Here is a 71,317-nt window from a genome sequence, read left to right as displayed (position 1 = left end):
ACAAAATATGGAATAAATACCACTTGTCACTATCCAATGCTACAACTTGCCTTAAGCCTGTAATTACTTACAAAAGCCTTTTACTACTGTACAGATCTCCCACAGATTTCTCCCTAAGTAAGTTCAGGCTGAATCTGAAGACTGTCAGCTAAGACGTGAAATTATTTCAACCTATTTATCCCTCCAGTTTGATCTGTCCCAAGGATGAGGAGAGGAGAAGAAGTATGCGCTCCTGAGGCTCACTGAAAGTCCCCGAGAAGTTCAGGGGAAGACTCTGCGTGGCTGTGCAGGTCTCGGCCCCACGCTGCTCTCCCAAAGCTCGCCGACACGCGCGGTGCCCTCCAACCGCGCGCTCTGGAGGAGATGCCGGAGGCTGACGAAGGAGGAGGGGGAGACAAGGGTACGGCTAATTCGGGCTCTTCTCCCTGCAGAGCGGCAAACGGGGAATGGCACCCGAGCCAGGCGCGAGCCCCCAGCGCTCCCGGGCCCCCTCCTGCCCACACCGGGATGCCCGCGGAGCCCCGTCCTGCCCAGCCTGGGGCAGCCGGGCAAACCTACGTCCTTACTTTTCCAGCCAGGCAAACCTACGTTCTGCACACTGACAAACACCGAGCCGTGGGGATGCGCTGTTGTGTGCAGAGGGCAAGCCAGCTCACTCCTTGTAATGGGTTCGAGGTTGTATCTTTAAACATAAGCTGTTTTTTCACATCTTTTGGGCAAGAAGTACTCAAAATGCATTAATGTCTTGCTCTATTAACAAAGAAACTATGGCAACACACACATAGTTGCCAAGAGAATTACTGAAACAAGGTTTAATAGTTAATAAGCAGCCAGATGATGTCAGACTCATCTATTAAGACCAGTTTATATCTGCCTATTAGAACTTAATGTCCCAGAAAGTTGGGTTGGCCAGGATTAAATAGTCTTCCTTTTAGCCCAATTACCAGTAATAAAACCAATTTTCTAAAGAATAGGGTAGAGTTATCCAAAATGTGGCCAGACCATGCCTATATTTCATAGCACAACTATTACGCTCCTTTTGTTAAGGAGCAATTTTCTAGATGTCAGAGATGTGAATCAAAATTTAATGTAATGTGCGTGTTATAAAAATGGAAATTGCAGAAGTTGCTCACAGAACACCCTGACTGCCAGGCAGCCTGCATCACGCGTGGAGGAAATCAAAGACCTGGCTAAATTTATATTTGTGCCAATGCATTTCTCAAGTGTGCTGAAATTATTATTATAATTTTTTACTGAGGTGATCAAGAATTCTTAAAACAATTTTCAATGAAAATTAGTTTCTAAAATGCAATAACAATTATTTTAGGGAAAGGCATTAAGTTGGCAGATATACTTGTAGAGTGTTTTGTTTTCCTAGCTGGGCACGTCCGGCACGAGGAGACCGGCAGGTAGGGGGGATCACGTCCAGCAACACCATTAATTGCAAATCAGGAGTCGTTAGGGATTGCTGGTTTTGTGGCCTCCCGAGTCCGAAGGGAAACGCGCTGATGTGGTGAGTCTGTAATCCTACACTACGGAAGACGTGGAGACATGAAGCAACATACATCTCATCATCAACTTAATCCAACAGCTTTGGCTAGCATCACCTCAAAAACAGTAAAGAAAAATAATGTTTGTATAGAAAGAATGTGGTATACATTAACCACTAGATAACTGAAAAAATATTATCAGATTACCAGTCAATGCAAGCACAAAAAATGCCATAAGTCTGTGTCAGTGAGTCACTGACTCTCTGTTACCAGGCTATTAAAATAATGATTACTGGAGTTTCAAAATCAGACAAGGTTTCTACTAAGCTAAGAGTTTTGCAAATACAGTAAAGGATGACCCTCGTACTAAAATAGCTGGGTTGCTGATTAGGCAGGGCAGAAAAACATCCTGAGTCAAGATAAAGCATAACGGAGCGGAAAGGGGCCAAGGCTATGGAGGAAGACCAGACTCAACCCAGAAGCAGCCGTTCTTCCTCGGCTTGGCGTGGCTCCACTCCAGTGGGTCAGCACCGCGCTCTCCAGGGATCACCCAAGTCCCCCAGATGAAAAACAAGACTTTACTGGAGTTCTGAGAGATTAATTCATGTTACCAAGAAACCCACTTTCTTAGCTGGTGATCCTGGCAAGCTCTACAGAAGGAGAAGCCAGGCTTTAAGAAGGTTTCCAGCTGCACAGAGATGATTTCCGCCTAGGATATTTCCGAGAACGACAGGACATGGTCTAGAAGGCAGCTGCTGTCCCAGGCTCCCCAAGCGGCACTGCCCAGACCACCCTGGCTGGCACCGCTCCCTACGCCCGCAGAAGCCGCAGCGTCCTGGGAAGCCTGCCCCACAGAGCCGGCCATCCACGCCTTTGGGAAGTCTTCCACAACATCCAACCACTATTTCCTTCCTGGTTATTAAAGCACCTATTGCTCGTTCTACTGATGATGGAGATGGAGAAAAAGGTGTCCCCTCCCTCCCTCTGGCACTGCCCCCTGCCCCAGACCAAAGACCGAGTCCCTCGCCCATTCTTCACGGGTCGGAGGTCCCGGTCACTGGCAGTGGTCCCCTCCAGCCGCTCCCCAAGCAGCCACAACGCCCTGGGGAGCGGGGCCGAGCAAACCAGCCAAGACTTCACGACTGATCAAGCCCCCACCAGTTCCAGGCGTAACTCCTCTTGCAGAGCCGCTCTCTAACCAATTTCTTCCAAATCACTCATCACTCCACCGCTGCTGTCATCACTGGAGACACCGCATCTGCACGAGCATCCCATCAGACTACCTGACAGTTCACTTTGTCTCTGGTGTGCTCTATTCTTAGCAACTCCCAGCTCACTGATCCTTTAAATCATCTCATCTTTGACCTATTCCATCTTCCACAACTCACTTTCATGTTAGTCTCCACTGCTGCTTCCCATGAAATCAATCATAAAATTCTGAATACTTTCAAAGGGAAAGACGGGACGTTATCTCTGGACTATTTCTAGCTTTCTCTTGATTACATCTGACTCTGCTCGCCTTACCCTCAACGCAAAATTAAAGTCCTCTGGCAACAGACGACTCCTCCACTTTTTAAAGCTTTCTGTACCATCCATCTCTCTAACCATGCCGCAAGCCAGAAACCTCCATCCAGCATCTGAACCCCAGCCCAGCCGACAGCAGCTGCAGGGCAGCTCAGAGCACGGCACGGCCGAGGAGACGCCGGGGACAACGAGCGCCGGTTTCCCTGACATCCCCCAGGATCGGCCATCGCCTTCCTGGGCGGCCGGAGGGAGCAGAGCTGGCACCGCCGCCTCCCGCATCGCCCGCCCTGAGCCCGGCCGCGCTCGCAGCAAGACGGCTCTGCCCGGTTTTGCCCGATCTCAACGCATCTGGCAATGCTTCGCGCTGCAGCACTGGTGACCAGAAAAGAGAGGTGTGAACCTGGTGCGTCCCGCCAGAGCTGGCCGATCTGCCGGCACGCAGGGGAGGTCACCGCGAGCCGTGACAAGGCACAGAACAGCCGGCACACGCGGCCACGCACTAGGCCAGGCCAGACTTCGCTGCCACTGACATGCTGGCAGCCCTGGCGTTTCAGAACACAAAGCGCGTGATTTCGTGGAACTTCTCATGTGTTAGCATCCACTCCCTAAAGAAAAACATTAAACAGCTTTAAAAAACTCAGCTCTTCATGTGAACATCACATGAGAGATACGGAAACATTCTCTTCTCTATGAAGTGAACAGCTTAATAACACATAACAGATGGACGGTATTTGGATGTCTCTATCATAAATACAATATTCACCATTTGGAATAAAACGAGCAGTGCAGCTGTCCATTGTCCCCACTCGGAGGGATTTTTTGTTCGTTAAATAAGCAGAAACCAAGTGGCGGTGGAAGGAGAGCAGAAGATGACAGCAGATCTTCAGCAACGACGGGGTGACTCCGGTAACAGCTTCGCGAGGGCCTCACACCATTCGCGCACATGGAAATCAAACCACGGTCCTGCAAACCCTCCTGGAGCAAAGACATTTTCTGCCATGGGCAGTGCCACCAGAAGGAGTAAGACTGCTCGCCTAATTCGCTGCTCAAAGAAAGGGCTGTAATTTAGGAAGGGCTGCTTTCCCTGTATGTATTTTGCTACACAAACCCCACAACAGCTAGGAAAATAAGCAATAATTAAATTGCAACCTAATCTGTTGTCTTTATTTATGATAAATTATGAATTATTGTATTATGGACACTCATTAAATTCAGAAGGCTGCTAAATAAAATATATCAATATTCATAACTCCCCGATCCAATGCCCACATAATTTAATAATAACAGCCTTGCACGACTTCAGCGAGGCCAGCAGCAGGCTGTACTTGGTGGAATCAGGTCCTGTTGGGAGTAGGCGCCGAAAGGAGTATAAATCTAAACTAGGGATGAGATGACTCAGACAAGACCGTTAGAATGAGGCAGACGATAAAAATACCCGAAAGACGTAAGGCAGATTTTAAAAACACTCATTTGGTTCTAAACCGGCAAGGTTGGGCCCATTTTTCCTTGCTTGCTGCCTAACCCAGCTCTGCGATGAGATGTAAATAACACTCGGGGCGAGCCGTGGAGCGGCTGGCAGGGACTCAAGCCCACACGGCTCCACGAGCCCGGGGGGACCCTTCACACCAGCCCCCCGAGCTCAGGGGGACCCTTCGCACCAGCCCCCCGAGGCGAGGGGCAGCCATGCCACCGCGGCAGGACGAAGAGCCAGCACCAGGGCTGTGTCCCCTCCCTCGGCTCCGCATCCCCCCCCCACCCCCCTCGTCCCACCGACTGGTGACACGGAAAGGTTGGGAAGCTGTTGGAAGGGCAGGGGCAGAGCAGCAAGCCCCCAGAAATGCCTGGTGCCCCCCAGCAGCACAGATTGATCCATCAGGTCCTGCTCCGCCGGGCACGACCCGCTACGGCTCACTCCGCAGCTCGGCCTTCTGCCGCAGCAAATGCGCGCAGAAAGCCAACACGAGCGTTTTTCACTTTCCAAATTAAATCCCTCCAAGGAGAGGCATTAATTTCTTTTAGGCTTCAGTTCTGGAGCAGAATAAGCTATTTTTATCTTATTATTTTAAAAAGCAAATTTTTGTTAGGAAACTGGAGATTTGCCTCTTTCAGAAGTAAGGATTTTCTTGCCATAATTCCCATTAAGTAACGGACACTCATTTAATTAAAGACTCTCTGTAATTTGACAAGAATCTCTAGAAATAATTTCTCCCTCAAATTACCTCCTTGAGAGGTTTTCTGACAAGATGTAATTGAGAGAGCGACCTTCACCGGGACCGGGGGAGTGCGCAGAGCCCCAGGGATAAGGGCTGCTCACCCCAGTGCCAGCCGGGGGCGATTTGAAATGCAGCCACTCGGCTATTAAGCGCCCCTTAATCACCCTGGAGTCCCAAAGTATTTTTCAGAAAGAAATTCAAGCCCTTTGCTTAATTCATCCTCATCCCTGCCAATGGCCCGACCGAGCAAGGGGAATGGAAACTGTCGCCCGAGAGCTTTTGAAAATCCTGTTCTTAATTAATAGTGTGTCAAACGTGTGCTGCACATTTCAATGATATTTTGAAAGACACGTACGTTGTAAGCGATTCCTTGTTAACTAATTATGAAATGCAAAGTCATTGCCAATTTACCGTCGCAAGACAATGTTACAGCTGCTTTCACATCGACACAAAAGGCTCAGACTTTACAACAGATCCTTCAAAGGCAGTAAGTGATTAGCAAGAAAAGCAGGCCCTTTTCATGGTAAGTGACAACTGAAGATACCCACTGTTTTGAACAGAGAACTCACTCCCAGACTTAAATATTGTATTCCTGCTATAGTATCTGAAGCTGCTAACTCAAAATAAATGAAGACACAGAAGTGGTTTTCCCCTCTTTTTTCTTATCTTTCGGCTTCCTCAGCTCATTTCCCAAAGGTTCGCCCAGTCGCTCTCAGTGATGTCTCTGCACAGCATCTGCTTCTTCCTTGCACGCAGGCTGCAAAAACGGATCACGAAAATACACACGCTGGAAGTTCAGCTCCAGCTGACTTTGGTTTCAGTGACTAGGCTTCAGCGTGACAGCGTATCTTTAATAGCCGTATCTCACATTTGCAGAACATCTTTGTTTACGCCAAACATACCACATAACGTTCAGCAGTATACGAGGAAGAAGGATCGTAATTAAATCTGTAGTGTAATTGTCAAAACAAACAAGCAACATTTATTTTGCTCATTTGCTGATATAGATTCCCCGTGGAAACAGAGAAACGAACCTGAAGGGTGGCAGGTGGAAGCGGACGGAAGAACCGCGGGCGGGGGTCACGAGGTTGGCGACGATGGACGGACGTCAGGACGTGGGTGGGCCGCGGGAGGGGGCTGCCCGCCCGCCGAAGGAAGCACCTCTTGCAAGATGTGAGTTACGTCCGAGATGGAAGAGCCCCAGCGCGGAGCCACGTGCGGTTACAGCCAGAAATCACAGGAAGAACATCAGAAGAAGCCACCCCGCACCCTTGCTCAAGTCCCTGAAAGAGCTTTCCTCTTACTTGCTTTTTAATTAACCGCCAGTAATTAGCATTACCCAAGCAGCCTCAGCAGAATGCCTCTTAATGGCTTTTCGCCGCCATCCAAATGCAGCGTGTTTTAATTACAGGCTGATCCTGGCCAGGCCGCAGGTCTGCGCGTCCCGGCGCCAAGCCCACCGCCACAGTGCTGACCCGCCGGGGAGACGCCGCGTCCACCGCGCCAGCGCAGCCCTGGGCACAGCCGGGAAGACCGAGGCAGGGTTTGTGCGACGGCCCACGCGGGGCACTCCGACCCCCGTAACAGCACCTGAGGCGACTCAGACCACAAAGGCTGGACGCGGGCGGGGAGGTGAGTCCGGTGGAGAGCCGTCACGCCGCCCGGACTAGCAGAGAGGGATGAGGTTACAATGACATTACGGGACAAGTCTGAAAGAAACAGAAGCTGCAGGCAGCAGAAGAATCAGGTGCCATTCCCCTGTCCTTCCCCCGGTTTACTTCCCCGGTTTCCCAGCACACCGGGCGCTCAGTCCCGCTGTGTGCCCACGCTGACGCCCCTTCGTGCTCCCGGTGCTGCGTGTGGGGAGCGCAAGTCCAACGTGGGGCAAAGCCCAGCCTGGGGAGGTCCAAGCCCAGTTCAGCGGGCACTTCCTATGCAGTCTAACAGGTCGCCTTTTCTTGGACCCCCTCCCCTCAGTCACACTGGCTGACCCTAACACCCAGACACTCGCACACCTATGGAGAGGGAAACTTTGTGCCCCAAAGGGGCACTGGCGACCAAACAACATGGCCTAAACAAGGGGCTCATCCTGCAGAGCATCGCCGCAGGACGGTCCTGGTTCCACCTGGGCAGACATTTCTGTGTGGTCAAACAAAATAATTAGAGCTCATCTGCGGGTAGGTGCGTCCCCGTGTCCTGATGTATCAACCATCCTCTGAGGCAGGAAGGAATTTATATATGGGGGACATATACTTGACTGTGCTCTAAAGGCTTTACGTGAGCTCAAAGCCTACCCAACACTGTTGGATCAAGACCTACTTTTGCAACAAACTTTATGCAAAATTTGCAACGTGTTAGTGCACAAAGAACTTGCAAGCCCTGGAGCTTCCCCAAAAGGTTTAGAAAACAGACTCAGGGGATCCGGGTTTCCACTTCCATTAGACATGGGAAATCTGATCTCGGATCAGTTGGAGCGACCCCGGCTGCACACCCTCGTGGGTCCATCCAAGGAACATCAGGGTAAGACAAGCTGAAGGGTATCTGAGGGCCAAAAGGAGATGTTGTGTGTCTCCATATCCTAGTGAGAAGCATTACGTATTTTTTCCAAATGCGCCTATAGTTATGGCCACATAAGCAGTTTCCTCAGAGCAATGATTATTCTTGGCTGCAGTTACAGATCTGATCCTTTCCCTGTCTGGTGAGGAGGTTATTGCCGGATGCAGAGAAGAGGCAAGAGCACTCTGACGGGGCTGGTCAGACAACCCCGGGCGGTACGACGCCTCTATCCAGATTTTGCCAAGGCTTGCAAACCCTTTACATGAGACTAACAATGGCCTGGATGCTAACGATACCCCTGGGGTGGCCTCCCCGAAGCCCTCAGGTGCCCTCAGCTCCTGCCCTGGCTCCCGTGCCCCGCACGCCCTCCCCTTGGCACGTGCCGGCACTGCCGTGGGGCCACGGCTCAGCTCCCTTCTCCCTGGGAAAGGCAACCGCCCCACCACTGTCCCGCAACCAACTGCAAACTCAGTGTGCCGCCTCACCCCCCCCCCTTTTTGTTCTTCACAAATTTTGACAATGTCTGGATTTCACCTAATATCAGAGCCAATTGCACGGCGCACGGAGCAGTCACGTCTGAAGTGCAAAAAGCCACACGTGCAGACGGCTTCCCAGGCTTGAGCAATGAAACAGCAAGAGGAAGAAACGTGCAAAGAGCCCCCAGCCAGACGGGTACGGCCGCAACTGGCCTGTTCCCTGAATCACTCCCTGCTATTTTTCTTTATGCTCTGTGACATTAGCAGAGTACATTTAGAAACAACAGACTATTTCTTTATATAGCAACAGACAACCTGTGGAAAGCAGTGCCCCGAGACTGCAGGAGAACAGATTCTCCAGTCGTTTTTTTTTTTTAAAGCTTGTCAGGTCGTATTACCACTAAGAGGCTGCCAAGCTAAGAGAGCAATAGGGACGCTCTCGCTTCTTTGTCCAGACGTACACTGAAGGGCAGGAGATACGCCTGCCCCGCTGCACCGGGCTGCCTGGCTCCCCTCGGGAGCTGCTGTACGACCACGCGTGCAGACGGGGTGTTTGGATGGCTCGGAGGGCTGGTTCGGAGTAGGAACCGTATGGGAAGTTAAGGAGCGATACTATCTGGTTAAGAAAAATGAGAAAAAAATGTTTCAGGAGCGTTTTACAAGATGGGAAGAGTTCTGATGGAGCTCTGCTGAGCACAGAGGCAAAGCCCTGCCTGCAGTGCCGATGCCCGGTGGGCGAGGAGCACGGGCTGAAATGGCACAGGGGACCCCGCCGTCAGCTCCTGCGCTCCTCCAGCACCACGCACAGCAGCGGTGCGGCCATGGCCAGACCTTCCAGTTGCTATGGAAATACAGATAATAATGAGCAGCAAGAGCGATTGTAGAGATGCACCAGTTGCTAACGCGAAATCCAATGCACTTCATCGTGCTGTAACAATATCCCAACTCCTGACGTGCGGTCACACAAATGCATCTGGAGAGATGGAGCCATTTTGGAGAAGAAAAAGACCCCGATGCTTTGTATTAAAAGATGAGGGAAATGGCTTACAAGAATATTCAGAGTACACAGATCATCACTAATCTTAGTACCGTATCACTTGGAAAGGCCCTGACACCGTATTTGGAAGATTTTAAACATTAATTAATAGTAAAATTAGCAATATTAATAATTAACAATGCTTTTCCAAGAAAGAGTGAGCCACATTAAATCCAGTAACCGTAGGTAATTGAAGTCCTCAGACTTGGCATATTTTTTCTGTGTACCTAAAGAAAGCAACAAAGACTGCTCAGAGCAGAAAAGAAAAGGAGCTACCTACTTCTTGTTTAACTTCATGTTTTATGCAGAAACAAACACTGAGGTATTGTGAAAAAATTATTAGGCTCACAGCGGCAACCGGTGTGTGATTGATCATACGCGAGCAGGAAAAGTCCCCAGTATTTTTAGGATAAATAGCCCTACAGGTGTTTGTACCGTGGGAGTTGATCCTCCCTGAAAGCCCCGTGCTACGCGCAGAGGGCCAGGCAGACAAACCCCCCGCTCCCCGCAGAGCACCCCGGGGCTTCCCCCTCCGACCGGGTGCTGGCCGAGCCCCCGCCCCGCGCTCAGGCACACGGCGAGTGCCCGCATCTACGCCCCGAGCCCAGCGCGGCTCTCGGAGGCAGGCAAGCATCCCGCTCCGCACGGAGCATCCCGCGCCCCCCAGCCGGTGGCTGCGCTGCCATCAAACCGGGGGTTGTCCCCCGCTCCCCACGGAGCACAAGCCCAAGGGTGCTCGCTCCAGTCTTCTGCTGACGCGCTTTCTACCCACCAATTTCTTCTGCGCCATCGCGGCTATTTAACCGTAACTTCTTTCCTGCAGGAACCGTCTCTCTTTGCACAATTCTCCCTGATTTCACTGAAGGCTTCCATGGCATTATTGATGTAGATGTGTTATGGCAAAGTGGTATTGGTGGCTTTTCAGTCACCCTTCAGGTCCTTCACCCAACACTCCCTCCTTTGCCCACCCTCTATTATGCTGCTGATGAGGGCACGGAGCATTTGGGTTTGAAGTGAGAACTTAAAAATGGCCGAGAGCAAGACAAAATTCAGCATTACACTTTTTTTTTTTTTTAGACTACAAGAGAGCCTTTAAGAGGTCTGAGACAGAAAAAATGGGTCTTTGGGGGAACAACTGTCATTATTCTATTCATATTCTATCGTTTATTCTATGTTTCCTGATTATCGTTGCGTTTTCCAAATAAATCCAGAAACATTAGAGTCTCCTGTGGGCTCAGTGTGTAACAGCCCTGAGACAAGAACCCTTTGTAACAAAGACTCTCCAAGAATATCAGCTGCTCCTGTTTTTTAATAAAAAGAGGCTTTTATTACTTGCCACACCAGCAAATTCATTGTGGGACATGAAAGACAGTCTTGTTCCTCCTGCTATTGCACTGTGGCTGGTAACGACTATCAGAACCTTGGGAAAATAAACCCCAAGAAGTTGTTTATACACCGGCCAGATCAGTCTGTCTACTTTTCTATTGCAGTAGCGAATCTATAGGGTTAAGCGCACAAACCATTTGGCTTTTACGTGAAGGTTAGCAGACACTAACTCAGCAGTAGCTCAGTTAACAGATACACTTCTATCATTGCTCATCATCTGGGGTGCCTAAGAAGCATTTCACCTGCAAGAGCTGCAATGGGGGATACGCTTAGAAATGAAATGCGGTTGTCTTGCTTTTTAACACATATACTGTAACGCTAGTACCACAACTGCAGCATTTAGGGGTGGCCTCTGCTACAGCATTTCATCCCACTTGAGTACCATAAAGAAAATTGAAAAGGAAAAAAAAAAAATCCATGAAAAAGGGCTGGAATTGTCAATAATATTCATTTCTTGGCAACTGGATGGATTAGCACCATGGAAATACAGTTGATGCCTGGTTTGGGGTTGGTTTTGAAGGTATGCATATCAATGAATGCACTGGCATCAACCACGAATTTCTCCACGGCTCAGGAGCAGACTGGCAGAGCTCGGCGTCACAGGAAGGGTCACCTCGGCACGGCACCGCTGGCTGCCGCAGCGCGGCCCCGAGCAGTGTCTGCGCCCCGCGGAGCACATCTCCACCACGATGCCCTCACCGCGCCGGGCTCCAAAGGAGCCCACGCACCAGACAGCTTCAGGGAACAATATGCACTGAACAACAACAATTAAAAGGCTTTTCTTCTTCAACAGGCAGAATATATATATGGTTTATATATACACACTATGTATTTTATATATATATGTATTTTTATATATATTTAAAAGCTAATGAGTCCTTTATTTACTTACATTGCGCTGTGAGCAGTGTGTGATATCTGCATGCCTGCACATCGTACTTGGAGTTAATTTATACATTCCCAGTTGAGATAGCTTTCCCCGCGACAGCCCTGTCAACACAGCGATGACGACTTGGAAACAAACTCTGGATCTCCCTCCTTAGAGCAGCCACCGGTGGGGTTTGCACCACACGCCTGGCTCCAGGCCGCTATTTTAGGCGCACGGTCCTATCTTTGTCCCGGAGGCTCACGAGCAGACGACGTGCTCCCAAAATACCTTCCGCGGGGATCAATGGATGCGCTGCTCGCCAGAGCTGGCGCAGCACTTTGATGCCTGTGAGAAACGCTGCTGCTCAACTGACCTACGCTTTTTTGAGAAATCCAGCTGACGGGAGGATACGCACCGTGGGTCAGCAGCACCAGCGGCTCACCCAGGCTGTGGAGGGAAACCAAACCGCCCCGAGCAGGCTGCGGCACCAACGTCGCAATCAGCCCGGCGGCAGCGCTCGGCCCCAGGAGCTGTCGGCCCCGAGGCTGCGCACATCAGAACACCAGCACCAGGACAAAGCGCGCTCCTGAGGCTGGGGGAGTTCAGCCTCCCTGCGACCACCCGCGTCCTGCCACGCAACAAGTCAGGCGAGGTATTTCACACGGCTCTGGCAATGAAAGGCGTTCTTTTTTGCAAAGAAGGAAAAATCGGGACCAAGACAGTATAAATGAGCGGCTGTTAGTCACACGTGCTTGCGATGTAGATAAATCTGGAAAGGAAAGAAAGAGCCACAAGAGATTCATGAATGCTTGAAGATATTTTTGCCAGAGTAAGCTGGACCCCAGGTAGGAGCAGTGATCCCCTTTGGTTCTCCCCGAAGTCAACAACAAATCTGTTCATTATTTTAGAGGTGTCAGAACAGCCTCACTCAGTGGACAGACTGCACTGACACATCCGAGCGTGCCGAGCATCGCGGGGACCGAGCCTTCCCGCCCGGTACCTGCAGGAGCACGGGATGGATGACCATAACTGCTCAGGATTCACTTCAACTCAACAAGAGAGCAGACCCAAATTCGCAGACAGTGGGGATGTCAAACAGAATTATTCACCAACTTTAACTTCTCTGGGGAAAGCAGACATCCTATTTCTGTGATAAGACATTCTCCTGAACGCGGTTATGTAGCAACTCACTCTGGAAAGACAACATCTCCTGAAAGACTTTAAACACAAGAAGAAGGGAAACCTTGTCTCTATCGCAGCAGCACACAGAGCAGAGGCATCGCCCTCTCCTCCGGCTGCGGCAGGTACCACGGTGGGGTGCAGCCCTCGCCCCGTCACAAACTGCAGCGGCGCGTGCGTGGGGAGCAAGACGACCCTCGGGAGAGCCCCCCTCCTTGCACGGCACAGCACGGCAGCTCGGGGCGCTGGTACCCGAGCACAGATGGCTTGTTGGGCCTGGGCACATCCCCCAGGGCTCCGCATTCGCTCAGCATCCCCGCTGCCAGCATCCAGCACTGCCAGGCTCTGGGGCCGCCCCTCTGCTGGTGCTGGATTTCCCTGGGAATAAACCCCCACGAGAGAGCAAGAGAAGAGCCAGCAACGGAAAACTCCCACCTTGCCTCCTGGAGAGAGGAGGGGGTGAGGCGGGGGTAACCTTTGGAGATGCTGAACAAAGTAAATCCTTAGTAAATCCAAACCAAGGCCAGCGAAAACACTAACTGAAATTATTTCCAAAGTATTATTGAGGGGCAATCAGCGATTGACTTGTTTGTCGATGCTGCTCAACGTTTTGATAAACAGAAGCAATTTGTTCTAGTTAAAAGAAACCTGTTATTTTTTAAATAATTTCACACATTGATCTTTATATCAGAAAGCCATGTAGAAAAATATACAACACGCTGAAAATATTCATTAATCAATCCCTAAGCCTGCCTCGTCACAACTGTGCTTGTTTTGACACCTGCTTGCAATTTTCCTGCTGTGGCATTTAACGTGCAATAAAAACCAATTGAACAAAATGAGCAGTGATTGCAAGTGCCCCAGCACCGTACACTCACCTCGTACTGCACGTACGTACCAGAGCTGACAAGGGAGCTCCGTTTCTTGCTGCCGCTGGGTTTCAAGGAGTTACCGAGTGACTCGAGTGACTATCACAAATCCCCGATACATTAGCGTCCTAGCACTAACCGATAGCTAAGGCAGCTTCTGGATTGCCAGCGGGTCTAACTCATGAAATAGCCGCAGCTGAAGACGGAGAGCTGCGGCCAGCCGGGACGTCTGAGCAGAGCAGCGTGGTACCACCATCACCACCCCGACACCAGCATCTCTTCACCCATCAGCTCTCCCCAGATCGCCCGCCCGCCTGCGTCACCTGTGCAGCTGTGCCTAAGCCTCGGGACTCTCGCGTGACTCCGACCATCCCAGCGCTGCGCCGACAGGCAGTACGTACGTTGGAGGGTAAGCCCAGCGCACCCCAGCCCGCTGCCTGCTCCCCATCACTGCCCACCGCGTGCTGCTTTATCTGCCTCCCCCACAACGGGGGTTCACTTCTTGAACAGGCATCGTTTGCCATTTGGGGAACTCGAAGCGTTGTGCTGAGCTCACAGCAACAGCTCAAGCCCACGCGGCCTTTCCTGGTGTGTTTACTACTGGTTACAGGTGCAACGACCCACGAAGGTAAGCGAAAACATGGCAAGGGCAGACCCAGGAGGTACTCGACTTGCTGAGCCCTGGGCACTGCCGGCGCGACTGGCCAGTCCGCCCGAGCGGGGACAACCCCCAGCCCTTGCGGAGACGCGCGCCCAGCCCCAGCTGGAGCGGTCACCATGTCTTCCCCGTGCTGATGGTCCTGCCAAGCTGCTCTCTGTGCTGGAGGAGCCGCTGATCAACGGCAGTTCAGAGTTTTGAGCAAATCTAGAATCAGGCTTGAATATGAAATTATGGGGACTGCTTGAATGCGTATGAATTATTCATGTGATTACAACATGCGGCATTGAGCCTTTAAAGTGCAAATTATTTGGGACCAGGCTTTAGCCTTATTTTCTGTAAAGCATAAAGTACGTTTTCCTACGGTGCAAACAATCCAAGTCTAATATATATCATTTTCTGTGTTTCCTACTTTCTGGTCTTCCCTGCCAGCTTCCATTAAGACTGAGGAACCCATAAAACATAAAGTGAATGTGCAGTATATAGCTTTCCATTGCATTATATGACACTTGTTTTACAAGGTAATTTAGCATGCTACATACCACAGTTTAAAAAAAGACTTTCAGAAGAGATGTAATATCCTTCTGACAGCAAAATCACACTGAGTCATGGAGGTATTGTTGTGTCCAGCCGACGTGAGCGGTGGCAAGAGGAGATTTACCTGTCGATGGTCTGACTGGGGAGGTGGCTGTGCCTCCTCAGCCAGCGGGAGGGAGGGAGGCAGCCGGCACAGCCCAGCACCGCAGCCGGCACAGCCCAGCACCGCAGCCATGGCTACACCCAGGCAGGTTTGATTTCTCACGGCAGTGGCTTGTGGGTGTCCGCAGCGTGCACTGATGGGGAGTGTCACACCTCGGCAACCGCTTGCCATCCAGTGCTTCCAAAGCGTTTTTCCATACCTGAAATAGCGCAGAAATGGTGGTAGCAACAAAAAGCTATTTGTGACAAAAAGAAATATGTGTTTCACAAAACAGAGAGACTCCTGAGCTGTGCACGTGTACCGTGCCACTCGTGCAGTCGGCAGAAAACAGATTTTGAAGGATCTTGACTTACCCAGATGGTCTCCTGGATGAATAACTGACATCTAATGAATGGGACTTTCCAACCATATAATTTACTCCATTTTTTGGTAATTTTAATTAGCATTCATTGCAGCCCATCCCTCTGCAAGTGTTTTACCTAATGCTCACAGAGAGCTGATTGCTCAGAGGAGGAACCTGAGCTTCAGCCCAAGCCCGCCCAAGCCCCTTCCTTCTGACATTTGTCAGTCCATTCCAGTACTAAACCTAAAACCACATTGGTAATTCTTCAAACGAACATAAACGGGGACCTAAGGAAGTCCTTTCCACATGCCTTTACAGTGAACATCCTGCCTACACGCCGCTAACAGTACATGCCAGTGCGAGGAAGTGTCTTGGGTGTTCAGTTCCTGCACACTGCAACGGTTTCTGGCCAATGTCATTGTCCTCCCAGGCAGTACTGAGTCTCCCTGTTCGCTGCCTTTTCTCCCCACTCTGGGTATGTGAAATATATATGTGATGGTCTTGTGTTGCCACCAGGTAATCCCTCTAAATTCACAGGACATGCATCATAAGCCAGTGTTTTAAGCAGTGATGCCAACCTTTGTTGAGTTGTGGGGTTTGTTTGTTTGTTTGCTAGGAGGTTTTTTGCTATGTGGGTGGGTGTTGCGTTTGTTTTTGGGTTTTTTTTGTCAGGGATTTAACCTGAAGTGAAGAAAGGAAGGAAGAAATAAATATTTTTTTTCTGAGCGAAGACAGCTGTTTTTTTCCTCGTGCAGACCGTGCAGAAAGGGGAGGATCCAAAACAATGCACCAGTATCTATGAAACTACATAGCATCATACCTTTGCATCTTTACTCTTAACCTCCCCGCTTCGCTTCAGAGCTACCCAGCGCACTTCCTCCAGTGCTCCAATACGCTGCAGCCAGCATATTACCCACATACGTATACACGATCACTTGTATCTTTGGACAGCTAGGCTGTAACGAAACAAAAACCTCGGACAACAAGGTAACTTTCTCTGTCGGCAGAGTCTTTTGCAGGTTGGTCTGAAAGGTACTTGGAGCACCATCGGCCTCAGGAGCCCACCATCATCAGCCTCAGGAGCCCACCAGCTCTCTGCTGGTGCCACTAGATCCAAATAAGTATATTTTTTTGAAATAATAAATGAAATGTATCAGCTTCCAGAACCATCAGTTGGGCTGTAAATACCTAACGCCGCTGTCCAATTCAATTGCACAGCACGGCTAACCATCAGCCTGTAAGGGCTGAGCGCGCACAATCAAATCAGCGAGCCGCCGAATTCTGAACATCATTCAGTGCCTGCATCTCTCTACTAGTCCCAGGTATTGGAAAAGACCCCGAACAACAGACTAGATGTAAATTAGCACATCAACATTCACACACTGTCATATCCCATTGCTTAGCAGTATTCAGAGCCGTCTGTTCCCACACATCCTAACCACTTTTAACTTTCCGTAACTGTCACCTAAAGCAATTTAATTCCTGAAGAACAGTGGGACAGGGAAAGAGGACACTGACATTTATCTCCTCTTATTAGGAGAAGCCAAGCCGCTCGCGAGTTATCCCACCTCTCTCTGCTTGGGGAGATAAATGCCAAACCAGAGACTCCCCATCTCCGCGGCTCTCCCCGCTGCACACCTCTCTATGCGCCGGATTTACACCCCACCCGCCGTCCCTCTGCTGCCGCACCACGTCACTGCTTGGTAACTCGCAGCCACGCCGCAGGACGGGAGGCTGTTGTTCATGGTTAATGTAGGTGCCTCGTTACGGGAGCCTAGGACAAGGTGGTATAAACCACACATTAACAAAAACCACAGCTGTGAGACGCTTCGTAGGCTGCTGAATGACAAAGTGTTTGAAACTGCGGCTGGAGAGCAGGTCCATGGAAAAGAATGGGAAAAGTCGTACCTGCTTTTACATCTCTCATGGCGACCCTGAACAACGGGCTCAGCAGCTTCCCCTGCCCGAGCACGTGCAGGTGGGCCACGCTCACAGAGACTGTCGTGGCCACGGTGAGCGGAAAGACCAAGTCCTGGCCCAGGGGCACAGGAACACCGGTGCAAGCAAGCAGCTTTGTGCCACACAACCGTTACGCACCACACTCAACGTCAAGCATTCCCACAAGAAATAAAGTGATATTTCAAAGGAAACACAGGTTCTCCCCTACGTGCGTGGAGTTGCGAGCACGCCCCACGCCACGCTCCCCGCCTCCAGCCGATGCTCTACACGCGATGCCCTGTCGGGGGGGAACTGAACCAGCTGAAGGCATCTGAACCTGCTTAACACCTCAGAACCCAAGTTTCGTATCATAAAAGTACCAGACCACAAAAAAAGCAACTTTTTCATTTCCGGGAAGGTTTTACATGTGAAGCAACACACGCTGACATTCTGCCAGCCGCAGCATGAGATGATGCTGTGAGTGCCTTCACAGCCAGGCACTGACAGTGCTGGTGTCTACGAGCAACCTGGCACCATCAGCTCCATTGCCTTGGAGCTGCAGCCCCGGAAAGCACAGCTGCAGGCACCGGTGGGAAGGCCAGCAGAGCGGGAAAGGTCACCATGCCCGCACCAGGAAGGTGGTTAGATCCATAGCAGTGCGTTCCTGCAAGTTATCCTGAAATCACAGAAAGCTCGTTTTAAGCTGATTGTGAGGACTGTGGCCTTTACAGAATAGACCAAGTACTAATTTGGTCTAACGTTTTACCTGAACTGTACTTCCAAAGGCTCTTTCTTGACTGCTCTTTTCGCTCCCTATCAGTCAAGTGTCCCATGAATTGCGGTTGGGTTTGTTAATTTTTAATTCCTTGGCCTCACGCAAGCAGCCTCAGCCGCCCCCAGGGTTTGCTATACCCTGTTTATCTCTGCAGCTCTCCCATAGACGCGTGAGCCCCCGAGGCCCCGCAGGACCTTGCGTCCTCACCTCCAGAGGATGCCACAGCAGGAAGGACGTGAAATCCCCATCCAGCGCCGTTCGGCACCGAGGGGCAGGTCATGCTGTGCGGGTCCTGCGGGATGGCATGTCCCCTCCGGCTGCATGCTGGCCGAGCCAGACTCAAGTGTTCGGGGTCTGGCAGCGGGGAAGGAGGAGGAGGAGAAGGACGGTCCTGCCAACCTGGTGTCGCGAGCCTGCGTTTGCCTAAGAGCAAATGAGTGCCCAAAGGGAGCCGGCCGTGCGCTGAGCTGCCGCAGCCCTCGCTTCCCCTCTGCCTCCCGCACGCTGCCAGGGTGGGTGGGCTGAGAGCCAGCACCTCTGCAGGCAGAGACCCAGCAGGCTCAGCACGGGCACGCTGCACGCATCGGCCCCTCAGGACACCACCTCAAGGGTGCGGAGACACCAGTGGTGCTCAAACGCCCACCCCTGGGGACCCCCCCGATGCCTGAGAGCATCGCCGGCGCCTGCCGCGGCTCACCCCGGCCAGAGGACACCGCAGCCCCGCTCCCCAGAGCAGAACCCACGCAGACGCTGCACTCGATTCGGAGAAACGACGCGTATGGCTGTCTAGGCCAGTTCTGTCCTGCGTGCTGGACCCCCATGAAACGCACAAGGAGGAGAGCTTGCCCCTCGTTTATGCTACCGCTGCGGTGGCCAGCGGGCATTGCCCCATGAGCACACCGGGCAAATGGAGGGGAGGGAAGGGGCTGGGGGGAGGAGGGCGCACACAGCCCCGTGCGGCCCCGGCCACGACTCCGCCACAGACCCCACCTGCACCCCGGTTCATGGTGAACCCGTAAAATGGGAAATGGCAGAGCAAACGTGAAAACACTACAAGGATCTGAAAGAACAAAATACATAGTGAAATGCTGGAAACATGAAATTCCCCGTCTCTATGCATATTGTATTCTCTCCACAAAAGGCAGTTTATAGTTTTGTAAGTAGTTGTAAACTAGAAGATTTAAACAAAAATATAGTTTCTTAAGCCAACACAAGTGAAAGATAAAGCATGGTCTTAGGTAAGGAACAGCAACGGTTTTCCATAACTGCAATTTTCAGTGTTCAAAGGGAGACGCTTTGTCCCCTTTCACCAGTGCAAACCCAGAATGTATTCTCTTCAGATTTCTTCCAGCGCTATTGAGAACGGACCATGGTCTTCAGCGTGGAGAGTGACAGCCAAGTTATTAATTATTTCTAAAGGAGAAAGAGAGCCAGCAACCCAAATGTTGTGCTTATTACCACACGCTCTCATGACTTGCAGTTACAGAGTTCTCTGGATTTAACCTACTTCTGTGTTACACGACACGCTGAAAAGCTTCACGTGTGGAAAAATGTTCAATCCTTAGGCTGAACAAGGAGCATTGGCTCTGCTGGGGGGGGTGGGCAGCGAGCGTGTGGCAAGAGCTTGTCTCTGGGCAAAGCACACACAAAAAGCCTCGGATCCGGGGGAAGCAAGATCTAAAGCAAAAACAAAGCACCGCTGACAATACTAAACACAGCTTTTCTGACACCTCCTTGTAATTCCCACTCCCTCCTCCCCCCGCTTACTTACTTAGTTACCACTTTGATAGTACATAAAAGCTTTTTTCTCTTGTTTTTAAATAACAGGGAAAGGCATCTGTGCTCCCAGCCCACAGCCACATAAAAGTCAGGCTATGAAAAAAGTTTGCCTTGCAATCTGATCAGTGATTACTTATTAAAGTAATTTGCAGAGCATGGAAGCTTAACACATCTGTATCTGACCCTAAATAAATAGCATTTGGGATTTTATAACTGCCTTATTGGGCATTACTCCATAGTTTTCCCATCAAAAGGTCCATGTTTCCCGCCCAGGGCTCGAAATCCCTGCCCAGCTGAGATGACGAAGCCAGGCAGAAGAACCAGTGCCGAGCACCCAGCCGCGAGAGGAGCCAGCGCCAGGCAGCTGCGCCCCACCGGCGAGCCCGCCGCGGCACGAGGAGCGCGGTGGTGGCGGCTGGAGCAGGGACGGTGCTGCAGGGCAGCCCCAGGGACCAGGGGACCCAGCCAGGCCATGCTGGAGGGGCTGAAAGGGCAGCACCCGCTTCATGACACGCAGCAACTTAAGAGAGGGGGACCACTTCTCCTGGTCCCCGGGTCAGGGCCGGCACTGTCCCATCTCGCAGGTCCCTCTCCTGGCAGCGCAGTGGGACACCCCCAGACCTGGGGCAAACCTGGCGGGAGGGTTTGGGCCACGTCAGAGGAAGCGAACACATGATGAGGTCAGGCTTTGCTCCCCGTCCTCTTCACGTCTCTGTCGCTCCGACACCCCCAGCAGTCTCGCAGCGTGCCCTGGAGGTCCCAACCCTGGAACAAACAATGATGGAGGAGAATCCCAGTCTGAAAAACTAACATCTAGCGCTGTGGAGAACGCCGGACATCTTGCTCCCATCGGATCGGAAAACAGCAAGTAAAAGGAAGACTGTAAACAGCTCGCCAACCTGTGACAATTGCACTCTTGACTTCAGAGTGACGTAAGCTGACGATGACACGTGGGTCTGAGAGTCATCCCCAAATCTGCAGCGGGAGGCACCCAGCAGCACCCAGCCAGTGCAGGCTCAGCGGAAGGCAGCTGCAGGACGGCAGGTCAGAGCGAGAGGCAGGTTTGGCACCAGCACACGCAACGGTTCATTCTCTGTACACCTAACAGCTCCACAAACGGAGCGCTCCGGTTCTATCTCACCAGGTCACCTGGGTGAGGCAGGAGGGATGCACACTCTGGTGTGTGTGTAACCCTACAGCCTGCCAACACACGGTTTGAAATTAAAATGGGGATTATTTTAAGCACGTTCCCCCAGGTTTTGCAGCTTCTCGCCCGTTTCCATGGGGACAGGCGCCGTGCCGCGCAGCTGCCGAGGCTCTCCAGCATCCCGCGGTCCCTGCGAGGAGGAGGCCGGCGGGGAGGCAGAGTGGGGATCGTCCCTCCAGCGCTGCTCGGGCTTCAGGAGCCCCCCGGGCCCAGCACGTCCCTAAAGCTGGAGCACTCCAGCAAACTGAGTGGCTAGAAAACAGCTTCAAGATGCGCAACAGTTTTCTTGCTTTACCACAGAAACACATTTTTACAGAACAGCATTTCCCAGCTTGGAAACTCGCAGCGGGCATTCGCAGAGAGGGTCTTTTACCAGTTTTAGACCCTCATCTGCTAACACGTCCAGCCAGGGGACAGACATCGCTGGCCAGCGCTCAGGACAGTGTCCCAGGGCCAACAGAAGGCAACCCAGAGGCTGTGAAGGCAGAACGACCCCAAGCGAGGAGGGGGCGTCCACCCACCCCACAGCCCCAAAACTCCAAAGCCCCACAGTCCCACACCTCCCAGGCCGGGGCTTTCCCTCCTCCCTGGCCCCTCGCCCTGCACATCCCCCTGAACGCTCCCGCCTGCCCTTGCAGTTGGGGTTTTTCCTCCTCCAAACCCCAGTCTGGTGCCTCCTCCCAGTATTATCTGAGCCAAAGAATTTCAAACGGAGATTGCTCCCTGCGAGGGGAAACAACCACCCAGCATCATTTCACCTGACCCACAGACCAGCCCTGAGTACGTGCCCCTCTGAGGCGGGCTGGTTACCTGCGGGCTGTACAACTGGGAGCTTGCCTTAAAAAGTTGATTTTGATGCAAGTAGGATAAAGCCAGGAGAGTGCACTTGACCCCCTTACAAAAAGCCATCTGCACTCCAGCAGTCAGTCAAATAAGGGACAGGTAAAGAAGTGATCCAGACAAAATACTAATCACGATGAAAGTAATTGGGCTGCAGCATTAAAGCCTTGTAACTCAGATGGAAATCCAATTCAGTGTCAGGAAACAGGCAGAAAGCCCTCGGACCACTCACCTCGGTGTAGCGAAGGAACAGCTCAGCAGAAAGCAGCAGATGGCTCTACATATTCTCGTGTATATTTACACTTTTTTAGTAAACCACTTTGATTCAGGAGAAGCCACTACCAAACGCACTCTTGAAATTCCTCTTTAGATATAACTGCATGTAAAGATACATCATGCTGTGTTTTCCCCCTCTCTCATGGAACACAACTGCGGGCAATGCTCATAGCACTAAGTGTAAGCGTGTCTTGTATTTCCTGTAACTCAGCCCTGTTTCCCAAGTCCTAGCAACTCTGCTAAATGTTTTTTTAAATATCTGGGTTGAAACATTCCCGTTGGCTTCACAATCATGGGTTTTTCCCAAATAGTATAAAAATACATTTATTTTTTTTAAAAAGAGGGGGGGCCATAAATAAAACCTGCTTGGCCATTTCCCAGAAGGACAATAGAAAACACCTCCTGCCCACACAAAGAACAAGCCTTGCGACCGCCGTGCTGAGATGCTGCAGTGCCACGGAGAGCCGATGGTTCGCAACAGGCAGAGGCGGCTGGCACCCGCGCTGGGCCTTCTTCAGCGCCGGCGAGCGCATTCACTGACCAGGGAAGAAGCTTTTCAAAGATTCTTACAGGTATAAATAAGAAACACTAAAAAGCCCTTACAGACAAAGGCCTGTTTTTCCTGATGGAAAACAGCACACGGCAATAATGAAAGATCTACAAGGGCACTATGATTCCCTGCAGCTTACTGAGGCCACCTTACTCCAGCACACCACAACTCTGAGTGCTCAACCTTGCAGCCCTTCTATTCTTTTTCCTGTCCTTTTTATATTATTTTTATTTTTTATTTTTTTTTATTCCCCCCCCCCCCCCCATTCATTAACTTCCTCTGTCCAGAAACAAGGTACAATGTACCTCGCCAAAAACTAGCTGTCAAAAAGGCATCACTAGGCAGCATCTCTAGCTGGACAGGCTGGAGCTTGCACCCAAGTGGTGCGTATGCAGCGGGTACTGAACACGCCAAGTTTTCTGGGCAAATGGAAGCAGCCGAGGCTGATGCTCGCGAAGCAAGGGGAACTGATCTCTCACATACCAGTGCTTTCTGGAAGCACGCACAAAACACACAGATGCTCTCCTTTCAAAGTCAGCTTTTCTATTAGTTGAATCCCAACTCCAAAATGCTCAGAAATATTTCAAAGGTTGTATGTGCAAACATGAAACAGCAAGCTGTGCACGCTGCAGCCAAGTACAGTACCAAAAGAAAGATGCACCGTCCCCCTCCCCGCAGCTCTGATGAAATGCAAAGGACCGGTCGCACTTGGCTGCATCTGGCTGCGCAGTCAAGAGAAGTTACCTGAACCGGGGGAAAATTGGGGGGCAGGGGACAACACAGCACTGGGAAGGGAAGGGAAGGGAGGAGGGAGCAGGATAGCTGTTCCTTGGGCACAACTCTCTGTAGCACAACTCCACATCACCCTGTCCCTGGATGGAGCGGACCAGCGCTGCACCCAGGCTGCATCAGCACCGACCTGCCCGGGGCTGATCCCTGCTGAAGCAACGAGTTTGGTCCTAGCATTAACAAAAAAGATGCTGAGAAACCAGAGATGGCTGAGAGAAGAGCCACAGGACAGACTCAGGAATATGAAGTTTACCCTCGGAGTCGTGGACTCAGAGCGCTCAATCCATGCATCCCACCGACGAGGATGCCGGCAGCCGCGGTCCCAGCTGGCTGCTACACTGAGACAGGGGCACGACAACAGACACTCCTCCGGTTTAGCAAGGTGAGATCCAACAGCGGGAAGCTGGGGTTGGACAGACACAGACTGGGGAGAAAGGGTGATTTCTGACTCCGAGGTTAACAGCAGATGTTAACTGCTGGTTAACATCTCCAGGGCCAGGCGTTTCACACCGAGAGCAAACGCATTACTGCCCACTCCCAGGAAAGCCCCCCGCACCCGTTTGACTTGAGGCAATAATTCCCGTGAAGATCTGAAACCAGTCCCAAGGAAGGAAGTCAGGGAAGAGGACTGTAAGGGTTTTCTTGCCTCAAAAATCTACACATTTGGAGTTTGATTCATCTGAGGGTAAATACTGGGCCTTGTGTTACCACTCAGTAGAATAAATGTTAACCTTCTATTTACATACACCCTGTCATAATTAAAAGGGATTAACCATTGGATTTAGAGTCAAATTATGTATCTATAATTTAGATATATTCTTGTACATCCATCACTGGGAACTACCTATGGATAAAATTTCAAACACCAATCTACCTTTTTCCTTTTTTTAAAAAATTTATTTCACTTTAAATTGTCATCACTAGTAATTCTTCCACATTATGTCATACACCAAAGTATTAAGTGGCTTCTTTATGTAAGGAAGTTATTAGAATGTCTTAAGAGATCTCCATAGCAACCATGCCCTGCCAGTAAATATGAGTGCACCAGAACAACACTGTAATTGCTCTGAGCGCACACTAACGAGCAACGATGAAAACACACGCAATATTAAGGAAGTAATATCCTAATAAGTCTCTGTTATTGCAAGAGTGCTGCTTGAAAATATCTTACGAGATGTTATCAGGGTTTTGTCAATGGTCATTCACCTGCAAAGCTCCATTTCCCTATAATGGCTGTACACGGGCTCAGTTCAGAATGAAACTTTGTGAATTACGTAGCAAAGCCTCCCATTTAAGTGTTTTTACTTGGCTCACTTGCTGTTCCTGCTGACCCACCACATCCAAGGTGACACATTTGCACTTTGAGCACAAAATCCAGGTAAAGTCCTCCGGAGCCGCACACACCCAGCAGCCACATCAACCCAATCTCACGCACACCGTTATTATAAAGGGACAGGGGGGTTGGACGGATTTTGCAGTTCCTTCCAACAGCAATTTTGCTGTTGTGCCCCTCAGGCAGTGAGGTGTCATTCCAACAGATGTTTCCTCTACACTGCTTGTAGTAAGAGATGCGAGGGTTAACAACTCAACGTTATGCTCTGAATTGCTAATAAATACTTGTTGGTGATACCAACTAGCTACTTCTCCAGTAAAAGTTTACCTGATTGAACTCCCCTTCAGCTGTCAGAAGCGGCACAGACAGTCTCAGGTTTGATCACCCTCACCGAGGGGATGCCAGCAGACCCACTGCTCATGTAAACTAGAACATTACCGTGCCTTGAAGGCTCAAATTAACATACACATTTAACTCCAAGTTTACCTAGTGCACAATTCCAGCACCCTGAGCACCCGGGGATTTTTGCCATCGCTCAGTTGGTGTCCTGTGGCCAACACGGCATTCTTCGCACACCGGGAGAGCTCCCAGCCACTCAGTAGCCGGTCCGCTGGCCTGACCCCTCTGCTGAGTCTTCCCCCACCCAAAATTTCCTTCCGTTGGTTCTCTGAAATTTCACCCTGCATCTGAGAAGTCTAATGCAACTGTGGTATTTCCCGATGTATTTCTACAAAAAAACTTGTATTTTGGGAAAAAAAACCCAAACCAGCCTTTTTGCACAGAGTAGTTTTTAAGAAGTTTGACGGCCAGCTGCACTTGATCTTTACTTGTTAAAACCTGAGATTTCCTTGCACAGACTGAAACGTCATTGCTAACTTGTCCCCTCACTGCCTGCTTCCAAGTTACCCACTATTTTAATGACAGCCGCCCCGTTTCTGCCGGGGGTTCCGCGGAGAAGCAAGACCCGGCCGGCAAACCGGTGGCCAGCTCCGCCGGGGCGGGACGCGGCGGGACCCGCCGGGCCGGGCGGAACGGGGCTCAACAGGTGCGGGGCAGGGCCCCCCGGGGCAGGGCCGGGCCCCCCGGGGCAGGGCCGGGCACCCCGGGGCGGGACATCGCGGGGCTGGGCATCGCGGGGCTGGGCAGGGCACCCCGGGGCCGGGCACCCCGGGGCAGGGCCGGGCACCCCGGGGCGAGGCAGGGCATCCCGGGGCTGGGCAGGGCACCCCGGGACATGCCGGCCCACACTCACCGTCCTCCCGCTCGTCGAAGACGGGTCTCTTGGAGGAGGAGGCGCTCGCTCCCATCCTCTTCTTCCACTTGCCCCAGTGAAACATCGGGGCGAGGCGGATGGCATGCCCTGCGCGCTGCTCCCCGCCGGCCCGGCGGCTCCCGCGGGCGGGACCAGGCGCTGCGAGCCGCCGCCAGCCCCCGCCGCCGCCCTCACCCGCCCCGCGCCCCGGCGCCGCCCGCCCGCATGGCAGCGCCCGGCGCCGCCGCCTCCCGTCCTCCTGCCCGCGGCGGCTGCCGCAGCGCGGCGGAGCGGAACCGAGCGGAGCGGAGGGGAGCCGAGCCGAGCCGAGCCGAGCCGGACGGAGCGGCGGGGAGCCGGGCGGCTGCAGCGCCGGGAGGCGGGAGCGGAGCGGAGCGGAGCGGGGCGGCGGGGCGGGCAGGGCCGCCCCCAGCGCAGCGCCCCCGGCGGCGGCGGGAGGGCAGCGGCACCGCCCGCAGGTGCGGCCGGGCCGGGCCGGGAAGCGGGTCCCGCCTCCTCCTGCTCCTCCTTCTCCTCCTCCTCCTCCTCCTCCTCCGCCCCGGCGCCCGGCGGAGGGGCTGTGGAGCGGGGCGTCACCGGGGAGGGCCGCTCGCCGCTCCCCGCTCCCCTCCGCGGCCCGCAGCTCCGTTCACCAGGCACGGGTCTCTGGCAGGGGCCGCGCCGGTGCCGCAGGACGGGGCCGCGGGGTGTGACCACGGCACGGCAGCTCCCCGCCGCTCCCCGGGACCGCGCCGAGCCCCGAGCTGCCCGGTTCCCTGTGCCCGGACCGGCCCCGCAGCGAGCCGTGCCGCCCGGAGCGGCCCCGGGGACCGGTCCTGCCCCACACCTACCGCTCCCGCTGCCTCGGGGGCATCTTCCCTGTCACCAGCTATCTCTCGCGGTTCGGTTATTTTTAAACTCATACATAAACATCGCAACCGCTGTGAAAGGCAATCATGTTATATTATGGCCAAGCCTTTTACCAGCATTCGGCTGTTATTTATGAAAGCGCAAATAGCTCATCTTAAATCAGTCACTAGTACTCGCTACTGAGTTTCAACCTTATTAATGTGAAGACAGCAGCATTGATTTTTATTCAACTATTGTAATAAAATAAGGACTTGATTTAAATTAGCGGGTAGCTTGGAAAGTCGGTGTTTTTCTCGTATAGAGATTCCACTGCGTTTCAGAAGCTTCCTCACTATGGAGATCTTTATTGCACTGTGTCTGAAGATGTTATATGGGAAGTTTCAACACAGAGAAGAAAAACAAGCCTGACGTTGGTAGTTTAGGCCTGAAATGATGGTTCTCACTGATCAGTGCAACGAGTGCAATGCAAGAAACCAGTTAGAAAAATAATTAGCGCCTGAACCTCCATGTTTTCCCCAGGTAGAACACGATGGATGGAATCCCCAGGTCTCCTCAGTACACATTACAGGACACCACCGCTCCATCCAGCCCTGCATCAGGTGATGCTCAGCCAGCGTGGCGTGGGCTGGTCCCTGTGGATAACCTCTGCGAGTGGCGGGGAGCCCCAGCTTGGAGGAGAGCTCGGGGACACACAGCCGCCAGGCCCCGTGGCTGCTGGGGAGCAGCATCGCAAGCACCCCGAGGAGGAGCAGAGGCCCGCAGCCAGATGTTCCACGGCCTCTCAGGAACCGCACCTCCCCGCTGTGCTGCCAAGTCCCTCACTTGGCTGCTTGAAGCCTCCACGACTTGCTTCATAACTGTAAACCAGACAGTGACTCAGATGCCTCGTTCTCCCAGGAGCATGTCCAGATCATTATTTTCCTCCATAAACTACTGGGCCTGCGACTTTACTTTCAAGTAGTCAGGAGAAAAGCGTGGCCCACAGCCACTCACACAGTTTGCCAACACACGAATAGCAAAGTATGCAACGGTTCCGTTCTGCTGCATGAACTGTTAACACACCGGAGGGTGAGCTCTAATGAGGAGCCTTATGCTGCATTTTTGTTCTGTGCAGCACTACGTAATGGAAAAGCCGCATTGCCTAAATAATCAGTGTTTGTATCTCACCAGCTCTAGAGAGTTCCTGCTCTTTTCTCGGTGATAAAACTTGGGATTGCTGCAGAGCTCCTCAGTACAAGAATTCGTCCCAAGTCGCTACAGGCTTTGCAGAATGCTGAGCTGTAACATGCTTGTGATGCCGGTTTTTATGGCTTGTTGAATTGAAATGTCTCACGGAATGTCTAATTAAATGCGTCTCTCAGAAATAATTTACTATGTTAGCAGAGCACATCAGCAATGCCAGGGCGAGTGACAGCTCTTTAGCCATTAGATTGTATCTGTTACACCATCAGTAAATACTTTCATAATTTCTGAAATGCTACTTCCTAAGTTTTAATTTAAAATTTATGCTGTTTTCTTTCATAGCATGTTTTGAAATGGATATGTTAGTTATTGTACTCTTTACAGAAAATTTTCTAGGAGTTAGTCATTATTTAAAAGAGGCTGAAAGTTGTAAAAGGATTACAATTGAAGGGTGTAATTTAAGAACAGTTTTCCAAAGGCAAAGAATAGTTCTTAAAGAATATTTCTTTGAGAAATCAGAAAGAATTGCTCTCAAATAAAAAGATAGAACACTTTTACACAAGACAGTAATTTTTGCTTTGTTTAGGGATAGGTTTGTCTTTAAATATACTGCAAATCTCTGAGCTATCAGCTTTCATTCCTTCCTTTCTCTTTCCCTTACATTCTGTAGGAAAAGTATGAAAGATGCCATTACACAGCTTCAGCCTCTCTGCCAGTCAGTTGTCATTTCTCTCATTCTCCACTAATATTTGGACAAATCCATAGCACAGAATCAGGCTTTTTTTGAGAAGTTTGCAAGATGTATATGTAGGAAAAAAGAGTGAGAAATAAGGATGTGATGGTCCAATACCAGAGGAGGGTTTCATTCCACCACATTCCTTGATTCCTTTACCTGCGAAATGGAAGAAGGTGCAGCATGGCACTTTAATTTTTGCTTCACTAGAAATGTAATAAGCAGTTTTACCTTCAAAAAGATAAGTCGAATAGGACAGCAATAAAAGGCCTTGTAAGTTGATTTGGGGTTTTTTTACTGCTATTCAGAGCACTACTGACTAAGTGCTGCTCAGAATTCTTGACAGTAATACGTGCTAATTAAAACTAGGTCTTCTCGTTTACTCCTGCTTTCTAGGAAGTCAGCTGTAGGCACACATACATGTCCTAACAAACACCTGACAGATCCCAAGAAAACGATCACCTTGCTATCATCCTCATGATGAGGTCTGCCCGTGCACGAGGCCCGTCTATGGCACAGCCAAGACAATCAGAATTTCAGCCTTGTTTTATAAGGGAAGAACTACCAGGTATATAACCCATCCATAACCACAGAGGCTTTTCCCTACTCCAAATGAAACAGGAGGAGCTGCCCTGACAGCCACCAGAGTTTGGTCCTGTGCCCATTACTCAGCGCGGCAGCTGCGGACTTCTCCTTGGGGTCCCACGGGAAGGAGGGGCTGTGGTTGAAACCTAAGCCTCATTTCAATCTAAATTATAATACTGAAATTGGCAGAATGTTACCTTGAATAGAAAACCAGGTGAGGTTTATCATTAACTGAATCGGACAGCTCTTGTCAGGTGTAAATTCTTCTGATTTTTGCTCTCTGCTTTGATTTGGGAGAGCATATTCTTACTCTAAATACCAAACCTGGTGTTTGGAGAGTGCTGTGCCGTGCTGGTGCCTTTTGAACTGCCACCAACAAAGACGATAGAACCAAGAAAAAAGAGAAAAAAAGAGTTTAGAAAGACGTCTGTGGCACGGCAAAGAATCCCGGCCACTAACAACAGTGCTTGGCTGTATTTTGCCCTTGGAAAATCTGGTTTATCTAAATTGTTCGTGAAGTTCCAGTTTGAAAAACAGTATTTTTGCTTGTGATCTTAAGTCACATCTGACAACATCTGAATGACGAAAAGGTGAATGTGTTGGAGGGGAAATGAGAGACATACGAACATTGACTTTGGAGAATGTGTGGAAGGAAAAGGGGAGAAAAACAAGCTCTACGTGTACTCTCGAGTAATTCAGACGGAGCTCCATACCAACAGAGATTGAGAGAAGGATGAAATGCTCACTGTCTTGGATCAGTTTGTCAACCGGAGAACGCTGGGTCACGATTGCTCGTGCACAATCATTTACAATAGTGCAAAATTAGTGCCCAAAATAGCAAACATGGCCCTTCTGCCTTCTGTCAGACAACAGTATTTGCTCTCACCCACAGTGCAAGTGTGATGGAGGTTCAAGCAGACAGGTCTGCATTACTTCTGTAGCAGAATTGTGTTCATTTTCTACTTCTAAAACTTGAAAACAGGGTTCCCTTTCTGTTGAGTGGGCACTCATATCTGATACTGCTATCCAAAACCAGTGCCGTAACATGCAGTGACAGATGTTGACCCCTCAGTGAACAACTGCACGTCAGGAGTATCAACGTAGATTACTCACGATAGTGTCACAATTACAGTCATCTTATGAAAAAGTCATTCAGTAATGGATATTAATCCTGCAGGAGAGAAAAGTAAGACACATAAACTGCTCTGTGCGGTCCAACATAGGAAAGGGAAATGGGGAGAGTTCTGCTTTCTTACATATCCTGGTCTCCAGGGAAACAGAGATCCACTTTGGTTTTGAAATGAGGAAGTTTAATTAAAAGCTGACTTTTACGATAATATATTCTTCAAGAGGTCTTTGGATGTAACTCTAACTACATTTCTAAGGGGAAAATGCGCAGCCTGGGTGACCAAAGAGGTTCTTAGGAACAGCCTGTTCTTGAAACCACTAAGAATTCCATACTTTTTTTTTTTCCTCTCTTCCACTTTCCATTCTTCTTTTTGTGTTTTATATTTTACTAAAACACAACTGGGCATTTTACTAGTGAAGGTCTCGGGGACACTATATGCATGTCTGTTTGTCCCTGGAAACTTTCATATACAACAGATCTGATGATTTTCTTAAATTAGAAAAGAAAGAAAAGCTGCTAGAAGGTTCTAATCTTTCTAGGAAAAGCAGGAGAAAAGCCTTAGGCAAGCCAAAACTAACTTTTGTGGTCAGGAGCATGTACAAAGTCCATGCAGTCCGCCGTCCTGCCTGATGAAAGCTTGCTAGCGCCAGGTATTGCGGGAAGGGGATGGCACAAGACCTGCAACGTAGTCAGAGGTGCAGTCATCAGCACTCCAAACCGCGCCTCATCCCGCTTTCTTGTTGTGGAAACGGATTCAAACCTGAAGCACATCCATACATACTGCACTTCAAGGCATATGATGGTGGAAAATCAGCTGATTGAAGCATACGTGAGTACTGATAGACTGTAGATACGGTGCTATGCAATAGCCCTCTTGCAGCCTTGGAAAGATGAGGCTTGCCTGACTGTTTCACCTGGGTGTAAGCAGAGACTTGCAAAAGGCAGAGCCACCACTCGTATGTTTGGAAGCGTTTGTCTTTTCCCATCTGTGTTTACTTTTGCATATTTTCTCTTTTCTCACGGATTCCAAGAGATTGGAGTTTTCTTGCATTTTACCAGCCATGAAATCATCTCTAACTTTACGGAATTACATATGCTGAACCAAACTCAGTGGGTTTTCATATCATCAGTACCACCTATGTTGTGTCTCATCAAAAACTCACTGACATTCAACAGGCAAAGCCAACGTGCATTCAGTTCACTGGGAGATGTGATACCTGTTCTAACCTAGGACAGGCCAAATACATTCTTTATGAAATTCCAGGATTATTCTTTCAATTAAAGGATTCATATCAGGGATTATTTCATCCAATTGTTCTCAAACGTCTCGGTTCTGCAAGTGAATGAGTATCCTTTGAGGAATGACTGATCTATCTCATTCCCAAGTATTGTGAGCTGTATATTTTACATCATGATAAAATTAGTATGAGGGAAACTGAAGATAATATTTCAACTTTTCTTTGTTAATCTCACACTTCAATTAAGCAGTATGGATCCTGCAGTTTACCTCTTTATGCTGTACTCTCCTGCTAGTCATTACTTAGGGTTCCCTTTCTCCTCTTTTTACTGGTTGCATGGAATGGTGATCATTTTCTTCTTTCATCACTGTAAATCAGGATCAAGCTCCCTGGTATCAGTGAAATTATCCTGAATAAACCTAGTGTAAATAAAAATAGAACTGCCTGAAGTAGCATTACATTCTTAATGGTTATCTCTTCTCAGTGAGCTGATGAAAATGGTTTCTAAACAAAAATGCTACCAATTATCATAAAACTGCAAGGGAGGCAAATATTATAAGACACTCCTAATTTAGGCATAGAAGCAAGGGGGCCAATATACCATGGTATTACATTCCTGATAAAAGCCCTTCGCTGAATATAATGGCTATAATTGCAACATGTTTAAGATGATGAAAGGAACATTGCTGTGATTCTTAAAATTCACATGCCTTCTTCATCAAGAAGAAAGCCTACAGAGAAAAGCCTGTGTTTATTTTAAAAAGTTCCTCCAAAAGAACACATAATCCTTTCAATAAACATTACATAAGGGGGAAATTTCACACGTTTTCCTGTCATCAGTGTTTCTGTACATAGTGCCAGTTCTATGTTGAAAGACGGGAGTAGCAAGCGCTCTGACCCAGCTGTCCAAAGCCCTTTAGGACCACCACAGGTGACTCACACCGCTCCCTTACCAGATCTCCCCTGCAGTGGCCGCGGTAAGTGTGGACAGGCAGAGCGGGTGCCATGCAGCCTTAGAACTGGAACTACCACTAAAACTAAAACCAAAACCTGGGCTGGGTGTGGCCAAGCATGGCTCCTGCTGATTCCACCGGGCCAGCCCCTGGCCAGGGCTCACAGCCTGTTCCCAGCTGGTGCCCAAAGCCCTGAGTGATGGATGTGCCCCCTCCTCTGCTGCTGCTGAGGGAGCTGTACGAGTTCAGGTGCTTGGTTTGGTTTAGGCTTCCATAGTGTAAAACATTTATCCTGCTTAATTTTCTGAACACTGCCATGCTTTCGCTTGCCTAATCCTGTGAAAGTGATTTTCTTTCTGGTACTATGTGAGCAATTCAGCCCTTTAAATTTGTGGTGACTCTCCCTCCTTTGTTTCTTTGTTTTTCCTTTCATGTCTGTTCACTTTTCTGCTTATGTTATTTATTTATATAGGTTAACCAAATGTTTCACTAAAAAATTAAGAACATATGTTACTATATTTTAATAAGTTGCATTCTTCAAATCTACTCATCTAGTTCTTTCACTTATGGGACTATAAAAAAAAATCCACATAAAGCTATAGAGACTAGTTTTATAGAGAAAGCAGTGACATTTCTTGTATCAACCAATGGCTCTGACTTTAGAAAGATGAAGAAAAACTTTGCTTCTGAACTTATCTGAAGTCAAACGCAAGTAAAACTTGTGTAACATTGGTGCCCACCAATCTGAACAAGTAGCTGGGCAGAAAAGCTGAACGCCTCCCTCTGAAGCTTGGTTGTCACTTGCAGCTTTGTAAGGTGATGCAGGACCCTTAAAGTCCATAATCGAACAATTCCTCTGCATGAGGATCTATCCTGGCACCGTTCGTTCCGTCGCCCACAGCAATCTATAACACTGTGGAGAAGTGTTGGTGGGATCAACATACGCAGCAGTCATAGTGGCAAAGCACTGTCATGACCTCAGCTTTGCTCCACAATGCCCGGGGAGGCTCTGTCACACACACAGAGGACCATCGCTGAGCCGTAAGGGACAGCTGGCTGCTATGCCATGGGGATGATGCACGGGGGCAGCTTTCCTCTGCTCCGTGGCACCGGTGCATTTGAAGCGCAGCACCTTTGAAACCAGGGCTAGGGAGGAGGGACGGCTGAGGTTCATGTCCGCACTAGAATATTTGATTCTGAGCCCTCTATATGAGGACTCAACTGTTCAGGTCCTGACAAGAGATCAATGCGCAAGCTTGGCCTATCTCAGAGATTGGCATCCTTTAAAGGAAGAAAAAATACCTTGTGATTCAGTCAAACAAACCACGTGACACTTCCTTTCTTGCCCAGCAAAACAGCTGAGTCCAAAAGTAAAGACCGATACATCTCTGGAGATAATCCAGCAATCACTTTGGTCCATCATAAATTATGTCAGTGCCACTGCTGCTGAAGGATTAACGAACACACCCTAACACCTATGGGAAATTCTTCTTTCAGTGTCCAAACAGGTTCTACGTTGGTCAAAAGATACAAATGCAGGTCTTCAGCAAACCCATGCAAGCTCGTGTCAGAACAAGGAGGGACACTGACGGCCATCACTTCTCTGTGAAATGTTATCACTAGGATGACTGTTTCAAAGGAGACCTGACTGCATTTCAACATCCCCCCAGGTCTGGACAAGGCTGTCACCTCAGCCAGCCCTTGAGATGTTTCTGTCAGCACAGCAATTCCATGGTTTTCTCTTTGTACATTCAATCCCTGCGTGGATTTTGCTTCTAGGAAGGAACTCCCAATACAAAAAGCTGAAACCCTCAGTTATCCCCCAAGATCAGAAATAATTGATACAGAACATTGCTCATTTGCCATCTCGCATGCAAACTTTAATGATACTTTTGTTGTTGTGATTGTATTTGTAAAAGAGTTACTCAGGTATTGAAACTGGATGGCCCAAAGAGCACAGAGCCCAACGACGCGGGAGGGTGAGCCTGCACCGCAGAACTCCCAAGCAGCTCGGCAACCTGAATTGCAGTGACCAACCCGACAGGGATTTGTGCAGTGAAACACGCATGCTGGGTGTTGCTTTGCAACTGAAGCTTGTAACTCTGCCTTGCTAAAGTAAAATGAACCTACTGAGGGATATATTTATTGACTTTTGATCTATTATTTCTTTTTGCCTTCTCATTAGAATAAAACCTTCCTGGATCCTGTCATGTTTAAGAAATGGTGTTATATTACTGTGCTGATGCTGCACAGAGAACTCAAGCTTCAGTGAGGAGGCCAAACTGGACAACTAGACTTGAAAAAGGAACACTGAAAGTCCTGATTTAAGATGATTTACCTAAGTTGGGTATCCTTCCGGATTCGCTTTCTCTCCCTGAAAGGCCCATGAAAATGTTTCTCCATTACCATTGTGTTACAGAATTCTAAACAGAATGCTGAGATCAAAACCAGCTAAAATAATCCCCTCTTTAATTAATGGAATGACGTCATTCGTTTCAATCCTAGTGTATTTTCTTATGTAATCTTAAATAAAATCATCCTAAAATATTTCTGGGTTTGCATAAACAAATGCAAAACAATACTTATTTCAGCACAGCTTTGCCATTGATCCAGTTTTAATTTTCATAATTTGCCCTCTGGTTTATAAATATTGCTCATAATTAGGATTTAATCACCCAAGTAGCCTCAAAGAAAACCTATTCCAGGAAAAGCATAATAAAATTACCAGTCATACCTGCTTTTTCTTAAAATCAGCAGTAATAGCCTAATTAGTAGAATCAGTATTTTCAAAGTGGAGATGCATTCGAGCTGAGGAACGGGTGCTTTGTCCTATTCAGCCCAGGGAATGGTGTATTTTGCAGAAGCTTGTGGCCCTGTAACAAACAAACGTGGAGATTTAGGCCTATTTAGTTACGCATTTAAGCCAACTGTTCCCATGAAAACGGCAGTACTGTAGGTCACTGCAGGATAACAGGGTGGTTTGTTGGAGGTTTTTTTTCAGAATTCAGAGATTTCCTGTAAGATAGAAGTTTCAAGGTTCAACATGCTCTACTACAAAACAGGCCCCTGTCTGGATAGCCTGTGGAGGTCAGAAATTCCTCAACGAGGAGATCGTGCAGTACGTCAAGGTAAGGCAATTCTGAGTTGAAGAATGGAAACCAAGCTTCGCCCTAATGCAGTAACTCCGGCAGTTCGAGACATTCCAGTCTCCAGCTGTACTTGCTACAAAGACACTGTATACGCAGGGGATCTAACAAGCGGTTTTCCTCAAAGTGTTGTTGCCGAGGCTCTGTATTTTGCCACATGATGGTTCTTACGGTTAGTGAGATACTCTTTCCTATGGAGAGCAATATGCATTTGAGGTTACAGCCTATAATAAAATGTGTCAGGTTCTCTTCTACAAATTAAAAAAAAAATGCTTCTGTAAGGAAATAGCTTCTAAAGGAATTCCATTAAAATAGCTTTGTTTTCTCAGTTAGTTTAATAATCACAGTATAAGTCAGCCAAAAAAAAAAAAATCATGTATCTAAACTCTGAAATTAATTTCCTGTATTTTACACCCTACTACTGCCACTGATCAAACTTGATCAGGTCGCTGGGAACATAATTATCTGGATTTGTAGGATTAAGTACGCTTCATGTCCCAGTAATGGATTTCTACCACGACGCTAACTAAGACGTTTTATTTCAGACGCACAGAACCTCTGGCTACTCTCTGCATTGCTCACCCCAGCACGTGGGGGCTCTGCAGGACAGGATCGCTCACACAGCAGCCCGGAGTGCCCCGATGGGGCTGCGTTGCCAGAAGGGTTTTCCTGGGGCTGGGGGGTCTTTCCAAGGCTCGCGGCTTTGCTCCGGATACACCCGCCCTGGGACTTCCCCAAACAGGGACACCTGCGAACAAACCGCTTAACCAGGGTGAGGGATACGGTGGACACAGGCACTGGAAGACAAATAGGTAGTAGTAATGGGAAACAAGAGGAAAAACTGTTTTAAGAGCAGTGGGTGAGAGCAGCGCAGGAATGAGGCAGCTGCGAGGCTGACCCAGGCACCGGCCCATTCCGGCAGCCAGGAGATGAACGCCAACGCCAAACCCAGCCAACAACGCGCCGGGTGCGCGGCGTGAGGGTCCCGGCGGCGTGGGCACATGCCTGAACAATGCAGCTACTGCTGTTTAGTCACCGAAAAATCACCGAGTGTGCATTTAACTGTTTGGACTGGAGAAACTTCACTGCCGGCTCCAGTAGCGTGAGAGCTTCCGTTCGAGGAAGCGAGATGAAGGCCCTCTCCAGACCCGGCGGTGCCCGGTATTCCCCCGAGCCCTCCGCCCTCACAGCCCGCGGGTACACGTTCCCCGGCAGTCCGTCCCAGTCCCGGTTACCGTCCCCAAACACCCCGCCGGCCGGGGCCACCCCAGGGAGGCGCGGCGGCCCCGAAACCCGCGGGTGGCTGCAGGCCGGGGCGGGCGGCCCTGCCCGTTGCCGCGGAGACGCGGGCCCGGCGAGGCGGCGGCCGAGCGGCGCCTCCAAGTGCCGATCGCGGCCCTCCTGCGGGCGGGCGGCGGTGCGGAGCCGGCCTGGGCGGGCCGTGAGGGGGGCCGAGGCCGCGCCTGCGTGCGGTGCGGTGCGGTGCCCGCGGCGGGGCATCACCGGGACGTGGAGAACCCGCGGGCACGGCGGCGGCCGCCCTCACCTGGAGCAGCGGCCTCGGCAGGGCCGCCACAGCCAGGGCGGGTGCCACCGCCGCCGGGGCACCCTCGGGGCGCGGGCCCGTGGCCACTCGCGTCTGGAGCCCCGACGCTGAGGGAGGCCTCGGGCGAGGTTCGGCGGAGCGGTGCGTGTCGGGCAGGCCGAGCCCGGGCCTGGAGGTAAAAAGGAGCGCAGCCAAGCACCCGATCAGGACCCTGGCACCCGCGAGCATCAGTAGAAATTGGAAAGACTGCGACAAAGAGTGGGTTTTCTCTTCGCCTTGTTTTTTACCATGGATAGAGCTGCACTCTTAGGTCGTGAGGCCTGGGAGACTGCCCGGGAGCCCGGGTGGTTCGGGGCGAGGAGCTGCGGGTCTGCAGCTTGCTGGAGCACAGGGCACTGTCCTTCCCCCACCCCGGGCGCCTGCAGCCGCTCTGCGCCGGGCACTGGGCAAAGGAGGGCCAGGCGGGCCGCGGCGCCTGGGGCCTGCGCTCCCTGCGGGTGACGCAGCAGCGGCCCTGGGGGTACCCGCGTCCTTTGAACTGAGCTGGGAAAGGCCCCAAGGCCGCCCGGCGCCCTGTACCTCCCAGGTATGGCAATACGGTGCCAGTGCCACTCTAAGGGCTTGTAGAAACGGGAGAGGGAGGTGTGAGACCAGTCCCAGAGGGCATCCAGGAGACTTGGCTGGACAGCACGCTGCCTGGAGGGAGATTATTTAATGTATGTGTGTATGTCAGTGTTTCTGCCAAGCCTACGTGTGATGCAGTATGGGGGACGCATAGCCACAAAGGCCAATTATTTACTGTTCCTTCAAATATGTATAATGATAAATTGTATCATTATTACAAGTGTATCTATACAATAACAATTTGTCTGGTTTGTATTGTACAAATACAATATTGTACAAGGAATACATAGCACTGGGGATAATCTGCAAATTAAGAATGTAAAACCAAAACTTGCTTTGTATACGTTCTCTTTCCAAAATACATTGTTGTTTTTCTCAGCTCATGACTTGCCTTCAGCTGATCAGTTTGAATTACTGAGTCAGTATTCCAGGCTTGCTGACAAATGGATGACAGCTATTCTAAAGAGTTTAACAGCAGCGGCGATAATTTTGGAGAAGAACATCTCGAAAAGAGAAATTTGTCTGGTTCTAATTCATCAAAAGAGATCAAGACAGCTGTTGAAGAGTGTCTGTTGTTATCTTCAAGTACTCTTGATGTCAGCAGAAAAAATATTAAGCATCTTACTGGGGAAATATATAGACTGCCCAACATAAAGGTGAGTAAATTGTTACAGGTAGTTCTGATACCCTTGCCTTAAGTGTAGCTCAGAGCAGTTAAGGGCTAGTTGCTTTGTCAGATGAGTGGAAAAGCTGCAGGTTCTTAGCTATGATCTTTAATCCCTGGGTATTTTTTTTTAAGAACAAGTCCTTAAATAAATTGCTTCAGTGTGTAATTTACAGAGTTGTGTATCCTTTAATCCCCTTTAACAGTGTTCTTTCCACAAAAACGTACAGCAGTTTTCACGTTCGACGTTTTGCATGCCCCTATCTTTCTGGATTTAAAACATGTTTATGTTTCTCTCTCTTAGTACCTTCATCTGGAAGGAAATGTCATATCAATGATTCCTGAAGATTTATTTCAAAAGCTGCCACATCTTGTTTGGCTGGATCTCCGGTATAACAAGATTAAAGCTCTTCCCCCTGGAATCGGTTACCACAGGTAAGATCATTGGTCATACAGATAATTTAATAACAATTGTATTTGTCTTCTATTTGCCTTACTGTAATTTCATTTTAACAGTCAGACTTTTATATGCTTTTGTTTGACGTTGACCTCAGGGCAGAAGAGTGGTAAATAAGCTTAATTTTGTTTACTAAAACTCACATGAGCTGAAAGGTCCAATTAATATTACATAGCAAACTTCTAAACTCTTTTAACTTTAGAAACGTAAGACCTGTTAGTCTTCACATAAGTTTGCACCATATTCATTTTATTGACTGTAGTTGACTGTTTTTACAGTGTTGTAGGTGAGGTGAAACGGGGACCCACAGAGTTATAAACCTTGTGTCACTCCTAAGTGACAACGTAGGACAGTTTAGTCAAAGAATGTTACCCATCAGTCTGGTTTTGATGGTTGTCTGACATGGAATTAACTGTTGGAAGGATTAATCGGTTGTCACTGATTTGGATGGAGTGTGCAAGAAAGAAAGCACACCATGTTGCTGTGACCCTGAGAAGTGCTTGTGATCACCAAAACTAAGTTCTGGCCATTTTTTTTAATGTCCTTGGACATTCACTCTGGAAGACCACAGATCACAATATATGGTAATTAACAGGGACAAAGAAATTATTTTGTTACTGGAAGGGGGAAAAAACCCCCAACATGGGACAGTTTGCTTGCGCTTGTGGTTCTAAAAGAAGCCTTTCTGTGAAGAGTGGGTAAGGAGGAAAAGAGGACAAGTCTTGAACAGTATATGCTACAGAATTTTCCAAAGGAAAAAAAATAACAAATGTCATGGCATCTTGTGATTGAAAAAAAGGTGCTTAAAGGTATTTTAAGATCACTTGTTTGTGAATCATTATGTATGCAAGTTTTGATTAGAAAAACACAGTAAGGTTATGCCTCTAAAAATAGCTGAAAAATGTCAAGTTTAATGATGTTTACAAATCTTTTATAGACAGCTTTTGTATATTATTTTTAAATTGGACAGGACCGATAGTATTTTAGTATGGTTTGTAAATTATATGATCATCATTGTATAAGTGGTTGAAATCCTTTGAGATTAAGACATTGTGTGCATCTTCCTCAAAAATAATGTGTCGGTCATTAGTCCCTACATGTATTATGCTTTATCGTTTGTATTTTTCCACTGACTTCAAACAGCAGCTCAGCTTTTAGAAAACACCCATCACAAATAATCACTGAATAACTTAGTTGCATTTTACCCTTATTACATGTTGGAGCATAAGCTGTATTTTAAGATGTTTGGAAATTCTCTGGGTACCCTTTTTTAGGAGCAGCCAAAAATGTAGTTTTCATCAACAGCAGAGGCTCATTGAAATCTTGTGCTAGTCTGGGGCGCGATCGATTGACCATTCAAGTTGTTCATTAATCTTTTCACTGATTTTAATAGATACTCTTTTTAGAGTATCTCCAGGTCAAACAGAAACATCGTCTCAGTTGTGGAAATGGTGTCTAGCTCCTGGTGCAGCGAGGGAAAGTACCACTCTACCACTTTTCGCTCCAGAAATCTCTGCGAGATCTGGATGTATGGCCGGGCAAGGATCACCCAAGGGCGTGTTCCCCGTTGTCATAGAGGTTCCATTCAAGCAAGAGCTGCCAAGAAGGAGCATTTGCCGTGGCACAGGGCCCAGCTCTGCATGTGCGGGGCCACAAACACCGAAGGGTTCTGAGGCAGCGGCATCACCCTGGCGTACCCCAGCGCCTCAAACTGCGGGGAAATTTGGGTTTCAGAGTCTGGACTCGCCTGTTGCTTTCACTTAGCTTTTTGCTTTGAAGGGAGTTCAGTACTCCGCTTCAAGAATGCGAACACGGTGCTTTCATTTTTTTGATTGAATCGAAATATCTTAAAATATTGCCACAAATGTAAATCCAGTGTTGAGCAGCTGCCAAAATATTTGGTTTGTCTTTCTTTCTTAGAGGTAAAGAAATATTATGACAGAAACTTCCAAGCTTTCTTCTTTGTTTGTTTTATTGAATTTTAACAGTAAACAAGTCAAATTGCAACACTAGTAAATAAAAACCCATTAACTTTTCTGTTAGGATGATTTTTCGTTTATGGTATGTACAACACCTGTCTATAGAATATCATTTGACCTGATAGTTGCTGGATATTAAAAGCTATTTAAAAGAATTCTATTAAAATGGCAAAATGAAGCAGTCAAAAATTAGGAAATGGGTAAAGTATTATTTCAGAATAGCTGCCTGGGGGGTCAGCAGCTGTGTGCTGCAAGGAGAAAAAAGAGGCAAAATCCCTGCATTTGGACAAAGTGTCCCTGTATCCCTAACGTACCGTAGCCCAGAGGTTCCCATCAGAGACGCTTCAAACAGCAGTGTACTCAGCAACTCCGGGCATTTTACTTGCTGAACAGCACCAGTTGTTTTCTCCACATAGGCATACTGACGTTTTTTCAGAAGCTTAGGATTTGTCTAAATGTTAACAGATTTTCAGATACATAAAAAAAATTATATGTGTCATAAGTGTCATAAATGTTGTATGTGACCCATGCCAAGCTTCTAGGCTGCTTCCAAGAATAGGAACACTAGAGCTCTTAAAAAAAAGAGTTGACAAAATTAAACAGAAATAGGGCATATTTCTTTCTAATCTCATTATCAAAAGTGGCTGAGCAGTTTTAGCTCAAATTTAGCCTGAGGAACACACTCAAGTCAAACTGTTGAAACTCAGCAAAATTATAAACAACTGAAAATGATGTGTTTATAATTGGAACACTCAGTATCAGACTTTAAAGTGATGAGCAGACTTTGCAAAGAAAGATCAAACACTAAATATTGAAGTAGTATATAATAAATGGGCATAAATGCAAACTTCAGGTTGCCATATCAGAAACCTTCGGGGGTGTTAGTTTCCAGCACCGATGTTAGTGATGGAGAAGTGTGGATTTGCCTTGTGGAGTCCCTTCTGTAGTAGGAAACAAAAGCAAGAAAAAAGTTAAGGAGGAAAAATATTCTTATGTTTCTATTTAATTAAATGAAATTTGTTCTTACAGTTGTTACTATTTTCTGTTTTATTGAAAAGGCAATTGAAAACTCTGCTTTTAGAAAGGAATCCTATAAAGGAGCTACCCACAGAGCTTGGTAAGTGCTCCTTTTTTGAAGATATCATAGATATTTTTTGGCTCTTAGTGTTTAATTCTGTGGTTAGACTTTAAAATACTTTGATATCTAAAGAATGGTTTTAATTTACCACAAACATGTGCTATGAGAGGGGGGAAAAATTACTTATATATTAAAAGTATTAAAAATTACTTTATAATTATTGCCTTCATTGATGAGAAGGGGAAATTTTATTAAAATGGCCGTAGTGTTCTGGTCAGAAATATTCAGTATTGTTTCTCTGACTAAGTCTGACATAAAAACATGTCTTGGATGTCAGACAGCTCAGGCATCTGTGTAGTAAGACATATATAACTAAACGTGATTAGAACTTCTGCAGCTGTTTCTTACACTTAAGGATGTCTTTACAGTTTCTACTTTCATTTTAGTGACTCTTTTTGCATTAGCAGTTACTACTTTGGAATAACAAGCATTTCCAAGTCAAATGTTGCTAAGAAAAACAGAACAGGTTGCGTGGATTCCTGGGATGGTCCGGTCAGGACTCCTTGGGCTCTCAGAGTCCTCACAGCATGCGTGTTGGGGTTCTTTATCATAGAATGGTTTGGGTTGGAAGGGACCTTAAAGATCATCTAGTTCCGACCCCCCTGCTGCGGGCAGGGACACCCTCCACTTTATCGCTGTTTGATGTTGTCTGAGCCATGGGGCTCCTTGCCGTAGAGCTGGGGGCCTAACCTCCAGAGCTACACGGGAGTCTGGGCTCACGCCACCAAAAACGGCTTGACCTGAAGATGGCCACACGTCTAGAATAGAATATTTCATTTAGGCCTAGCTTCCTTCTGCTTACGTACCTGATGTTCAGACTGCACTTTGGCGTACATTTTTGCAGCTGCTTATGATGGACCATGCTGGCTCCTGTGCGTCATTGGACTCCATTTTATTCATTTTCACTTTCAAGTACTCTCTACATGAAGTATCTCACCTGTCTCCCTCCCCGACATGAGCTCTCTGCTAGTAAATAAAGTGTATCCAGGGATGTCCCCTAGTACTGAGGCCAGCTGGCAAAACCCGACCTTCTCCTGTACAGTTACACTGTTTTGGTCCCAGATGGGGTGCAGCAGCGTGCAGAACTCCCCTGCAGTGGATCTGGGGCACCGTTGTTTCCAGCCCAGGTGCAGGCATTGCCTGGAAGCCCTGACTGGTGCAGGCAGATGTGCATCTCGAGGACCGAGCTGACCGTTTAGTGACGCAGTCATACTCTAAGGCCCAAGAGTGTTTCCAAGCACTATTAAGTTTTCTATTATTTTAACAAAGCTTTGCTATTCACGCTTAATGCTGTGCAAGTGTGCTCTGTCCTGCTCCTTGGGCAATGCGTTAAGAAAGCAACCAGGCACAGCAGCAAATGCCCGTACATCACAGCCGTTCTAGCCCCGTACCTTAGCTCAGATGATTTGGGCAGAAAATCTTGCTGATGCAATACTGACCCTCTTGCTCTCCACCTAGCAGTTATTCTGGAGCAGTCTGGGCCGGTCCCTTTTTGAGGCTTCCGGCACTGGGGTCTGCCACGCAGACCCGGCACTCTTGAGCGCTCCAGGGCCCTGCTGCCCCAGGGCTTGAGGCCGGCTTGTCGCCCAGCTCAGGCCGGAATCCCCTCTGGCCTTTCCCAGCTCAGTGCTCAAATCATTCACAACCAGCGTGCGGGAGGGAAGGGTGCGGGTGTGCTCTGCGCTGGCTGACCTGATGGTGGGTTCATACGTGCGTAGGGAAGAAAACTACAGCTGATGTCTGCAGTTCAGGTGCCGTTTACTCACAGTTCACATGCGCTACCGAGTCTGCTGCACTGGTTAGCTTTTGGTTGCATCCTGAAGCTGGGCTTATTCCTGTGGAGTTGTATCTCCTAGAAGAATTATTTGAAGCAGAGCTTTGAATGAGGGATCAAAGCATATGAGGGCGCAGGGAAGTGGCCTCAAACTGGAGCTGGACTTGGTGACATCTGCAGTCCTGCTGTTGCCCATCTGGGTGCTAGAAAGGAATGGCTGGTAGCCCAGGCAGGGGATGGACAGAGGACATCAGTTGTTCGATTCCTGCTTCACATGAGGCAGCCTGTTCCTGGAATAACTCTGCTTTTGCTACCCTGAGCTGAACAGTGACTGAATCAAAGAAAAATAATTTGCTGATTTAAACATCTTTGTGTCTCTCCAAGCAGAATGGGCCGCTGGTGTGCTGGCCTTTCTGCAGTAAAATGTGTTTCGTGCAATGCTGTTTTCTGGACAGATCCTAGATCAGGACTCTCTTCTACTGTAATGCTTCGATTGTTACAGGTTTCCCAATTGGTACTGAGATGAGGGATTTCCTACCATATGTGACATTTATCCATTTCTCCTGGCTCTGTGGATGATAGGTACATAAAAAGGGGATGCCAGCATTCCTGCTGTGTTGGAGGTTTTGTTCGAGCCACGGCAATTGGAAGAGAGCACTGCAGGCTTTTCAGGGCAGGTTTTGTTGGGCAGCAGTGCAGTGAAGACAGATGGCTGGAGGCATTTGCAGAGGCTGGCTGCAGCCAGGCTTCCCAAAGTCGTGTGTACGCTCATTAGCGAGTGGTGCAGCGATACCCTGACGGAGCAGGGGTGGCCCAGGCCAGGCTGGTCTGCTCTGCCAGCTCTGCTAGCAGGACTTTCATCATCATTTGCCTTAATCGCTTGCACACATCCCCTCCAGTATTTGTAACAGTCGCAGGGATGCTGGATAAGGCTGGCAGAGTTGTTGTGCTGGGGTGATGCTGTCCTACCATATGTCTTTCCTTGGATGATCTGTTCCCTTGACAGCGCCTGTATGTGCATGGCGTTGCCACCTAGTTGTCGCACATACCACAGTTGCCACTGTGTAATATATACAGATAGTGTGTGTATGTGTATACATACACACAGATGATGTGCAGAACCGTGCCTCCCTCTGCCCCACAGCAGCTGAGCAGCTTCCGACTTGACTCCTTACACAGTGGACAGTGTGAGACTTGGACTGGCACGGTGGTTTGAACCTTAGCTAGGGACGGCAGATGTAACGCAAGGATTGCCTTAATCCAGATTACAACAGGCTTCTCGTTTCCCTGCATTGGAGCTGTGCTCATCAGGTCTTCCAAGGCCCCTGCGCGTCCCCAGCAGCCTGCATCACAGGCTTCTCTGCTCACGGGGACCTGAGGAGGTCACCACGCAGTCCACCTGGCAAACTGGGAGAAAACCTGGGAATTGTGCTGTGACATTGTGAGGGGTTGTCAAAATCTAGTGTATTTTTACAAAACACTCATGTTTTGACAAGTCAGCTTTTTCTGACAAAATCATGTTTCATGAGCTAATTCCCAGCCCACTCTTCCTCCTACCCTTCCCTATTGCTCTCTTGTCTGTACACTTGCCATCACAACCACCTGTATTAAGAAACAGAGTAGGAGCTAATGCTGACAGCATCGGCACTAACTGAAATTGGAGTTACTGTCCTGCAGTGGTCGCGCTGCGAGTCTTTGTCTTCTCTTTTCATAGTAAGAATACTACTAGTTTTATGACGCTGGTATCATCCATACTAAACAAAAAGTTTGTAATGTAAACTGAGATGATTTTGGAGGATGATCCATGATAACTCTGTCTCAGCTGTTAGTCTTCGATTCTTGGGTGTGTTTTTCACCTAGATCTGGAATGAATTTGCAATGTGTGCCTTCATTCATTGAACTTTTTTTTTTTTTTTTGTTAAAAGCTACTTGTTCAATGAATGAAAAATCTTTGGAAGGGGAGCAGAAGTCTGAATGGTAACAAAACAGTTTTGTTATTCACCAGTGGCTGTTCCTAGAGCGTTTATACTGGTTCACCTGATTTTTGTTGAATTATCATGTATTCTGAATTTAATTATCAAAGATGAAAAATTCATTGCTAGCCAACATGTTTCAAAAATTATCTCAAACTGCAGCGTACTGCACGCTCGTTGGGCAGTGTTGTGGGGAACTTGGGATAGGTGCCTTCTGTTCCCAGGACGGCCAGTGGCCTGCTGGAGAGTGACCTGGCTTTGGGTCAGTCAACGGACTGCCCACGCCTCAGTTTGCTGTAAAGCATTGCATAGGAGCTAGATAATTTTATTGCTGTATCTAACTAAGTGTTCTTTAGAATGATTTGGGAGCAATTCTAAAGCATGAAGAATCTCAGCAGGTGTTGCAGTTTAAAATTTAAGTGAATGATTTTGAAAAGGATGCTGAAAGGTGGAGTGCCAGTTTGCCCTCCTCCCAGGCGTGCAGGTGAAGTCAGTGCACGCTGCCGCATCACGCAGCACGAGCTGGAGCTGCATGTCCTGGTAACTCCCCCACCACATTCAAATCATGTTCAAACCTGAGTGATTTTCAGCACGATAAAAAAGAGATTTCATTTTTCCAATACTGATGTCATCCATGTGATTCATTTTGATCATTTCTGTTTAAAAATAGATTCAATTTCTTATACTAAACTATTTTAAATCTAATTGTATTCCCAAATAGTTTTTACAAGGTGCATTTTCAAAGCCATTTCTCTTTGTTAATAATGTAGCTCTTCCTTTCTGCGTTTATATCTTCTGATTATTTGAAGTAATTTTCTAATTTGTGAATCACGACTGTATGAAAAGGCATTCTGGTAATTGTAGCTCACTTAGCAAACTTTTGGGTTTAGACTGTTAGAATACAGTCAATTTGCTAAACCTCCGAACCTCAGCATTCCTTGTCATCAATGCTGGATTGACAGCAATCAATGGAATTGTTTAGAGCATTGGGAGTGCTTGCTTGTTTGACAGAGAGACAGTCATCTGTGAGCTCTGTGGATATATTTCTTCACAAAACCAACAGCAGTAATTGCACAGCAGCATATTTAGTCTCAGTGCAATAAACACGGTTTTTCAATTTTGTGCCCTTTTGTTACTCTGTAGCATAATTACCAGCACTGCTGGTCTGGTGTATTTGTAGTTGGTAGTCAAGTAATTCTTCCTTTGCGCTTTTGGGGGTTTCTCGGCCAGTTTGCCTGCCGGGGGCACTTCCCTTGATCTGTGGTACCCGGTAATTCCTCTTTTCGGACCTCCCCTCAGAACTCTTCTCCGTCTGCGAGACGTTGCCAGGCTGATGCCACATCGCTCCCTCACGCGCTGAACTTCCCGTACAACAGCAACATGTCTGCCTTGCCACCAGCATGTGGTACACATGTGGTGCAGTTAAATTTTCATCTAAGTGTTTCCCCAGGGTTTCAACAGATAGTTTTTTCAGTCCCACTCCTATTCAGTTTCTCTAAATCGCTTCAGTTGCAATTTGAGTGCAATTTCAGAATAATGATTCAGACAGTTCTGATTTTCATTGGTTCTCAGTTTGAGTTCAACTTTAGCAGACTTCAAAGGAATAGTTCTGATTAAAATTTGAGAGTTCTAGTTCCAGCTGTGGTCTGTGGGGAGAAAAAAGAGTTCTGAATGCTTTTTGAGATTTGAGCTGAATTTTCCTTAACTCTCAAGTAAGTAACTTTGTTGGTGTGGGGATGGCAAAACTCAACTTTTCTTACACTACCGAGAAGTTACCAGTCAGTTCGTACCCTCTGGCTGATCAAAAAACCAGATAAATGATGAGAAGTGGGAATGTAGTTGAAAAAAAGCAAGTTTTAGGTGCGTTTGTTCTCCATTTCAGTGAGATGAGAACAGTCCGCGTTCCGAGGCAGAAATAGGACGTTGCAGTAAATTCTCTGTGCAGCTGTGTGTAGTTTTACGTGCCGCAGGTTGTACAGACTGCCTGTCTCCTTGGTGTGACGAATCCATTTGCTCTTGGGTCTCAAGTCTCTCTCCCAAGAGAAGGGACCCAGAAGGACCCCGTGGCTGTCCCCATCGTCATGCTTGGAAGAGCTCCGTTGTGCTGCCCAGCTTTCCGGAGAACCCTAGTACCTGCTTCAGCTGCTCATTGCCTCCAGCTGCTCTCATGCTGGTTCTTATTTTTTCTTTTTTAAGTCTACTTTGTCAATATTGCTGTAGTTGACATTTCTAGAGAAGTAATGTCAAATGGAGTTGTTAATCACATTGTAAAATTTGTTTTGTAACATTCCTTTCAGCTTTAATTACTGGTAATTTAAAATCAAATAGCTGTGCTATTAGTAATGTGTTTGTCATTTCTGCAAGTAAGGTTTTACAAAAATATTTTAAAAGAGCAAATACACCATTTTATACTGTAATGAGTAAGGCAGAATTTTAAGCCGTCAACCTGTAGAAAGTGAGGCAGATTAGTCTGTACAGTCAAGCTGTGAATGGCGATTTAATGTGTGACTCCAGTAACACAACATGAAAAATATATTCTGATTAACTAGATTGGGATTGTCTATGTGGTTTTCAATGCTGCACTTCCTAAATACATTATTATAAACCCTATGTCAATCTAAAATAAATATCTGGACAAAATATGATACCACCTTTCTTTTAGAGACTCAGTACATTTATTTTTTGAAAGATTTAACAGATTTCAACTGTTGTGCTTTTGTTTGAATCAAAACTGACTGAAAGTATTATTTAATTGTGCAAATCAACTTAGGAAGGGAAAATTGCTAATTTTATTTTACTTCTATGAAACAATTTATAAATATTTACAAACATAAATAATCAGCACAAATCTGATTTCGAAAATTGATTGTGCATATTTTGCACTCTGTTCCCATTTCGCAGACAGCAGGCAGGCCACGACATGACTCCCTCCCCCTTGTCATCTTCCCGTTACATGTGTAACCCGTGCTGCCTGTACTTTTGCTTCTGAGATGAGCAGGAGGCTGCGGCAGGCCTGCGAGATGCACAAACTCGTTAGCCCTTGGAAGGCCAAAGGTTTATGTCCGTCTCTTGTTTGTCGTCAAGAGATGGCGGCCCTTTGTTTCCTTGGGCAAGAGTAGCTAACGGTGAGGCTGGGAGTGAGAAGCGATACATATGATTTCAGAAGTAGAAAATTGGAACAATGCACTAGAAAGAAAAGAAGGACAACTTTAATTAAAATATCTAATTCCTTTCCTTTTGTATGAAAAAATTAATATGGAAAAACCAGATTTATGAACACCACAGATTCCTTTATGAGTAAAAAGCACAAGAACAGCAGCTGGGGGCTTGTACTGATTAGCTAAGCTATTGTGGGAAAGTTCATTTTGTCAAGACTAATATTGAATGGGGAGAACAATTTGCTTAGAGAGAGAAATTAAATAGTTAAAAATTTTAAAAATCAAATTAAAAAACCATGAAAATACTGCAAAGCTGTTAAGCAACAGGACAATATAAAGGCAAAAAAAGTTAAGCAGCAGCACGCAAACAATCACAACAAGAATGACGGGGTCTGTTTTATACAAATTCAGGTGAAACACCCCGGAAATCAAACTATGAAGTGGCTGAAGTCATGCAGGGGTAGATCCATGCCAGTTGTGTGCTGCGTCTCTGGCTCAGGTAGAGATGTGTTCCCCTGCTGGGAAAGGCAGAAGTGCTTGACAGAGGAGATGGGAGGTTTGAGTTTCAATTAAAAGTTTTGGAAGTGATAAAATGTGTATGTTTGGCTCTGTATACATCTGGTACAAACTCGGGGTTTCCACTCTCAGTCTGAAGGTGGCCTTAGCTAAGCGTAGCGAATCGATAACATTCTCGTTCTGAGGAGTGCCTTTCAAGGAGAAAGCAGACGTCTCAATGCAGCTCAGCCTAGTCTGTCCAGGATAGCCTGAGATTGGAGAAGGGAAATATAGCCCGTCAGGAATTCAGTGATAATCTTAGGTATTACAGTATTAGGAATACTATGCATATATAAAAGTATCAGTTATTTGTAGCTCTAAAACCAGCAAACTAAAAATCACTAGGCTTGGCCAAATAAATAATTTAAGGTATCTGCATATGTAATGATGGTAGTTATCATAGAAATCATAAACACAGAAAATACCAGTCATTCCCTTTGACTCAACTGCTACATATATTTGAAAACTTACCCATCTTTCAAAACGTTGAAAGGTTGGGCCCGATGATCTTTTCAGGTCCCTTCCAACCTGGGCTGTTCTATGATTCTCTGATGGCTAAATTACTTCCCCCCCCCCCCCCCCCAGGAAACTTAACGTCATTGACAGCCTTAAATCTGAGACACTGTCCCCTGGAATTTCCACCTAAAGATGTCATACAAAAGGGATTAAAATCCATCCTGTGCTTTCTTCGGGATTCTGGGAGTGGAAAACTGCTGTGTATGGAGCCAGCCACTTCAGGTATGTTGGCAAAGTATTTACCGTAAATTGTTTTGAAAAAGGTGCGAGCCAAGGGATGCTTTCCTCGTGGGCTCTTTCACAAATGGGTGTTGTCCAGCTTTGCATCTGAAAGGGATATTGCCGTCTAGAATAAATGCAGAAAAAGAAAGGCTTCAATGTTGTGATAAAAAATCAAACGGTGAATCTGAGCCCCCTAGGTGGAGCAGAAGAGGTTGTATTTGTATGAGAGGAAGTCTTAATTACATGTGATGCGGCTAGAGAAACAGAAGACAAAATCTTCATCAGGGCTGGTCTTCAGAATCAGTGGAGAAGAAGCACGAACAGAAGGTTGGGCAGTTTGATTAAGGTGAAAAATGGCTAGTGTGCATGCCAGGCACTTCAGAATAACAGCAGAGAGGAGAAGCATGCAGGTAGGTGGCATCTTACAGGGGACAGAGGGCAATTGGAGATATTAGGAAAAATGAAAGAGGACACTTAATTTGCAGAAGAATGTGGAAAAAATGGAAATCTAGTACCTGGCTTACAGAAAAAAGGTGGAGCCGATAAAATTACAGGTGGGTTAGTGTGGCTTATATTTCAGGACATGGTCTGGTTCAGGTACAGAGACTGCTGCAAACACTAAGGAGATTGGTGACAGCCTCCTGTGGGTGTCAAACCCAAGAAGTCACACTTACAGAATTGCTTCCAGTGACACCATCAGAGGCCTGGTGGGCAAAGCAGAAATAGTCGGTGCTGCTCCAGTGGGGCACAGAGGACCGGTGCCGGTGCTGGGGGCTGCCGAAGGCTGGTGGATAATGGCTTCACCCTGGTGCGTGCAGGGCAACTGTCCATCTTCCCCTGGTCTCCAGGTAGGGGCTCTGCCGTGGCGAGGCATGGCTGGGCTTTCTGCTGACTGCGTCACCAGTCTGCTCGGCTTTTTGGCACGAGGCAAAAGCAAAATGAAAATACACATGGAGGAAGTGTCATAAGGAGGGTGGGGACATCATTACCAAATTTGTATACAGACTGAAGCACAGACCTACTTCTTTTTAAAAATGTAGTGCACTATAAATACGCTGTACACTGTACCTAATTTTTACAAACTGCTTGATATTGTTCATCTGCATACCAGAAGCCTGATAGTGTTTTCAGTGTTTTCATATTGTGTTTCAGCTCACATTCTTCAAAGACAAGCACAATTTGCTCTTTATCACTCTTTCTCCTTTGTTTCCACAGTATTGCAGTTATAAATTTACATTAGGAGGGTAAAATTAAGAAGTTGTCAGCAGAGAGGAAAAGATGCAACATCATTTGCATTATTTATGGTCCGATAGATTCCAGAAGTCATTAATAATAGAAATACTGGGCATGTTCCCATGGAAGAACTCTCCTCATATTTAAGCTTTCCTGTAATGAAGGCTAATTACTGTGGATACCATTAGGATCAGACTGGAATTAGGGGTGTTAAAATGTGATACCATTAAAAGGAATGCGGTAAATTCAGAGTATGGGTGAGCCACTTAAAATGCTAAGCAGTATGGTGAAATATAAAAATATCAGCTCAAAATACCATGATACTGAAAATGAAGTCAAAATACTGATGTAAAGATAATGACTAATTTTTTTTTATTCATCTCAATTCCATGTGTGATGTCATTAAAGGGAACCACATGCTTTTCCAGAACTTCATGTGATTATTGTCTTCGTGTTTTAAGACCTTGTTTATAGTTCTTGATTTGAGACAAATTATACCCTAGTAGTGTTGCTTGATTACCAACCTTTTATTTACCTTCAAATTTCACCACAATTTAGCATGACTTGAGAGCAAGCAGTGCATTTGTCTATATAGACAAGTTTTAGCTGCATTACTAGTGCTTAACATGTATATAATTTTTGCCATATTAGTGGACATTTATTTTAGCATGCAAAATATGTAAAAATCTCCTTACTTAACATCTTAAGTCATCAGGATCTCAAGTGAAGTTCTAGACTCACGTACCATCTGTATTATCCCCTGAGTTTGGCTTTTATGCTTGCAAGAGAACTGCTTTGTGTGCAATCTGCAGGCAGATTCATGTGACGTATTAGAGCAGGGAAGTAGCTCGTGGGCTGGCAAGTTAAACTGTTTGCTCAGAAGATCTAAATCCAGGCTTGTTTCAGACCATGTTTTGTTAGCCGCACGCTGATTTTAATACCTCCTCAAACAAGGATCATGCTAGATGAGAGCGATTGGAGGTCAAGAACAAAGTTAGCTGGAAGAGGTGGGCAAGCCCAGCACCTGCCTGCACAAAGTGTTCCTCATACCTGCCTCAAGCCACATCGTATCAGAATTAGTCTAAATTCATCATCTGGAGAACTTTAGAGAGTCTTAGAAGGAAACCAGTGATACATTAAAATAGACCTTTTAAGATGCAAGATTGCTTTTTTTAAATGTATTTTACTGCTTAAGAAATTCAGTCCTAGTTTAATTTTTAATGTACTCATAACGATAGAGCTTGAACCCCAAATTTCTGTGCTTCACAAAATTACCCCTGCCACAGGGATCAGAACAGGCCATTGCTAAACATTATGAAAAAAAATCAGAGATGTCCTTGCTAGTAAGCTGATCAGTGGCCCATGGAAGCAGGTGAGCTTCATTAAGTTCGGAGTTTTTCTGTTAAATTCTAGCATTTTAATATAGGAACATACACTAGTCATTTAACTTATTTTTTGCTGTACCTTCTGCAGAATCTGTCATGTTTACTGGTGCATTTGTTTACAGAGTACTAAAATGAAAGAGAAAAAAGCTCCTGGTTTCATTTGTGCTTAACGTGGTTGAGGCTAATGTTTGTTTTTCTGGACGTAGGCCTAATGCCAAGTGTAGGTGTTCACTTGGTATTTCCATCAACAGCAGAATAACGTTTAGAATCGAAATCGGAAAAACACTAGGGAGTGGGAATAAAATGCCAAACGTTTACCAGTAATTTTCAATGAGAACTAATGTGGCTCTTGGATATTCAAAACTGTACTTTTTGTAGACTTTCAGAGTGTTTTGGTAACAAATCCTGATCATGGTTGAAACACATGGGCATGCTTCAGTCCAATTAAACTGAGCTTTCTCTGGCATTCAAGTGGAGTTTTAGTAAGCAAATTGTGCAAAACTGAAGCAAAACTTCTGCACAGAAGAGTACACATTCTTACTGTACTTACTGATACGAATTCTCCCCTTTACAATTAGGAAATTAGCTTATCTGAGCATTTTTAATTGTTACCTAAAGTAAAATATTTAGGGTAGTAACAAAGGCATGTCTCTCTTATGTTGGACTAAAGGAGCAAAACCCCTGCACAGAACTCATCTGCGGGACAGCTGGCATTACGTACCGTACCCTGACACGGGGTGGGGTCAGGAGCTGAGAGGTTTTCTTGATTTGGCTCTTAAAGATGTGCAGACTGTCAAAATAGGCTTATTTTATCTATCTGTGTGAGCTGAACCAGTATTCTTTTTCAGAGATCACCTTCTATACTCAGCAGTAGCAATTTAGAATTAATTAAAGCTGATCACTCTTCAAGTTAGTACATGAAGTGAGAGCTTTGTTTGGAAAAAACCAGAGCAGCGTCTGACAACAGTGTGCTGTTTCTATCGTAGAGTGGACTATTGCAGCTGGTTCCCTTACACATTGTTATACGCTTCCTTTCAGAATAAACACGTAATATACTTGAGACACTCTAGTCATTTATTATGGGTTTTAACTCCCCTTCAGTGGTACACAGTCTTGAACATTTTGAGGATTTGGTTAGTATTCTTCAAAATAGCAAACAGAAGCATTTTTTCTGCTGATTTTTGTCTGGATAAGAATGTGGGATTGCACTCAATTCTGCTTAATTCAGACACAATAGATTAGAATGATGACAAAACAGTTATAAATTATGCTCTGGGACAGCATCGTAACTTAATTATGTTATCATGTTTAATGTTAGTTTAGGTAGTGGTATGTTTAGAGAAAAATAATCCCATGGGCCTTAATATTTAGAATCTGTGGGCATGCACATGAAGTTTGGGAACCTTCTGTAATATGCAGGAGTTTTTTGCTCCCTCCCACATGGCCCATCTGTTCATGTTGGATGAGAGCAGTGTGTAAGAAGTAGTATATACATACTTCATGCAGAGAGGATAACAGAATGTACCTTGGAATAACACTTTTTCTCTAAAATGTGAGGAGAAGAGGGAGATGAAATCCAGTGTGTTTCTTCTGTAGGATTCAGGGAACCTTCCGAGTCTGTAGTTTGTATAGAACAAACCGCTGTGTCTCTTAGGAGCTCTCACCACCAGAGTCACAGGTGAGCTGCGAAATATTTAGCGGTTGTGGTTGCTGTTGGGGCAGCGAAGATCTAGGATACACAGCACCCGAAAAGGTGGATGAATTCTGGGGTGGTCGGGTACCGCTGAGCCTGGCACTTCTGTGGGTACCCTGGCAGCTTATGTGCACAAACCACAGATACCGGTAAGGAAAAGTCACGCTTTGGAGGGCAGCGTAGATAGATCCTAGAGTTAATCATCGTCATGTAAATGTGAAAGATCACCGAGTAAGTTCAGTTGTGTGTGAAGATTAATACCTATGAAGGTGTAATCTGGGATAATGCTAAATTTGTTGAACCTGAGATGCCAGTTGGGATGAAATGCAAGGTGTGCTAAAGCTTTCGTCAGTCCTTTGGTTGTCGTCGTGACATTGCGTTACCTATTTAAGTTGATTATATTAAAAGATCTTTCCTGTTTTGACTCACAGATTGCATTTGGGTACTTGTAGTATGTTAATGATTATTGTATCTGTTTGCTTTGCCTTTTTACTTCCTCTGATACACAGAACATATTTTTAACTCCTATTCATCATGCAGAGAACCCTATCTTTAATTCAGTCATACACAGTTCATGTAATACTTATTTATACCCAAATCTATATTGGCAGGCTATAAATGCTGCGGAAAAATGAAGTGAGAGAAGAAGTTAGGGTATATACAGCCTTAACTCAATCCTTATATGTACATGCATTATGTGAGTCTTAGTTTCCTATTTTTTTCCTCAGAGATCCCAGTACACAGCTGAGATTATCTGCTTTCATGTCCTACTCTGCTGCAGAATTCCCTGTTGTTTATACAGTATATTTGGCACAGCAATATTTAAACCTTGCTGCCGTCTGTGGTAGACTCTCCATTTAGTTGCACGGCTCTTGGGTCAGCCCTGAAGGAGGCAGGGGCTCCGGCGGTGGCACGGAGCCGGGCTCCGGGGGTCGCGCGTGCCCATGGCAAAGGCAGCGAGGGACTTTTCAGTGACACTCACTGTGGATGCTGCGCTGAGAACGTGGTTTCTGCAGGGTGCAGAGCACATGTGGCTCCTACACTCGGTGTAATCAGAGGTGTTAAGCACTTCACAAAAATGATTGTAAATTGAATTGGCTTCTGCATGCTGGAATTGAAAAAAGCTGGGCGAAGAGTTTACCAAATTATGAGATACATCATAAATTATCAATCGAAAGGAAGCCTCTGTTCTGCTCACGTTCATCAATAGACTGTTGGTTTCCTCCAGAACACAGATTGCTTTAAACCTGTCAAAAATCTTTGAGAATAAAGTATGTATTAAAAGAACAATAGACCAACAAATCTCACTTCTGTTAGATCGATTGACCAACACTATCTAAACGCTGTGTTTTGCTGAAAAAACAATTACTTGAATTGATACTTAGGATTACAGTAATCTCCCTTTAATTCCAATAGAAATGCCACCTGTTGAAAAGCTAAACTTAAGCGACCTGTTGCAATGCGGTTTGGATTTGTCAGATGAATGCCCTAATGAAGAGGAAAAGCGAAGATTTCAAAAGCTGAAAGAAGACATTATAAAAAAAGAAAAAGAAGAATTTCTTGCTGACGAATGTGTAGGTGCAACCCAAGATTTTACTGAAGCAGGGAAAAAGCAGAGGAAGAGGGAAGAGCTCTACCCCGAGTCAGCTAGTCTTGGCAGGTGACTAAGATTCCCGCAGCGGTGTGTGATAGGGATCTTGCAAGTGCTGGGAAACTCTGCGTTTCCACCGGGAAGTACACAAGCAGTTTAATATTCATCATTGTACTCATTGTCAAATATGTATTTGATGAATAAACACTATTTTTGACATAAGTATGTAGAATACAAAGCAACTTTTATATTTTCTATTATTTTAAATATTTTTTCTCCAACATTAAAACCCACTACCAATCTCTTATATTTTCTCATTTACTTCCTTTTTTATTCCTATTTTGATAATTGTGCCTTTGAATATCCCGATTCATTCTACTGAAAAACAATAGAATTTTATAATACAGAATAACAAAGGACTGTAGAATCCTGCAGGTAACATAATCGATCATTTCTAGGATATGCAATGTGATAAATAACTATGTATAAATACAAGAATATATGTTAAATTCCTTTACATTTGCATACAAAGCATTTAATAAATGCTTTATGTGTCACATTTCCCAATATGCAAATAATGTGAACCCTATTTGGGAGAATTTGTTGGTGAATCCTTTCAGAAAAAGGGAAGTACCTTTTTGTGTAAAGGAAAGAATAAACACACTGGGAATCATCTTAATTTTATTTTTTGTCAATATTTACCGTGATATCAATGATTTTCCCCTAATATTCCTGAACGTTTTTACTGTTATTTAAAAATTATTTCTTGACACTAGTTTTCAGTAAACTAGAGCAGAATGATTTTTTAAATACTGACCATTTGATTAGGTTTCACATTTCAAACAAAAACAGGAAAGGGATTTTTATACCTTCTGTGCATTTTCTTTCCCTCCTCGCCCTGTCGTGTTTGCCTCACTCCCAGAAAAGTCAGTAGGGAAAAGCCGGCGCGCAGCTGGGCGGGAGGGATGGGGAACCTCCGTGGCCGGGGATTTGGGGATCTGGGGGTTCACTGACTGCCCTGCGCATCCTGCGCTCACTGTCAGGCCCGCGGCGTTGCCGGCGCGGCGAGAACCTGGCGGTGGCCGTCCTCCCTCGGCGTGCTCAGCGCCAGCTCTCACCCGTGCGGTGCCCTGCCTCTCCCTGCTCCCGACGTCCCGCGGTGTCGCGCAGCGTTCCACGTCGGCGGGCTCACCTCTGCGGCTTTCGGGATGAAGTACGAACAGGACGGAAGAAGCCTTGCAGAATTCATGGTTTGTGCTTGGGGTTGTCTCCTCGCAAGACAGCCTTGGGCTTGCAGTGGGGTGGGTGAAGTCATTCATTTGGTAAATTGCTTAAACGTGGTTTGTCACTTGAAATGTTCTAATACTTACATTGAAATAAAACAGACTGCTCGCATGCAGGATCACTAGTAGATAAAAATGGCATTTAGGGTGTGTTCATCACTGTCCTTAAACGTGCTTCGTTTTCTATGTAGAATTTAACGAACAATATCATTTTAAATGGAGGATGTCTACATGGAGAAACAAATTTCTTGAGTTTCTATCCTATGATAGGAAAATTCAGGTAAAGTGAGCTGAAGAGTGCAGATCGGTAGCAGAAAAGGGGCTGAAAGAGGAACAAGCTTTATTCAAACAAAGGAAAAAGCAAGTATTACAATGTCATTGTCTTTTAGAAGTTGTTACTTATCTTAACAGATTGCCTAGTTTACTCTAAGGAAAGAAGTTATTTCAAATATTTTGCACTACAAGTGGAAATGTAAAGAGTGCTTTTCTTTACAAAATACGATGCTCTGGGGCAACAAGAAAGGTGACTTGCCACGCTTCTTACCAACTCAGCCATGGAATTCCATGAATTCCCATTCCGATTGAGCAAAACCCAAATCCTTTTCCGTTAATCATGCTTCATGTGTTACGTTCCACGAAAACTTAAATCTGACTTTATCTTTGCTGACAGCAGGCTACAGCTAGAGGGCAAACTCTGCATGTGACATTAAAGTGTGATAGATCTAGGGTATAAAAAGTCCGTGTACTGAACAGATTTTGCTGAAGAACTTGTATTTTCCCACTATACGCATACATGGGGACTGCTGCTCAGAACTCAATCCACTTATTACAGACTAGACCCAAGAAATGAGACTGAACGTTAGGCCTAACTTGTATCATCTTGATACCTTTTTGCTTACTAAAGTATTAATTTATTAGGTGGTGTTATAGTTGGCAAGCGTTTTTAAAGAGGCAGTGGAAATGAAGGAAGAGGATTGCTGTGTTTATGTGCAAGGAGAAGTAGCCTGAAACCTCGGGCTGAAACAAGACGAGCTGGAGAATCACCGTGGACATCCCGAGTCAGAGTAGCTATCACTTAATGAGACCTTTATTGATGAACAACAAAATGTGACGCGTCAGATTACGTCATCCAGCAGCACTTTTTGTGGTACAACTGCCTACTTCTCCTTTGGGTTCTCTCAAATTTACTCAGTACCTGAACTTAGCAAGTTTGAGCGACAGGCCAAAGATGAACGGCGTCGGTTGTTAGCAGTCCTCCGAGCAGCTCAGTCACTCCGCTTGGCTTTTGTTTGCATCCGTGTCCTGCCCCGTGCTGCTGCCTGCCTCCCCCGAGCGGGGAGGTGAGGGTGGGTCTTTGCAGAGCTCCTCGGCCTCTGCTCAGTTAAGGTTTCATGAAGAGGCCCCTGGTATTTTGTTTCTCTTTGTTGGGAATCGGTGTGTCTAATAAATACCGTATATTGTTCGGCTGTACATGGCTAAGCATGCGAATGAGAGCAGTAACATTCACCTCTTAAAGTATGGCTTTGAAAGTTTGATATAAATTAACTTTTTCAGCAATGAAGAAATGCTTCAGGAACAGCGCAGCCGAGAAAAGTTGATGAAAGAAAAAAAAAAGAAACGTTTAGATTTTCACCTGCGAATGCAGATACGGGATGTAACGGAAAACAGCAAACAACAATCCATTAATGCTACCCTTTGATTTGTTTTCTTGTTAGCCCATATATTTACATTGAAAACTTCAAAAGAAAACCCAGGGCTTTAAATGCCCGCACTTTGGCAATGGCTTTGCAGACCCTTTCTCAGCTACCCGTGGGGACGGTGGCTCCTGCGCGCAGTGCTGCAGCCCCACGTGCGGTGTAGGAGTCGCCAGATCCTTCACGCTGCTCTGCAAAATCTGTAGTGGCTCCAATAATCAGGCTAGTTGGAGGCGTTAAAACAGAAGTGCGTATGTTGAAATATGGCTTTTTAAATTATTGAACGCCTCCAATATGAGATGTTGCCTCTGCCAAGCTGAATTTGAAGTCGGCTGGATTTTCTGGTTCCTCCAGGAATTTGTAAAGGCTGGCAGGCGAAAGGAGGGGACCTCACTCCCGAGGTTCTTGCTGAGTGTACACAAAGGGCCTGGAAAGGTTTTTTTCCCAAAGGAACAAACATTAAAACAAGAATCAAAAAAAATTATCCCGTTAGTTTCGCCATTAGATTCTCATTTCTTGCATACAGTATTGCCAAAGATGAGCTGCTGAAGATGAACACAGACGATTTTTCCAGTGCTCTGGTGTGAAAAGGAACTGTAACACAGCCACTGAGTAAGGCAGGCAGAGAGCATCGCTGAAGGAACTTGAAATGCTGCGAGAGTTTTTCTCTTGCTGTGAAGAATTCTTTCATCTCGGTTTCATAGTTGCTGGGCATACTGCTTCTAACCTTGGAAGTGTGGAAATACACCCAAAGTTGTCTGAAATGTCAGTAGGTTTTAAATTAAAATGAACTATATCCCTCAGTGATAAAAAGGGGATTTGTACAGGTTTAGTGTTACATTTTGGTAGTATCTGCTTAGCAACACCAGGTGCTCAAACAGTAAAAAAGGACCTTTGTATTACAGATTACCACTTTTTTAGAACTGTAGGAAAATTCGCAATTCAACATCTGACACAACCAAACAACTTTTGGTATGTATTTTAAAAGTAAAACCAAAACAGCCACACTTCCAGCTTACTAGGTTCTTTATTGTTTTCTTTTTTTTTTTTTTTAAACTCAGATTTTTGAAACTAAGCCAAATGTTACTAAACACATCGGTGCTTGGAGAAACATCTTTTCGTACTGCAGTTCATCAACCAGGAGATCCGCAGGCGCCCCATCTGACAGAGGTGCCCGCGTTAGGAGCCTGGGTCGCAGGGAGAGGTGGGCACCTCACACTGGCGAGTTGAGCTGTCTGCCCGGGCAGCGTGGTCACGTCAAAACGACCCTTCTTCACCTTTCTGCTCGCCCTGGTGTGACGTTTCCCACCGATTAAACGCTATTTCTGAATCCTGGCAGCAGAATTTGCTTAACCCGCAGAGCCACGGGATGGGTCAGCCAGCCTGCTGTGTCAGCAGCCGTGCAGCAGCGTGAAACACCGTGGCTGGGTACTTCAGCGAAACACAAGTTTTGATTTAAATGGATTTTTTCTATATGATACTACGGGCGACACAATATTAAAACATTTTGGACTGATGGCTGGAAGAGCGATACAAGCAGAATTTTATTCCACTTCATGCATCTTCAATGGAGTTGTTCCCTAAGTTGCAGTTACCAGACATTTTAACCTGATTTCCTTAGACCGTGATTATTCATTGCTGCCTTTTGTTGTCCTGGAAATTAAGTAAATACACAAATGAAATGCTGCTCCCTATGATAAAGCCTTTGGCCCGTCTTCCATGGAAATAAGGCAAAGGCCAAGTGGGTTTGCAGTGGTGCCACAAGCGCCTGTGGGGCAGTTTGTGTGCGCTGGGGGCTGCAGCCAAAGTCCAGCCCTGGGTCGTGCCGCGCCAGCTCGCAGCTGGGTCACAGAACCCCAGACTGGTCACGGTGGGAAGGGACCTCTGGAGATTCTCTCGTCCAACCCCCTGCCAGAGCAGGATCACCCAGAGCAGGTCGCACAGGATGGCGTCCAGGCAGGTTTGGAATCTCTCCAGAGAAGGAGACTCCACAACCTCTCTGGGCAGCCTGTCCCAGTGCTCGGTCACCCTCAGAGGGAAGAAGTTTTTCCTCATGTTCAGGTGGAACTTCCCGTGTTCCGGTTTGTGCCCGTCGCCCCTTGTCCTGTCGCTGGGCACCACTGAGAAGAGTCTGGCCCCATCCTCTAGACACCCACCCTTTAGATATTGATAAGCGTTGATCAGATCCCCTCTCAGTCTTCTCCAGACTAACCAGCCCCAGCTCTCTCAGCCTTTCCTCATACCAGAGATGCTCCAGGCCCCTCATCATCCTCGCAGCCTGTAGGTCATCGTGAAGGAAATGGCAGTATTTGCCGACGACTTCACTGGCACCAGCAGCTCCTTCTGAGTGCTGGGCAGGATTGATAATACTTATGCCTAAATAATTTTACACAGACTTTCCTGTGTAAAATTACCCTTTCCGTGTATATGGATCAAACCAGTGTGGGTCACTCATCTGCTCCCTCTGCACTTTAAGCTGGTGACGTGAGTGCAGCAGCTCCAGAAGCTGGTTTGTTGTGCACGTGATTCAACACCGAGGGTAATGCCACGATACTCAAAGCAGGAGCACGACCAGATGCAGGCTGTGTGAGAAAAATGCATCTTTCTGCCATGAACAGCAGGGGTCAGATCTGACCGCGCAGACTGTTAGTTACGGAAAACTTGCTGAATTCCTGCTGAAGCCCGGAGAACCCTCCTGACGGATACCGGCTGCCGGGGTTCCGCTCGTCTTGTGGAAGCTGTGCGGTCTGCTTTCTCTGTGCACAAAGGTCCGTGTTTTGGCCAGCCTGACGGTTGGTTTTAGGACTACAGAAATTCGCTTAGCAGAGAACAGAATTGAATTTTGAACGGCAGGAGAAGGAATAAGTACATTGTTATGTGATACATTTAAATATTCCTCATTTTTCTCTTCCATGTTCCCACATTCATAAATGGGGAGAATAACGTGTTCGCTCACAGAAACCAATTCTTGAATTTCTCCTGTAAAAGTTTTTCCCTCTTTAAAGAAACCAAACCAAAGTGAACATATCTAGGTACTTACACTGATGGCAGCGATACACGCACACACGATAACCAAGGCTGGGCGGAAAGTGGCAGGACACAAACGCTGCGTGACTTGGCGTGTTCCTGTGGGAAGGTACCACGTGTGCACGGCTGACACGAGATGGCACCACAGGACCGCGCACGGACTGATGCACTTGCTGTTGCGCTCCCGGGTTACTGTAGTTTACATTCATATCTAATAAATACTGAAACTAATGAGAGCTTTGCCACATGTTCTCATATTTTTATAGTAACAATCTTTAAATTTTGCTCTCATTTTTAGTGTATTTCTTTGTTCTATCATCATCTTGTTAGAAGCAGTTTTTGTATTCCTTGAGTGTTACAGAGAATATTCCTTTATTTAACCCTAAAGATTTTAGTTTTCAAATCGTTCGTGTTGGAATGGGAGGAAAAAGACCTCAGGGCAGCTGCCCTTACTTAATAAAACTTAACATATTTTTCCTAAAATGATGGGATTGTCTTGGATTTTGAATCCTAGTTTTGAGTGATTATGATAAAGGCACGGCTAGGTGAGTAGCGGTTGCTCGTGGTTGCCATTGCGTACCTTGACTTTCCCAAAAGTAAATACTCTTTTATTTGTGTGTAGGTGTCACATCAACGCGAGCATGCCATGTCACTTCTGCTCCGTCTTCACCTTAATTGATAATGTCACAGGGGGGAGTTCTGGAAATGGATTTGTCCTATAGCGTTCTCCTCCTGTTAGTCGATTGACTTTCTTTGCAGTAGCGTGGTTACAGAAGCATAGTCACGGCAGTACTATTAGAATATAATTGGCAATTTTATTGTAAGCAGTTTGGAGGCAAGCTCCTGCACTGAGAAAAATGAAGTGCCTATAAAATATTTCAAATCTACTGCAATAATTTTTCTCAGTGCAAAACCTTGGGAATTTATTAACTTGAAGTATAGGTAAGGTGGTTTGTCTGGGAAATAATTCGCCTTCAGAGAACAGTTTTGAGTTTTTAAAGGCGTTCAACCTGGCAGAACACAACCAACATTTTTCTGTAGCTTTACCCGGGGAGCGCTGAGGAAGGGCCTACCCTAACCCTGCACCAGGTGCTAAGGACCAGGGGCCCGGGAACGCGAGCGGCTGAATGCCGAGGTCGGGCTTCGACGCGGCTCTTCCACGAGCGACGCCGCGAGGCTGCCGAGTCCGTCTGCCGGTGCTTCCCACGGCGGCTGTGTCCTGTAAGGGACTGAACACCCCCGGCACGACGGGACAGCGCAGCCTGTGCTCAGGACGCCGGCAGCAGCCCGCGAGGGCAGGGTGCCGGCTGCGTTTCACCGGGGCGGAGGAGGACACGGAGGCAGCCCTTCCGTCACCCAAATACGAGGTGTCGGCTCTCCCACCCTCTCTCCTGGAACGCCTGCTTTCGTCCCAAACGGCCCCGCTGTCCCACCTCCCTTCGCTCCCCAGATTTGGCTAACGTAATTGGAAAACACGCCTGGCCCCCTTTCCCCAGGCCCTGGCGATCCGTTGCGTTGCAGACACGGGTCAGGCTTGCAGGGCGCTGCCGCTGTGCGTCCACAGCCAGCCCACGCGAAAATACATCAGGTACGCTTTCTCAGTAGCGCATCTTTAAGACTGACGCTTTTCCACAAAATTGACTTTATATTTCAGTTAGATGGAAAAAATATCACCGAAACGTCTTCAGTGGTCTCTGCCCCCCAGCTGGGGCAGTCCCCATGGGCCGTGCTGCGGCCGGCAGCGGGTTTGGGTTAGCAGTCCCACGACGGGATGATGGCAGTCCCGTCAACTTCACCCCCACCAGCTGCTTTTTAACCTCTCTGATAACTGAGGACGCAGCTCTACGCCACTGAACCGCGTTTCGTCACAAGCTACAGCAACGCGTGCCGTTAGGGCAGCTGTCTCCTGGGGGCTCCTAAGCCTGCGATGCTGAACTTGGGGGTGACAGTCATCTTCCTGCTCCTCGGTAATGTGAGGCCAAGCAAATACCTCTGTCAGCTATAATTAAAGGTAAATGCATATCTACCTGGAAAAAAGTAAGATGGGACAGAATTTGAAAGACAGAATGTGTTGCCGATGACAATTGCTGTTAGTACAGGATTCTAGATTGGAAAAAATTTATGTAAATTTCCCAATTTTTTCCCTGTATTTTTGGTCCTAAACTTTGCGTGCTGTCATGCCTGCCACCACCTTCATATCTTTAGGACATTTTATAAAACCTTTCTGTGCTTCTACTAGGGATAAAATTCACGTATTCTCCATAACGATTACTGAACTAATTACACACCACCGAAGGAAACTCGGTTCTCTACAAGCAAATCTGCAGGCCAGACACTGCTGCTGGCACGTCTCGCTTCCCACCCGCGTCAGGTCCTCACTGCGAACACCTCCGCCAACACCCCAGCTGCTTCCCGCGCCGTGCCGGGTGCTGGGAGCCACGCAGCGGAGATGCCGCGGCCTCTGGCTGTCTGCTGAACTCCCGACCCGCGCGGGTACGGGTTTCCTTTAGCTGGAATGGATGCATAAAAAGTCCGGGAAAACAAACCACGCAGGCCAAAGTCGAGGGTTTCGGGAAGGCTGTTGGTGCAGCGAGTTTTACGCGACCTCAGGAGCTCAGGGCGTAATGGATGGCACGTGACCAACCCCTCGCAGCAGGTGGGTGCTGCGTGGGTCTGCGTGCTTTCTTCCGAAGTCATCAAGTAGTATTGTTACGTTTTTCACCTTATAGTAGGAGTTTATGTAAAGCTTCAGCATTAATCTGAATTTAAATAATTTAAACAGATTTGTTTTATCTGTCCGGGTTTTTTTCCCCCAGTTCTTGGGGAAATAAGACTCTTGTAAGTAAATACAAAATAAATATTGCATTTCATCTGTGACTATTACAACTTAATTGAAGGCAATAAAAGCATAGGAGTACAAGACGCAGCATTCAGGTGTAGGACGCTGACTTCAGCCCTACAGCCGTAGCAGAACTCATGAGCACACTCCTCATGCGACTCCCATTAGCGTCGTTACCATTGTACTAAAAAACCAGAGGCGATCAAGCCGAGCCTTCTCGCAGCTTTGACGTTTGAGTTACTGGACTGTGTATTAAGACCCCTTACAGAAATGGTGCTGTGTGACAAGCAGGAGAACATACGGAAAGGGTCTTCCTACGAGCGCGTCCCCGAAGCGGTGCTCACCGCAGGTCGCTGCTGCCCAGACACCCCGGCCCTGCGGGTGGGCGACAGGGGCTCAGCAGCCGAACCCCAGCATCTCCCCAGCGGGCGCTGGGCACCGGCCGTCACCTCACACAGCCGCAGCCTTTACGGCATCTGCACTGTCAATACAGAACCCGCTTGTAGCTGCTGTCGTTTCCATGTAATGTGCGAGCATTCTGTTTTGCTGCAGATACCAAAAATGCACCGTACGCTATGGATGACATCAGTTACTACACCGTGAAAGAGGGAGCTGAGAAACCGGACCGTGCACCTGAGCTAGGGGAAGAAAAGGTGCTGAGAGTGAAAGATGAAGCTACGAGGTGAGTGCTAAAAAGATAAGGTTATAAACTGTTCCTACGTAACCCTATTGACGACTTCCACTTGATTTTGTTAGTATGAAAGTATTCATTTCTTGTTTGCTGTCCTGTGAAGTAAAAAAACTCACACCCTCACCAACAAACACTGTGATTAAAAGAGAAATAAAGTCAAGTCGATTCCAGGCTTACTTTAAAAAGAAATAAAAAATTTAAAAGATAATCACTAGTGCTTCGAGACTTGCACCTGAGCTGTATGCATCTGCTCCTTCAGGTACAATGCAATGCCAAGACAGGCATGCTCTTAAAGCAATTCTTATTTTATTACAGTAATAATTTATTTTAATAATAAACCAACTGTTTTATCTTTATATCATCTTAATACAGAGCGTGAGCCAGAGGGCTGACTAGAAATCGAGAATCTCTGGTCCTTTTTGCAAAATGGACTAAGCACATGGGAAGCGACGGACGGGCGCGTCCTGGGCACGAACTCACATACCGGTCTCGGTTGTTCGTGTCTGTCAGCTGGGCTGGAACACACGTCAAATCCTTCTTCTTTATGAGGGTCTACAAACAAAAAAAGAAGAGAGGGGAGGAGTGTGGACATGTCCCAAATTTTCAAGAGCCCGTAAAATGTTTGGTGCTATTTTTAGCAAGTATTTGAATTACGTTTCAGGGTTTTTTTTCTATTTGGTTTTAACGTATATGGGGAAAGCTTGAAATGTTGTGCTTGTGTTTCTGATTACAAGATGTATTGGTTTGCTCCATCTTGCACTTCTAAAAGTTAGTCTATCTTTCTATGAGGCTGTAAGTTGACCAATTGTACGAGCATGTTCTAGTTGATAATCTCAGGACATAATGACTAAACACACGTCTGTAAATCAAGGAAAATTTTAATCAGCTTCAAGGAAAAATACACTGTATTATACCAGCTCATACTATGGAAGAGAGGTGGTTACAGATACCACGGCTATGGCCAGACAGGTCTGATGAGCACAAAAAGTAAAGTACAGTAAATACGTTTATTTAGCAGTCATAGATATTTCAGTCCCGTTCTGTATTGGCTTTCATACCTGCCTGAATATCCCTAGTGCATTGGGAAGGGCTGGTCTGTAGCACTCTTTTTTCTATTTCTGCTGCCCAACATGGTTTTAAATTTGCAGGCAAGGCCGTCAAAAAGTCGTTTGCACATGCTGTAGACGGCTCGGCCACTTGCAGGGGGTACAGCTCAGTTGCTCCTTCAAGTTCTTGTTTTGGCTGCGTACCTTCTGCAGCGTGGCGTCTGCTTTCACCTGCTGCTTGTGCTGAACTGCCCATCGGTGTTCGCTCCCTTGGACCTCGTTCAGCTTCCCACACCATCCCTCTCTCCTTTTCTCCTTTTTCATTCCACTGCCCTATTCACTGAAAGTCTTCCAGCTTCGACAGCAACCGAGCAAAGGACTCACCAGAACGGGGCTGCTGCACCACCAGTCGGACCCAGCCCCAGAGCACCGTCGCGCTTATGCACGGCGCCAGGCAAGGGGCTGATTGGCATAACTCACTAACCAACTAACGAGATCCCTGCAAGTGTAAGAGCCAACGTACGACAGAGCAGTGCAGAACCACCACGTGGTGTGGACACCACGAAGGGCACATCGACACAGGCAAAGCCACGGCATTTGCTCGTTTTGCTCCATGTGTCTGTATGTATGTTTTTGGCAGAGATGTGTTAAAATACTTGAAACTGGAAACAGAAAGGTGGATTTATATAAAGCAACTGAAATAATAATTTTGCCATGTTTCCTTAGATCCCTCAGAGAAAAGAAACTGGAACGGCACGTCAAACAGCACACACAAGTGATGGAAGCAAGAGGAGAAAAATGAAAAGGACCATCCCGTGTGGAAATGAAGAGAGCAAACCCAGACACCGAGACAGTGAGTCTCTTCTCTTTTTCTGGAAACACAGCAAGCACAGTGCTCCGTGCTGATGAACGGCGCTTCAAAAGCAAAGCCAAAATTCTAAGACAGAAGGCAAAACCCAAGAAAAGCATAAAAGATGGGCAATGATGATGACAAAACTCCAGGTCCTGGGGAGTCCTAGAAGTCGCTGGACAGAACTGCTGGGAATGCGCACGTGGCTGTAGCCATGTGAACTGATCACGTAAAGGCCACGGATTTCACGGCCTCTTTCTGCGGTGTTTGCACCACTTTACAGTACGTGTACTTTTGGAAAAAAGAAATCCTGATTTCGTTCAGAGCATCTTTTGGCCTCAAAACCAAAGTGCTCTACTGTGCTGAAGGCACAGCCTCCCTACCGCAGAGAACAGGTCAAGCAAGTCATACATCGCGCACAGCGTCTGTCCCTCTGCCAGGAAATTGTGACGCTGTTCTAAGACTACCCGCGTCCCTCACAGTCCGTAACGTCACGCACGGCACCCGGGAAGGGTGTCTGTGCTCTCACGGGGCGGCAGCGGCTGCAGTTTGGGTTGGGCTTGTTGCCTTTACCGTTTCCCTCAGCAATCTGCGCTCTGGTTTCCCAAACACACGTTTGAGAGGCTTGATGCTACTTAGGAGATCCCGTTCCCTAACCAGTATCCCCAGGTGCTCAGTGGTGATGTCTGCTGGTCAGCTGCAACCTCACGTCTGTCCACACAAACTGCTGCGCGCTCACGGGTATGAGCTCTGCAGAGCAGGGGACCCGCTCTGTCTGTAATGGCCTGCCGGTATTTTAAACGTGGGAATTGCCACCCGAAAAGGAATGCATCACGATGGTGACTGGGGACTCTGGGATCGGAGGACTTGAGTTCATTCACCAGATTGCAGGAACTTCCAGCGTCGCCGCTGCCATGGCTGAGTGGTGCCTGGGCTGGCACAAAGGAGCGCGTTCTGCTTCAAACAGCACGAAGGTCTGCTTCGATCAGCCTAATCGGTTTCATTTTTTTAAAGTTGTTTTGCAAAAGATATGTGGAATGGGCTGTCAGGAGCCAAAGCCTGCACGGACCTACCCGTGGACTTCACCGCGAGCTTTTGTGTAGGAGGGGTATAAACTCGGCATGATGAGCTGACCTGACTTTGGAACCCCCACGGTTACTGTATTTTGAATATGACTGTAGTATGCAGAACATACTGACTAGCAAAAGAAATAATGTTCTCAAATCTCTGGTTGTATTTCTAAAAAGCAGAATATTTTCATGAAGGCTTGTAAGAGCTTTACTGAATTTCCATCAACTTTCCAGTTTACTACAATTCTGTGAAATATCTAAGTGAATGAATATGAATCTTAATCTGGTAAAAAGTCTCTTTACATACCAATATTGAGTTGAGACTATTCACAAATATACTTAGTAATAAGTTTAGTAGTACATGTAGTTACTGTTTAGTAGTTTCAAAATCTGCTGAGCTTTAATGCTTCCAGCCCTTTTATAATCGATAGCTTCTTTATTCCTGCAGGCTGACCTACGCCACTGCTTGCACTAATGAGATTAAAGAACCCTGTTTTCATTTCAGCTGTTTTAAAGTGTGCACATACTTAAACGTTAGCATGTGCGTGGGACTGGAGATGGAAATCCCAGCACGTGCTTCTGCCTGCACAGCGAAGACGGACGGACCGGGCAATTTAAGCGTGTGCTCTCGCTGCTGTATGTCTACACATATGTGTAGGCAAGTGGAGGCTGCAGGAGCAGGAAAAATCTGCCCCATTAGACATATGCACTACGTTCTGTTCTTAGTTATATATGTCTATATATCCATTTTGTATTTTTGTGGTTTGTTTTAAACCCAAGGCTGAAGATCCACAGACCAAGCTAAACCGAAAGGACTCCCCCGTTCCAGGAGTATCGTCTCTCGGCCTTCCCGAGGCAGGTTCCACCCGGCTCACCCGGAATGCAAACCCACAGAATGCGAACCCAGAAGATCTTTTCCAGCAGCAAATTCAGATTGCCTGGAATTGTTAATGCATGAAATGTTTACTTCATAAGAATTAGAAAAGCCTCCCCTCCTCCCTTAGTCTTCCCTACTGCATTTGACAATGTTAAACCCATAATGACAATCAATCTGCTTTAACTGGCTGTAAAATTGGCCTCTTTTAGAAGATTTGTGGTACAGTGTTGTAAAGTGTTTCCTTCAGCCTCTCTGCACGTTCTCCCAAGCACGCTTCTACAGGCTTATGAAAATACTATGAAAATAAAGTTCAAAAATTGTCCCTAAGGTTTGGAGCAGCCATTTGTAGTTTTACTAATATGAGGAACTGTGTAGTACTAGTTAACTAATTTCACGAATCACACATCTGTGGCCTTGCCCTGTATGTCCTAGTCATAGCAGTCTGGGTTTTCATCACAAACGCTGTGTTTAACATTAAATCATAACGTTAGATTTAAAGCCACTCTTCAAATGTAGAATGCACTTCTTTGCATTTTACCGTCGTGCAGGCTGCGTCCTTCTCCTGAACGAGAGGAAGCAGGCAGGAGCCCTTCTCGGGGCGTCCGTACCGTGGGTTGGAGCCCTGCTGATGTCTGGGAGCAGCAGAGCTGCCCCTTCCCCACCTTGGTGAGCCCCCTCCGACGGCGGCTGCAGCGAGAGTGGGGCCTCGGATGGCACGGGCAAACGACGCGATGGCAACGGAGCCCGAACCCCGGCAGAGCGGCTCCTGTGAGATGCCTGGAACTACCCGAGCCTTCTGTGTTCTGCGTCCCCACCACCATGCGCCCGTCATTTGTCCTCCTGCGGCGGCGGGGGTACCTCAGGCGGCTCTTGCCTCCCCCAGGCCTGCATGCCCTAAAACGCTGGAAATTTTAGTCACGGGAACAAACAGCAACGCCACCGAACCTCTCTGTGGGGACCGAAGTGGCAGCGTTGGGCAGAAAGATGAATACGCAAACAGGGGGAACTTGTCGCAAGGGAAAACGTGGAGCAAGCCCACTCGATCCTGCGGTGCAGAGGTGCTCGGATGGTGAAGATGCGTGGGGCCGGCCGGCGCTGCCGTCAGACCTGTCCAGGGCTTCCCGTGCCCCGTGCCCCCTGGCCGGCTCCACCACCCCAAATTACACGTCTTTGTCTTCCTCTTCTCATTCGGCTGTTAACGAGGTTCGCTCAGCCAGCTCTGCTGCTGCAGGCAGAACGCTCAGCGCAGCTCCGTTGGGTTTGGTGCGCTGCTTCTGAATGGATATTATTTACAGTGGTGTTAATTCGATCAACTTTTGCCACGGTTTCCGTTGAATGCCCCTAACACGTGTGTTCCTGCAGCCAGCCCCTGTTTCCAGGCTGGTAACTGCGCGTGGATCCCTTCGGTATATTCCAAAATGCTCTACAGCTGGCCCAGGTGACGGTCAGAGTCACAGGATTTAACGAGCGCGTGGGATGGTGGAAACTGCCTTAATAATTTCTGAACAGGTTCGGAGGTAGAATGTCTGTAAAAGTGTATCACCATGTTTTGGATGATG

General features: G+C 47.3%; 2 protein-coding genes across 7 annotated transcripts in view; one reads left to right on the top strand and one right to left on the bottom strand.

The window, feature by feature from the left end:
- STK32C (serine/threonine kinase 32C) overlaps window positions 1-26,449 on the bottom strand; it is a 92,010-nt gene extending 65,561 nt beyond the window's left edge. The window contains exon 1 of one of the 3 annotated variants that reach the window (XR_012836264.1): window positions 26,038-26,449. Coding sequence is in view for 2 of the 3 variants with exons in the window: in XM_075757571.1 (XP_075613686.1) it covers window positions 26,038-26,142 (105 nt within the window). In the remaining variant the exon portion in view is untranslated. The remainder of the gene's footprint in view (window positions 1-26,037) is intronic. The other 2 variants (XM_075757571.1, XM_075757570.1) reach the window with 2 other exon arrangements.
- Window positions 26,450-37,331: 10,882 nt separating this feature from the next.
- LRRC27 (leucine rich repeat containing 27) lies at window positions 37,332-68,724 on the top strand. Of its 4 annotated transcripts, none has more exons than XR_012836263.1 (6): window positions 37,332-37,594; window positions 38,423-38,699; window positions 39,012-39,142; window positions 42,202-42,260; window positions 50,327-50,479; window positions 51,060-53,803. XR_012836263.1 is itself a non-coding variant. In XM_075757569.1 (6 exons), exons 2-6 carry the CDS (start codon window positions 38,487-38,489, stop codon window positions 67,738-67,740), a joined length of 609 nt encoding a protein of 202 aa, XP_075613684.1. In that variant the 5' UTR covers window positions 37,332-37,594; window positions 38,423-38,486; the 3' UTR covers window positions 67,741-68,724. The 4 variants fall into 4 exon arrangements, 3 of the variants coding, with proteins under 3 accessions (XP_075613684.1, XP_075613683.1, XP_075613682.1); XM_075757569.1 differs by lacking the exon at window positions 51,060-53,803 and adding an exon at window positions 67,688-68,724; XM_075757568.1 differs by lacking the exon at window positions 51,060-53,803 and adding an exon at window positions 56,207-57,044 and having other exon boundaries at window positions 38,475-38,699.
- The last annotated feature ends 2,593 nt before the right edge of the window (window positions 68,725-71,317 follow it).

The sequence above is a fragment of the Balearica regulorum genome, chromosome 7 (genome assembly GCF_011004875.1).
Source record: "Balearica regulorum gibbericeps isolate bBalReg1 chromosome 7, bBalReg1.pri, whole genome shotgun sequence".
Classification (NCBI taxonomy): domain Eukaryota; kingdom Metazoa; phylum Chordata; class Aves; order Gruiformes; family Gruidae; genus Balearica; species Balearica regulorum.
The sequence above is the reverse complement of the archived record's forward strand: the minus strand, read 5'-3'. Positions and strand labels throughout refer to the sequence as shown.

Bases quoted from the DNA above. Each gene is read 5' to 3' on its own strand.
- LRRC27 (XM_075757568.1), top strand. From the start codon at position 38,487: ATGGATGACAGCTATTCTAAAGAGTTTAACAGCAGCGGCGATAATTTT. The intron at 38,700-39,011 runs GTGAGTAAATTG...TCTCTCTCTTAG, and splicing joins ATAGACTGCCCAACATAAAG to TACCTTCATCTGGAAGGAAA. The intron at 50,480-56,206 runs GTATGTTGGCAA...TAATTCCAATAG, and splicing joins TATGGAGCCAGCCACTTCAG to AAATGCCACCTGTTGAAAAG.